General features: G+C 43.3%; 1 protein-coding gene across 1 annotated transcript; it reads right to left on the bottom strand.

Moving 5' to 3' along the window:
* Window positions 1–2988: 2988 nt before the first annotated feature.
* SLCO5A1 (solute carrier organic anion transporter family member 5A1) lies at window positions 2989–56534 on the bottom strand. Its single transcript, XM_066626077.1, has 9 exons — window positions 55568–56534; window positions 25904–26036; window positions 21368–21591; window positions 16178–16342; window positions 11161–11359; window positions 6693–6852; window positions 4878–5119; window positions 3831–3895; window positions 2989–3440 (listed from the first exon to the last, which is right to left on the bottom strand). The coding sequence occupies exons 1-9, from the start codon at window positions 56532–56534 to the stop codon at window positions 2989–2991; spliced, it is 2607 nt and encodes an 868-aa protein (XP_066482174.1).
* Window positions 56535–63521: the final 6987 nt, after the last annotated feature.

The raw sequence follows: 63521 nt of genomic DNA, 5'->3' as shown, positions 1-63521 counted from the left end.
AAAAGGTTCTAAAGTTTTGGAAGCCTCCTCTCACAGAAATCCTGGAAGCAGTCCAGGTATTAGACCCTTCATCTTATGACAATGTATTTGAGTATATAAGAACAGTAAGATGCACTATATACATGAAAATTACATAATCTTAAATGTATAAGCTCAGAGAAATGCATCACACTGGAGGCAACATGGATAAAATTTCAAGGGTGAAATAAATATTGACATTACCCTACATAAAAATTAATGGTTTGAGGCAATATTGAGTCTGGATAAGTACCCTTATTACCTAATATTATAAACATCTATTTACATTAATATTTATGGCTGCCTACCTCCTACGCTATACATAATTATATCAAAATATTAATGCAGAACTTCAAAATAGGGGAAGGGGAAAGAAAAACCAACTACTTGAATTGCATGTTGCAGTATTAAAGTGCTGTCCCAAAGGAACTTCTTCAGTAGTTCTTCCACATCGGAAAGGGATGGTGTCAAACAAACATCTTAATGAATAACAGTGTTGGGGAAGCCATTAAGGGGCATATTCAGACTTCCTTCCTCCTGCTGCTCTAAACAATCACTCCTCTAGAAAAGGCTGCTAGAGCATAAATCTGCAGATCAAGGCATATACAAAGCGGCTCCCTGAAAACCATGGATCACCAAACTGGGACCCAACTTCATGAATCCATAGATACTGCTGTCAGCCCTCCATTTCTAGTTTTAATCATATATTTGCATTAAATACGCACTACAGGGAGCTGGTGTTATACCCATACTGTGCCTTAGAAAGTCTGAACTCTGATGCTTTATACATTTCTCATTCTCTGTTACATATATAACATTTCCCCTAATGCGTGTCTTCTAGTATATAAGCATGTGTTTTGCCTCACAATATGTCCTACCTACTGCAATCCAAGAATAGTTTTAGACCACACAATGACTAGTGGTCATGCACAATGGGTTCCAATTTTAATTTTTTAAGGTACCAACTCCCGAGACTGGCCGAGGCCCCAATTAGTGTTCTCTTGAATTTCAAGTGTGACACACATAGGGGTGCAAGAGGATGATTCTGGAAAGTGGGGTCTGCAACCCAACTACATGCACAGAGCCCACTGCACAGCCATTTGTGTAGAAGAAAGGCATCTGTTTGTTAGAATGAAAATCCCTTAGGAATCAAAAGCATCTGATGCCTGAGACTCCATAGCTGGTGCAGACACAGGACAGCCATGCAGCACCTCTAGGACCAAAAGATAACTGAACATTTCACTGACTAATCATACTGCAGAAGATTTTTTTTATATTTTAAGTATATTCTCTATAGCAAATAGAATGTCTCTATTTAAGACAAGTTAGAAATTACTTTCTTTTTTTCTTTTTTCTTTTTGCAAAGGACTTTAAAACTCATGGTGGATTTAAACCTAAGAATACAGTAACACTAGCCCCATTTAGGATTTATAGCCTTCAGAGATACCCTGGCTCAATCAACATGCAATCCTTATCCTCAAGAGTTCTGTTAAGTAGACCTAGAAGTAAGTATACCTAGAAGCTGTGACCAAGAGCAAGGGGGACAGGCCTGCTTAACACTTTTCCTTTATGCTGTTTGTCCAGTGAAAATGTCTATCTCCCAAGCTGTACTTTCTCTGGAAGAAAAAGATTATGGAGATAATGGTATGAAATCAGCTGAGGCATTCAATCTTGAGGGAACAAACAGCCGGAACGGAAAGACTCAGCCAGTCCTTTCGCCTACTGCTGTTCCATTCAAGATTGCAAACTGACCATGGTGGACCAAACTACTGACCAAGCTACCACAGCAGCTGACCAGACGACTTTACATTAAAACCATGGTTATTTTCCCCGTGTGTGTGTGTGTGTTCATTAAAACTACACTCTGCTGTACATTACAAGTCTGCAACATGTACAGGGCAATTTCACCCGCCTTATGTTTCACCTCAGAGAATTGAACAGAATCCATTATGCATTTCAACAGGCCACAAGGCAAAACGGTCATTGAATTGCATCCACACATGCTCAGACTGTCACTTGTATGATGAGGTATGTGAACAGCAACCTGGCCATATAACACAGCAAACAAACAATGGAATTGCCATACAATCAGCTTTAACACACATTACATTCTCCTGATTGCAACACATCAAAAATGTATTTTTTTGTTGTGTCGATCCAATCTAAGCGCAAGTGTGGATTTGGTAAAAGCAGTGCAGTACCTGTGGCTGATTAACTCATAGTTGCAAGACTTTCAAATACTAAACTGGTTTTTATGCACAAGTTTTTTTTTTTTCCACAATTTAATATTACTACAAATTAATACTGGAATTGCTCACAATTTTGCAACCTCAGTGCTAACTCAAGATATAGTATATCACATACTGAATGTAAATGAATAGCAATAGGCTAAAACTATTGCATGCTTTTCCTGGTATATTTAACTGTTCTATGGCTTCAAGTATTTTTTTTTTTTAATAAAAGGACATATTGTGTACAGGTGTTGTATGAGTCAGAATGGCCCCTTTTCTAATTCAGATGACAAGATTTCAGGAAAAATACACTGCACCAAAAATGTTATCCAATCCAAGTTGCATAGCTGAGACAAGTTTTAGTTGTGCTTTGAAAAAGAACTCAAATAATGACTTATTCCTCCCTCAGTCCCACGAGCTGGATGTGGACATGAAGCCTTTGTCATGGTTGGCAGTGTTAAGATTCTCTCAACACTTGATTGGGTCACGGGGATTTAACAGACAGGATTGAAACTACTTACAAACATATCTGAAACTCCATTTCCCAAACGGAAGAAAGAGCAACCTGGGTTGTTTTGAGGTATCCAGCCTTCAGATATGCCATGGCTCTGTGCATTAAGCTCTGTTGGTTTATCACCTGCTGCACATTAGATTATGAAAGAGAAGGCACTGGTGTTTCAAAAGGCGCCAGACTTTAACAATGACCAATAAACCAAATTTGAGGTTTGCCCAAACGGCACTACATCTCAGCAGCGGCTTCTTCTGTAGCCTTTTCAACCGAGGCATTTATTGCTTCTGTAAGGGGGCCAGGATAGGTCAGTGCTATGTAATGCATTCCTCTTGTCAAGCCAATGTCTTCTGTATGCTCAGCCCGAGAGCTAAAAGAGGGGCAGGATCTAGTCCGTGCATAGTTTTGGTGAGCTTCAATATTACCCACCATCTCGCTCACTGTGTTGATGGCCCTCCACAGCTGCCTTTGCAGCTTCTCTTCTTTATATTTAAGGGAGTACCATGCGAGAAAAATGAACAGGAATCCAACACATTTGAGACCAGCTGCAAGCCCAAAGTAGACAAAACGAAACGATGTCACGTCATATTCCCAACACGAGCCTTGCACGCCACACTCCTGTTGCCACAACATGCAGGTAGTGTCAATGACAGCTCCAAAATAAATTGGAGTAGGAATGTATGCTGAAATGAATCAGAGGGAGAGGAAAATTAACCTACTCAGTTATTAACACAGTTAACAGTAATGATGTACTTCAGTGTATAGCTAATGCTATGCAGTAAAAGCAGTTGCTGCTCTGTAAGTGCCAAGCATTTCACTTTCAAACAGGACATATTAGAATATCAAACAAAAGGTACAAGAGGTTTTTTGGGCATGATGATTACACACTGCTTGGCACAGAAATCAAGGAGATGTTCAAATTTAACTGGGCGGACCGAAAAAATGAGCTCCATGTCAGACTAAGGATCATAAGATCTAACACCTTCCAATGGCATTTGTTTACATCAGTAATATTGCTGACAAACGGGAGAGTGTGAAAGACAGATGGCAGCCCTACTCGCCTCTGCACTTACCAAGGGTTCTTAATAAAACAAATTGCATTCCAAGTGCAAAAGGTCTCTCACCATCTTCCACAGACCTAAAAAAAACAAACCAAAGCTTGTTTTAAAACCTTAAAATATGATAACATTAAACTGCAAGGTATCTTTAGTAAAAAGGTTTTTAAAAATTCAGGGCTTTTAAAAATGTCTTTCCCAGATTATTCAGAATATGCCAAGAGCTGAAATCAATATCCAGTCTTTTATCTTTCCAACCAATCTTTGAGAAAATGTGCGCTGGCCAGCAGAGCCTGCTGGGGCGATGGGCAGAGGAAGTTGCTGCCCAGCAAGCATTTCTGAAAAGATTGGCTAGGAAAATAAGAGGCTGTGATGCAGAACGGTAAGTGCCATGTGGGGGGGGGGGGAGGCTTTTTTGAAACTCAGTGATCCCACAGTTTGGAGGCCACTGCTCTAACCAAATTACATTAAGGCTGCAATCCTATACAGGTATCCCCTGCTTTCTGATAGTTCATTTTTCGATGATCCACTCTTTCATCACATTTCAATTATACCGCAAGTCATTCATTTAAAGCCTGCTCTGCTCTTTCAACTGTTCTAAAGGCTAAAATCACCTTCTCCCTAGTTGATTTGCATATGACATGGTGATTCAAACTGTTTTGATATATGTGTGTTCAAGAAAGAGAGAGCATGTGTCAACTTTAGCTCAGAATCTATTCCCATTCCCAAAGGCATTAATGATAGTCCATTTGCAGAAATCTTTGTGTGACAGCAGGAATTTGCTTGCTAAAAAAGACATTTGCAATTTGCTAAAAAAACCATTGGAAGTAACATTTGTAAACTAAAAAAATACCAAGTTCCACTTTTCAACCATTTCTGCTTTTCATCACTGCACCGATCCCCAACCAGTCAAATGAGCAGGGGATGTTTACAAGTGCCTGGTAGATTAACACCTCCTCTGATCTGATAAAACGATGCTGACCCTGTACACCCCCTCAGACCCTCAAAAGTTACAGGAGCATACCAATTCCCTAGTAATAGCATAATGGTCCAGGCCCTTCTCACCTGAGTGTTACTATGATTGCCGATGGCTGGGCACATGCTGTGATAAGCGTAACGATGAACAGAAAGACAAGGAATGGGATGAGTGTATTGCAGGCTCGATTACACTTCCCAGAGACAGCATAACCATTCTCATTGAGATATGTTTTGACGATCACCACTCTTAGCTGGCTGCGCTGTCCCACTGTGGGTGGTGTGATAACTTGTCGGCTTTGGACACAAGCGCATTCGGTATAATTTCTGATCTGTGAAATAGAAGAGCAGCTGTTATCAAATGCCAAGATTTTCTGTTTGCGTTTTTACCAACAAATTTGCCCATCTGCGCAGGTAGTGCAACACGTAGACTATGAACAGGACTACACATTATAAGACCTAATCCTAATCTGGGTTTCCCAATCGCATGCAGTGGCCAGACGCAGGAAAGAAGGACCAGATCTCAAAATTGGTGGGAGACTTGAGGAGTCTCAAATCCCATTATTCTCCCTGACAAATGTCTGGCACCCCACTCCCAACATGGATGTGTTGTGTGTCTAGTTGGTGAGGTTATAAGGAAAGGGTAAATTATGTAAGAGTAGATAGTAGACAGGTCTTAAGCTAAGCAAGATTAAAATTGGCAATCATAACAGGAATGAAACTGCAAGATTAGGAGGACTGGAGAACAAGCAAGTAGAACTTGCCTATTCAAGGAGCATGTGTGAACAGGTAAATTAGGTTACATTATAGCAGTGAATCGTGGACCCCCCTCCCCAAGGGGAGAGATGACAGTGGTGACAGCAACATGGCAGTAACAGCTCTTCCAGATTGTGCCACCATGAAGGAAAAAGGGAGGTTCCCACTTACCAGGGAGTCGTGCCAGCAGTCTGGAGGGTGCAGGGGCCCTGCAGCCCCCTCTGTGGGTCTCCCCATGCCTCAGAATGGCTCCCTGACACGATCACAACCCACTTCCACTTTTGTGATGAAAACCGGAAGTGAGTAGCAATTGCATCAGGGAGCTGTTCTGAGGTATGGGGTGGCCCACAGAGGGGACTGCAGGGCCCCTGCAATCTCCAGAGAGCCAGTGTGACCCCCTGGTATGTGCGAATCCCCTTTTTTCTCAGTGGCAGCGCAATCTGGAAGTGCTGTCACCACTGTGTCACCACCTCCCCCATCACAGCTCGCAAAGACTTAGTAGTTCCCCAACCTTTGTGTAAAGGTTGGGGACCAACTGCATTACAGCAAACCAGGCTTCACCAGGTAACTGGCAGATAGATATTTCTGTCCTCACAAAATCCAGATACACCCTCTCCTGAGCAGAAGTGACCTGTTCTCTGCAAAGAGCAGCACATAGCCTGAAATGCACAGCAGGCCCTCACCTTTTGAGAAAGTTATAGAAGTAAACGCAAAGATAGCTAGGTTGGATAGTCCAAAGAAAAGGTTTAGGGAAGTTCTCTTTGGCTATGAAAGCATAAAAAGTTTCTTAAAAGCTAGATTAGAATGTTACAAGTCTAAATATCAATGCTGGAGTTTTTGAGGCTAAGAAATGCAGGTGTTTCCTCAAAGAAAAAGGAAGCCACCTATAGCTAAGCTTTTTTTACCCAGGATTTTTCCCCCATAAAGGTTGTCAGATGATCCTGACACTGCTTAAGACTGAAACAACTGCTTAACCAAGGGGCAACTTCTATTATCAGTTAAGATGTAAATTTTTAGGAAGCGATTTTGGAAGGGACTGTGCTCAAAGTGGAAAAAGGGGGTAAGAAATGCAGCTGCCCCTTCTTGTATAGGTCTCCTTCATCACAGTAGAACATATCATTTGTTTGGATAGTTGTGTGAAAAACTCACCCCTGTGCTTTGATTTCCACTGCTGATGCAACCGGCCAAGCATGGGTTGAAATATGTTATTCCATCTGACCCACACACGGGCTCATATTCATGGATTCTACAGCCACAATTGACATTGCAGCCACCAGTCAAATTCCTGTGTGTCATGGTGAGAGTAGGCCTAGAAAAAGGAGATTACAGTACATGTTAACTACAGGGGCAGCCAGATTACTCTACTGCAGTGAAAACAACAAAGAGGCTTGTAGCATCTTAGCTAACACAATTGTCGAATTATAAGCTTTCATAAACTACAGTCTCCTTCGGTAGATACATGAAGAGCCATTCTCAGGTGGCAGGTGATGTATACACATACATGGAGAAAAGAAAAAAAAACCTGTAAAAGTGAGGACAAAAGACTGTAGTAGAGAAGTCAATGAACATATAAAGACAAAAGTAACATGAGTATTTCAAAGCATGCAACAGCACAAACAGTAAATAAAGCAGCCTTCTTAGCTATCCTAATAAACTAGTATTGAGATAAAGCAATTCCTTACTGACACCTGAATGTGTGGATCCTTGTAAGCAACTGACCCATAAGCGATAGAATGCAAGACATACAGTGAATGACTATTATCATGGGAAGCTAAACCTATGGAAAGCTAAACTCATTGGAGAGAGATACAATGAAACAGTCAATACCTGTAGATGCATTCTTATCTGACAAACAGACTTTGAACTTAAGTTCAAAGAGAAAAGGTAAAAGTTCAAGTGGACCCATGTTTTACATGCTAATACAGAAATACTCTTTTTTTGCTGCACTGTCATATGACTATCATATGAGCTTACCTGTACATGAAGGTTATCATCAGAAGTGCCCCTGTCATCTGAGGGGAAATAATTCTAATTGAATGGTAGAGATATTTTTCCCAGGCAGCCCAATCCTAACCTGCTCTGGCACAGCCGTGGACATAGCCACTGTATCCAGTGCAGATTAGGAAGTGACTGAAGATTTCCTCAGGGTTAGGGGATACTTCCCCTTTACCCAGTGTAAAGCCCCAGTCTGCCCTATGGGGCTTCTTGGATCTGCGCCAGTTATATAGTTGGTGCAAATCCAGGAAGCCCAGTGTAACTCCAGGAGGGCCAGTAGAGGGGTCAGGTTATGGCAGAGGAGATCTCCAAGGATCCCACCCCCTCCTAAACCTGATCCACCCTGTTTTGCCCTCCCCTGCCCAGAAATACCCCATCCCCATCATCTTCCCCATGCACCTCCTCAGCCTGGCATGACCTTACCTGTGCCATCCAGCCAATCTTCTGGCTGCAGCATTGGTAGGGTGGTGTAGGCTTCCCACTGGTGCAGCCTCCTCTCTGGGTGCCATGAACATGCTTTATAGCATGTTCACTACACCTTATTAATTATTATTAACAGTATTTATATACCGCTTTTCAACAAAAAGTTCACAAAGCGGTTTACAGAGAAAATCAAACAAACAACTAATGGCTCCCTGTCCCAAAAGGGTTCACAATCTAAAAGGATGCAAAAGAACACCAGCAGACAGCCACTAGAACAGACACTGCTGGGGTGAGGAGGGCCAGTTACTCTCTCCCCACTAAATAAAAGAGGAGCACCCACTTAAAGAGTGCCTCTTACCCAGTTAGCAGGGGTGACCTTCAGCCAACACAGCAGGTATTGTGCTGGCCAAGCGCACAATTAGGATTGTGGTCTGTATGTGTGTTTTTGAAGACAAGTAGTGCAGGCTATTGACTTCCATCGGAACAGACTGAGTCACACTTTACAGTATTGGCCACCAGTGTGTGTGCTGTGTTACGTAACCCAAAGTGTGAAGGGAAGATCTATATCTCCAAACATTGAGTGGGTATGCGCCAGGAAGCTTTGATCAAGTATGATTTCCTTGCAGATGTCCATCACGTATAGTAGAATATCTTGTTCCTCACATTGCCCCTTCTCTCTCACACACACAACCACAACCACACCTTGGTTACCGCAGCAAAAAAACTTTATAATGACTATTTCATGGATTGAAGTACAGGTAATGCATCTATATGGGTGGCAGAACCTGGTGATCCCTGGTGAGAAGACACAAAAACCTATTCAGTGACATTGCTTAGACCTTCTATAGAATATTCCTGACTTGTGCTGAAAAGACATAGTGAAGCTGACTGAGACCATCAGCTCTCCATAAATATGTTCTAGACATAAAAGCTTTTTAAAAAGCTCCTTCTATTTACATGTGTTTTATGAGCAGTTCAATATTGTTTGAATAAGTAAGCACCAAACTCAAATAAGGGAACGCACCACTGAAGAATTCTCTGGATGATCATTTAATTCTATGCTATTTTGAGTGGGACAGGAAGCTTTACTTGGCTTCCTTTATTAACAAATAGGGAATTCCAAATGAAACTTTATTCATCTTCAGATTTATCTCAGTGATTATAAAAGCTGCTGTACACCTTATGTAGGAACCATATTTCCCAGAGGGGAACAGGCAGAACATGATTGGAACCACTCCTCAAGTCACATTTTTCAAATGTTACATTTTTCAGTTGTGCAATTCTCTGCAACAAGCCCTCCAGTTGTGGACTTTATGTAAATATCCACCATCTCTGAATACTGGTGAAACCTCTGCAACTGCAGGGGTTTTGTTCCAGAACTCCCTCCCCCGCCAATACCAGGGGGTCCACCTTTAAAACTCTTCAAAAATAAAAAAATGCACCAAAATTGTGTTTTCTACCCGCAAAGGGGGGGGGGCTCAATCTGCAGATAAATGAATCTGCCTGATATGGGATCTGCAGATAAGGGGGCCCCCCCATGTAGTGCTTTTTGAGCAGGCAAAGTGCTTCACATCTATTATCTTCTCCTTCCAACAACCTGGAATAAGTATGTTCATCCCTATAATGCACCTGGGGAGTGGAAGCTGAGGGGAGTGGCTTGCTTGTGAGTTCATGGCAGAGACACAATGCAAACGTGGCAAGTTCCTACTTGCAGTGCAGCCCCTTCACTACACCAGCTCTCTACAACTGGAGTTGTAAGCTTAAGCAAATGGCAGGATGGCAGATTTCTGTCTGCCATCTGAACTTCTACACCTCGTCACAGCAATCAGACACCGTTGCTGCAGATAGAAGCTGAAAGCAAAGAATGATACAAATGGATTCAGCTTGCAAACAACAGACCTCTGGTTGCAGAATTTGCTTGTAAACAGCAGCTCACTCACTGAAGTCTGTCTATTTTTATTTTGCCACTTCCAAAAATGAAGGCCTGGCTGGGTGGATGCCTGGTATAAGAGCATCTGAAAAGCCTTGCTCTATCAGATCAATGGTCCATCATCTCATATCCTGTTTCCAACAGCAGCCATCAGGCGGCTTCTGGGAATCTCATAAGCAAGGTATGAAAGCAACAGCACTCCCTGTTGTCCATGCAACTTGTATGCAGAGATATATCACCTCTAAACCTGGAGGATCCATTTGGCTATCATATCCAATATCTACTTTCTCCAACACATGTATAATTTTATAGACCTCAATCAAGCTGTACTTGGTTGTCTTATTTCTAAAGGCTAGCATAATACAGGTTGTGTCTCAGCATTTGTGGGGGTTCTGTTCCCAGAACCCATGCGGATGCCAAAAATTGCATTAAATGAAATCAATTTTAAAAAAACAAAGTTCCTTTACGCAACCATTTAAAAGTCTTCTCATTTACGACTTAATGTGGGAGAGCAGCAGCAGGCAGGCAATCAATCAATCAACAACTTAGTTCACTCTGAGGCAAACACCCTCTCCCTTCAGCTTTCAGCAGGTGGGAAAGAATGCAAAGCAAAAGTGATGATGACCTCTGCTTCGCATTCTGTCGCCTGCTCCAGGGGGAAGGGTTGCCTCAGAGTGAATGGAAGCTAAGCTAAGCCCCTGTTTTGTTTCACATTCTCAATGTTTGGAGAGATCCAAATATATCATCATGGTAACACCAATCATTTAAAAAGGAGCCAGAGAAGTTCTCTAACAGCTATCCTTATTAAATTGGTAGAAAAGACAATTAAAGGTAGAATTTTGTATCATATAAAAGTCCAGGCCATGCTGTGGAAGAATCACGTCTTCCACAAAGAGAAGTTTTGCCTCATAGTCCTGGAGTTCTTTGAGTGTACCAGCAGGCATTGAAACGGGTGATCTGGTAGGCATTCCAGTTTGATGAAAGTGACTTTTGGACACCTCCAGGATGCTTTCTGAGACCCTCCAATGTGGGCTGGCAGTTGCATTGAGTCAAATCGACAGGTGCTGAACCACAAATAAGAAGGGCCCACTGTACCACTCTTCAATTTCTCTGGATGGACATGGAGTTAGGGAGGCAATATTTTTTCTATCCACTTTTTCCACACCATTCATAATTTTATAAAGGTCTATCATGATAAGAGAAGCTCAGAGAAGCTCAAGGAGTGGATAGCAAGATAGGAATTATTTAGAGCAACCAAGAGATACTTACCCTGTGGTATATGGTATGTTTATGCCCCCTAGATTAATACTTTCACATCCAACAATGAAGAGTGTTGAAAAACACAACAGAGATACACCACTGCAGATCATTGCCAGCTTTGCAGACTCTCTTGCACTGAGTTTGAGCTTTTTTATAATGTAGCCCCCTAGGACAATGCCAACACCAGCACTTGGGACAATGATCACACCTGGTTGAAAGGAAAGGATAACATTAAAGTATTTACTGTGAAGAGGAAAAATACTCTTTTCACTAGTGAAGTTTGTATCATTTTCATAATTTACAAAGACCTAGTAATGTAACATAACAGAGTAGGTAATAACTGTGCCTAAAATGTATCTCTTCACTATTTAACGCCCCCCTTAAAAAAAAAAATTCCATGTACATACAAAATCAGATGTCAAGTAGAAGTATTCTAGCCCAGCCTTCTCCCTGACATGTGAGTTTTCTATGCACAAGAATGTATTTTTTTGAGGGAGCATTCCATCAGATAAGCCCCCCCCCGCACCAACACAGTCCGAAATACAGGTTTACCATCCTAGCTGCTATTTGTGAGAACCAGGACTACCAGCGAACAAGTGCCAGAATTTTCAGCACTCTGCAATGATGTCAAAGAATTAATACAAGCTGCCTTATGATTTTCCCAGAGGCTGGAGAAACACTTTAAATAGAACTATTGTTAAAATGAAGCAGAAATATTGCTTTGTTTTTATGCTAGCCTAGGAAAGGAACAAACCCCAAGTGTTGTTGGAAAATATGTGAAATTCAAATGGAAAAGAATCAAACTTGGGTTCAAACAGGGTAATTATTTCTTCACCAAGACACAGACACTCAAGTGTTCATAAACCTGTTAAAAGGGGACTTCATACCAGAGTTGATTTGATAGAGCTTTGCCCTTTGCTGAGAGAAGAACTAACTTTAACTAAAGGCATAGGTTGGACAAATGTCAGACTTTTACATCATGACCTGAAGTATTTCTGAATTACATTCATGCCAACCTTCTGTTGCAAGTAACAAAGTAAAAAAGAAAGACAGGTGTAAGAATACTAAATCAAGAATCTGCTATCAACTGTTCTGCAGGGAGAGATTTTGCATTGTAGATTTGGCCTATTCTGGCAACAAACCAGTCCTTTTAAGCAAAGTAGAGAACCTTTGTGTGGTTGGTCTGTGGAACTCCTTGCCACAGGATGTGGTGATGCCATCTGGCCTAGATGCTTTTAAAAGGGGATTGGACAAATTTCTGGAGGAAAAATCCATCATGGGTTACAAGACATTATGTGTATGTGCAACCTCCTGATTTTAGAAATGGGCTATGTCAGATGCAAGGGAGGGCACCAGGATGCAGGGTCTCTTGTTATCTGGTGTGCTCCCCGGGGCATTTGGTGGGCCACTGTGAGATACAGGAAGCTGGACTAGATGGGCCTATGGCCTGATCCAGCGGGGCTGTTCTTATGTTCTTAACCTTCAGAACCTCTTCACTTCCTTATTTGGTTTCCTCATTTTCCTGTTTGCTCCCTTCCCTTCTGCCAGCTGCTTTCTAAATGCCTATTTGAGCTCATCAAGCACACCCTTTAATTTCTGCACATGGGTTTAGTTAAAATACTTATATACAGTACTACTTTTCAACAAAAAAGTTATCTAATAGCCCAGTAACTTTCACTGTTACTTAAGTTCAGCTGTTACTTTCATATCAATATTTTTTCCCCAAACTTCACTGTTACTTAAGTTCAGCTGTTACTTTCATATCAGTATTTTTTTTCCAAACTTCAGAGTGGGTGTGTGGCTATTTAGCATTCAGCAGATAACTTCTTGCTTCCTGTTAGCATTCAATCTACTCTTTTCAAACATTCAGGCTGCCTACAACCTGCCTGCATGTGTTATAAGCTTGTATGCTAACAGTAATATTTAGCAGGAAGAACAATTCTGCAGCTGTAAGGTTCTCAACAATGTTAATGGGCATGCAGGGGGCGGATCTGCAGATAACTGAATCCGCAGATACTGGATCAGCAGAGGGACACCTGCATTGTCGTTTTCTTCCTTTGGACCCCTGGGATGCTTACAATTCTCTATACCAAGGGTAATGCTTTGTCTAGTCCACCTTCTTTCTATCTTTTAGAGAACTCATACAATATCAAGCAATGGTACCATCAAGGCTCTTGGATATGCCATAAAACACAGCAGCAAATTCAGAGTTGGGGACATTTCTGTACGAATCACATGGAATTACAAGATTGTCAATCAAAAGAGACTTTATTTACATTATATAATGCATGAATCTCATGCCCCATGGAAGTGTCTTTGTGCCCTTCACAAGCTTGCCTCCAACCATTCTGATTTCCAAATTTGTGCAAAGACTTCTGTTTTTCCCCCACACAAATTTATCAAGATATGCCAAGTATGATGTTCAACTGTCTCCTCTCCCTAGAGCAACTCCATGTCAAGTTGCTTCCCTTACTTTTCCTTCTATCCTTCCAACTATACAATTTTAACTACTGTTCCCAGAGCTCTTTTTCAACAGTAAATAAAATGTGTTTGCCCATTCCAATGCTCTACAGCACCGAATCACACCAAAATGCCATCTGTATTAGCTTATTTTTATAGCAAAAATGGCTTATTTATAAAGCAGCTATGTAAGCCACTCTAATGAGGTTAGCTGGAATGTGATTCTCATATCTAGAATCTAGACATAATGGCTATAAACTAGAACCTCCATGTTCAGCTGCACCTTATCTGTAAGTACCAGATGCTAGAAACAATCACAGGATAAGAACATAAGAAAAGCCCTGCTGGCTCAGGCCAAAGGCCCATCTGGTTTAGCATTCTGTTTGCCACAGTGGACCACCAGTTGCCTTTAGGAAGCCCACAAACAGGACAGAAGACATACTTCTCTCCCACTGCCACTGGTTTTCAGAGGTATACTCCTGCTGACCCCAGAGGTAGCACATAGCCATCATGGCTAATAATAGGGGTGTGTTTTTTCATTAAAAATGTATAAAAACACAAAACACTGCCTTTTCGGTGTTAACATATTCAAATAAAAATACCAAACACCGCATTTTGGTGCTTAAGAGCCCAATCCTGTGCTTGGCGGCACGGCTCTGTGCCACTGAGCTCTGTCGCACTGGGCTCCCACCCGTGCTAGCCCAGCACCGGCTGGCCGGTGCTGGGCTAGCACAGGGCGGTCGCCCAGCTTCCACAGCTCAGCGGTTTCCCGGACCGCTGAGCCACGGCACGGTAAGCAGGGGCGGGGAGGAGGCGTTCCGGGGAGAGGGGAGGCCGGCAGGGGGCAGAGTGAGGGCAGAGAGGAGGCATGACGTGGAGGCCATAGGATCCAAGTCGCTTGGGGAGGGCTCCGTGCCCTATACGAGCACCTTTACCTTGTAAAGTGAGTAGCCCCATTGCAGGGCTGCTTACCTTACCCGGGAGAAGGGGACGAAAGTCCCCTTCTCCTGAGGCGCCTCCCATGGTAGCCCGGGGTGCGCAGGATCCGGCAGCAGCCGTTCTCGGTGCCGCTGAGCCTGGACGCCCCAGGTTGCTCAGGATTGGGCTGTAAGATATTTTCCAGAAATTAAAATAAATTACTTATCCAATTAGAATTAATATGGTGGCTGCATCTGCTGACATTATATCACCTACCTAGTACATTTTTAAAGCAATTATAATTTATAATTATACTGGAATAACCTAATTAGCCACAGATTTTGCACCTGCAATTTTAACGCAAGGAGAAGGGCCCTTTAAATTAAAGGAAAAAAGTTGTTAAACAACAGCCTCGTTAATGTGAAAGAGGGCAGCTGGCTGACAATCCATCAATCATTCTCTCTCCAGGCACTTAGAACAGCTTCACTCACTCAAAGGCAAGCGACCCCTCCCTTCCCCCTGAGCACAGGCAAGAAAGATAATCACTTTGCATTCCTTCCCAGTGCTGCACTCTGGGTGAAGGGAGGGGTCACTTGCCTTCGAGTGAAGCTGTTCTAAGTGCCTGGAGAGAGACTGATTGATGGATGATGGAAGCCTTCACCATGGCTTCCTCATGAGGAAGCTGCTTGAACCATTCACTAATGAGGCTATACTATATCTCCAAAACTAGACGTGATAGGGCAAAACGGATGCCATTTTTGGAATTGGCACCCCAAATTCATATCATAAAGTCTGGAAAAACTTTTCTGACCCTCAATTTTGTAGGCCTGTGTTATGCATTGTATGAAGGACTACCTCCTTTTATCTGTCTGAAATTTCCTACCAATCAATTTCATTAAACAGTATTGTGAGATTCTCTTGCCATACATGATTTTATAAGTTTCAATCAGATCTCCCCTTAATTGATTCTTTTCTACGCTAAAAAGCCCCAAATGATGTAGCCTTACCTCTTAAGGAAGAAGCTGCAGGAACCTCTTAAGGAAGAAGCTTCTTCTTAAAGAAGAAGCTGCAGTCCTCTGTTCATTTTGGTTGCCTGCTTCAGCAGCTTTTCCAGCTCTACAATATCCTTCCTAAGGTGTAGCAACTAGAACTGTACACAAGATGTACAGTCACAGGATGGCCCAGCTTAGCAATTATTATTATTTAAAAGGGACATTCACATAGGAGTATGAATTTAAATTATCATAATGGTACTACTATTAATAGCTTCTGTTATAAGTGAAATGAAATAATGAGTAAAAAAATTGGATGTACCAGTAGATCAATGAATGACCTACGAGGAGAGCAAAATAAGCCAAAAAAGCAATAATGTTTGTTCTTAAGCAATTAGCATTAATTTAAACAGGCCAGCAGAACATTCTGAAAGGTGTTGGCATTGCCAGTGCAATTTTTATTCTATCAGAAAAGCTTATCACAATATAAGCATGATAAATTGCTCATACTTAAAAAATGAGTAACAAGTCAAAGTATTTGCAGACTGAAAACAAAGAGTTAGGAACAGTGAGACTGAATGTTTTCCATTGGTTTTCTGTGGCAGTCACAGGAGAATAATCCTTACAAGTTTCCCTACTAAATGGCAATGCCTTACCAGTGTAGATGCTGGCATTGGAAGCTGGAATGCCAAACTGTGACTCGATGAACTTGGGAATGAAGGTAATAAAAGCAGTAACAATGGCACTCTCAGCTGTATATGACAAACTCACAAAAAGGAATGTCATGTTGCTTAAGATCCTGACAGCTGCTCTTGGAAGTTCTACAAAAATGACAAAAAATGGCATATGAATGTTATTCATTATGAATGAGAAAGAGAACCAAAATTGGTCTGCAAATGTACTAGGAGGAATGGTTCCCCACTCAGCATGATGCAATTCTTTCAGAGTTCACTATCAGGATAGAAAGACAACTGCATCATGTATGGCCTCTCCAGTGCATGGTATGCTGCTCCCACAAGTAAACAATGAGTAAAACTGCAAAATGAAACAGACATATGTACATGCACAACCATATGGCAGGCATGAATAGGCTGACCACAAAAGATTATTATGTATACAACATGGAGATTCCCATAATAATTAGGGCCACAATGTTTAATCAATTAGATTACAATATAATAAAACAGTTAATTGACTAAAAAAAATGTAGGAGCAAACTTCCCCTCCTCTTAACTGCCTCCATCAGCACCAAAAGCAACACTTAAGGGTCAGGGCTTGAGTACTGTTCAGGATTGGACTTACCCAACCCAGGGAATGGCCTGCCCAGTTGGCACACAGCCGAGTGCAGGCCAGGAAAGGTTGCAAAGGCCTCAGCAGAGCAGGGTGCAGGCCATCAGCCCACTGAGCAGAGCAGGCCTGTGTGCAAAAGAGTGCCCAAGGAGCAGCAAGGCTTGGCAAGTGTCCACAGGAGCTTTCCCACCTCTCAGAATAAGAGGCTTAGGACCCAGAAGGCAACTAGCCTGAGTAAGTAGAACCAGCCAAGGCCAGGGGAATATAAGCAGAGGACCAGGGATGAGAGAGGGCTGCGACTAGCTGGTTTGGAAGAAACAGAACCCTGTGAGGCTGGACAAGGCCCTGTGGCAATGGAGGAGTTGGGTGCTGTAAGCCTTCTCCCTGTCTAAGCTCTGAAGTCCTTGGGAGGAAGAAGAAGGCAGCCCTGAGAAGCCAAGCAAGGTGGATGTGGTCTTGTAGGCATTAAGAAGGTTGCTGATGAAGGATCCAGGTGATCCAGGCAAAGTAAGCAGGAGTTCAAGACCCACTTTCTTGGTGCCTTGACAAATACACTATGTGAAGGGGTACTGGGAAGGGATTCAAGGGGGAATATGGAAACCCCAGAAAACTGGTTGAAGGCCTTGCATGAGCAGATTATATTTGATTAAATGTGCTTGGAAGCTAAGGTAAAAGGCTTGAGAATGGCATCCCAAGTTTAAATTTGAAAAAAGATATCCATTCAGTTGCATGAAAGGAATTTTTTGCCAAGCAGTTCACTCTGCAGAATTGCTAACTGGGCGATTATGGTACTGCAATGTCAAAACAGAGGGAAAAGGTGACATTTTGAGGTGACAATGAAACTGCACCAATATGCCTGCAAAATGATGATGCAGTTTTAGGACAATGCCAAAACTAGGTCAGCAGCCAGTACTGAAATTGTATTATAATGACAAAGGTTGAAAGATTAAAAAATGGTTCGTTGTTGGCAACCTTCAGTCTCGAAATACTATGGTATTGCGCTCTGAATGGTGGTTCTGGAACAGCGTCTAGTGTGGCTGAAAAGGCCGATTCGGGAGTGACAATCCCTTCCACGCTGGGAGCAAGTGCAGTCTGTCCCTGGTCTGTCTCCCTGGCTATGGGCCTTCCTTCTTTGCCTCTTTGCCTCAGACTGTTGGCCAAGTGTCTCTTCAAACTGGGAAAGGCCATGCTGCACAGCCTGCCTCCAAGCGGGCCGCTCAGAGGCCAGGTTTTCCCACCTGTTGAGGTCCACTCCTAAGGCCTTCAGATCCCTCTTGCAGATGTCCTTGTATCGCAGCTGTGGTCTACCTGTAGGGCGCTTTCCTTGCACGAGTTCTCCATAGAGGAGATCCTTTGGGATCCGGCCATCATCCATTCTCACAACATGACTGAGCCAACGCAGGCGTCTCTGTTTCAGCAGTGCATACATGCTAGGGATTCCAGCTCGTTCCAGGACTGTGTTGTTTGGAACTTTGTCCTGCCAGGTGATGCCGAGGATGCATCAGAGGCAGCGCATGTGGAAAGCGTTCAGTTTCCTCTCCTGTTATGAGCGAAGAGTCCATGACTCGCTGCAGTACAGAAGTGTACTCAGGACACAAGCTCTGTAGACCTGGATCTTGGTTAACACCACAGGAAAGTTATGTTGGCAGTGCAGTATAAAACTGACAAGGAAGAAGGTGCTCCCTTGTGCCTTAAGATCTTCAGAGAAGGCCTTGCTCTGTGTATCTCCATTATTGTAGGCATATGGGGAGAGGAGGCGATGAAGTGATCAAGAGCCTTCTCTGTTGCTGCTCCCCATCTTTGGAATGTCTTCCATAGGTAGCCTACCCCAGCATTTCTTTGACATTTGGAGGACTGCCCTGTTTAGGAGATCTTAGGCATTCTGAAGGGATTTTGAATTAGGGCTGAGCCCACAGTCCTTTGACAAGAACTTTTCCACATTTCAAAGGGGTTGAGGGCAAACGTGAAGAGCAGGGGACAAAAGCAGCCTCTCTTCCCTGCAGCTTCCCTTTTTGATTACCACTGCTGTCAGTTTCAAAGTAGCAGTGGTCCTCCTAATGGCCATCATTTTTTTCCCCCCTCAGAACATCACAATGGCATGAAGCATCATTCCAAGGGGGACATGCTGGTGAAAAAGTGGTGGCTCCCACCCAACACCTGCCAGGAAGAGCACCACAAGGAGGCTATCCTACCTCCCTTAAACATTGCCAAAATCCCCCCTCCCCCAAATTTCCCCCTGGACGCAAACAAAGTGGCACAATGTGAGGGCGGCATTTTAAAAATGTTAATATACTGCTGTCTTTAGAAGTTTTGACTTCAAGATGAATACTGACATTTTCAAAGGTTTTCACTGGAATTGATGTTTTGCAGTATGCTGCTGTGAGAGCCCAATGGGGGCTAATTTAGATACAGTAGAACCTCTTTAAGTTGACCACCCAAAGGACTGGAGGAAATTGGTCAACATAGGGAGGTGGTCAACATACGGGGGGGAAGGCATTTAAATGTTATCATGCTTAGCTCCCAGGACAACAAATGCAAGGTCAAGTTATTATTTAGATTGGATTTTTAAGAAGTTTTATTGCAAATATCAATGAGAATTGATCCTCTTGTGATGCTTACTATTTATATCATCTATATCAAGAGACAAACAGCCCACAATCAGTGTTTAAAAAAACCCCTGAAAATTCATAAGCTTAAAAAAAATTATAAGTTAAAAAAAAATACATGGTTTCATAGCAGACAGGCAGACCAATGCTATCCCTTGCCCGCCCATAGCATGTAGCATGTTACATAGCCCCAGCAGCTAAAAAAACAAAACTACTTTTTTACTTGGGCTGCCTGGCCTCCACTGGGTCTCCTCAGATTCACTAAATGCCAGAAGGTGTTTGATAAGGTCCCTCACTAAAAGCTATTGAGAAAACTCCACAGTCAGGGAATAAGAGGACAGGTCCTCTCATGGACTAGGAACTGGTTGAGGACCAGGAAACAGAGAGTGGGTGTCAATGGGCAATTGACAAAAAAAGCAGAGAGAGGTGGAAAGTGGAGTGCCTCAAGGATCTGTCCTGGGACTGGTGCTTTTCAACATCTTCATAAATGACCTGGAAACAGGAATAAGTGGGGAGGTGGACAAGTTTATGGATGACACTAAACTTTTCTGAGTGGTGAAGACCAGAAGGGATTGTGAAGTGCTCCAGAAGGATCTCTCCAAACCGGAAGAATAGGCAGCAAAATAGTAGTTGTGTTTCAATATAAGTGTAAAGTAATGCACTGGTGATGGGAACCAAAGTGAAAGGACAGTGGTTTCACTATGCACAAGCAACCTCATGTCCCTCACAACTTGGTACATGTCCAGGTACAATCGGCAGCCGCCGCAGGTCTGTCAGTTATGTGCAGTGTGCCCACCTACCATTATCAATTTCTTCTCCAGTATTTCAGTGCACTATTGTAAATGCCTATCAGCCTGATCCTATGCATGTCTACTCAGAAGTAAGTCCCATTAGAGTCAATGGGGCTTACTCCCAGGAAATTGTGGATAGGATTGGGCTGTATCTTATTTAAAATATACTGTATATTTTAAATAATATACTCATATATTGTATATAATATATATACATAATATATATAATATATATTATATATATTACGTATATATTACATAATATATTATATATATATTATATATATATTACATAGTATATTGTGTGTGTGTGTGATACAGTGTGTATAGATAGATACACACACACACACACACACACACACACACACACACACACACAGAGTATATAATAATATACTGTATATTTTAAATAAGATACAGTCCAATTCACAATTTCCTGGGAAATGGGTGCTGGATAAATGGGACCACATTCAGCCTGCGGGCCTTATGTTTGACACCCCTGTCTAAGTGAAACAATGGGCTCAGCTGGCTATGGAATGCAAAAGGTACTACAGGTTAAAAAAATTAAGTATACCCCCTTGCCTTCCTATAGTGCTCTGATTTATGTGACAATAGCTACACCACAAACACATAAGGGGCTGGTTCTGTTGAATGCTCTGGCTGCGTAGTTCTCAATTTCTCTTGACTGCTAGTTGCAGAACAAGGACTTCCCATTCCGTCAGCTGAGCAAAACTGCTGAATGAGAAAGCAGTTGCATCAGGGCTACTAAATTCTGCACTTTTCCTTATTATGCATTAAGGAAGCTAACCAGTTAGGCCAACTGTTTGCAGTGCAGTTTTTAATTGACGCTCTGGCAGAAAGAAACCTTGCCATTTCACATCAAGCAATGTCTGGATGCTAGCCATGCTACCAGCTGACCTAAATGTCACCTTGGTAACGGCTTCCTATCATTATTTTAAAAACTTCTATTTCTTGTAGGGGGCTGGCTTGGAGATTCAACAACGTGTAGGGGGTTGGCTTGGAGACTCAACCACACCAAGAGGAATTGCCCATACCCTAGTGTTGGAAAGTTGGTTTGGATTGCGCCCACAGTTTATCATTCAATTTATACCCTGCTTTTCTCCCAAATGGCTCCCAAAGCACCCCAACCAAAGTTTACCTTTAACATTCTTTCCAAATCCCATTGAAGCAGGAACCTCATTGTCTGCTTGGCTTTTGTTGTTTGCTTTCTCTTTCAAAATATCATCATCACTTGAAATATCATCAGAGTGCATTTTCTTTTTCTTCTTTTTCTTATGTCGAGGTGGAAGCTTTTTTGGGAAAGCAAACATTGGGAGTATAACAAGGAGCATTGCACTGGCACAGAGGAGGAATCCACTCCACCTACAAGTCAGGAGATAACAGCCAGCAATTGGTAGCTACTATATTATACACAATGAAAACAGTAATGGAACAAAACAAAACAGTATGCTAGTAGTGGCTAGCGTACTTTTCAATGTAGAGAGAATCTTTGTATAATGGAAGTTATACCTATGTAATAAATAGAAAGCTTTACAAGATAATTTTTAAGGACCTAGTGCTATGCTTTTCCCTGTCATAGCATGCAGCTGTGACAATGCTATGTTGGGGCGGGGCAATTGGGGGGCATGGGTGGAGAAAGGGAAAACATTTTCCCTTCGCCCTTTGACTGATAATGGTCTCCTCAGAAATACACCAGCTCTTCAGTTGGTAAAAATTGAAGGAGACGAAAGGACGTGTCAGTTAGCTCCAGGAGGGATAGCATCTGGCACAAGTCACCCATGCTGGGTGCCACCCCCTCCTGCCTAGGACATGCCCTGCCCCCACCCCATTATGCCCACCCCATGAACATAGCGGGGTTGGCAGGTGGCCTTCTCCCTGGTACACATGGCACCTCCTTGGCATCTCTGGCAGTGGCCCAGAAGTGTGTGCCTATACATGCTTCCATATCACCATTTGCGGTGCCATAAAGCACAGTCACCCGCTAGAACACTGTTTCAGTGGCAACAACTGTGCATAAGATTGGGCTACAGGTTACCTTAGACCAGCAGTGCCCAAACCCCAGCCTGGGGGCTACCTGTGGCCCTCAGGGACTCCAAATCTGGCCCATGGGGAGCCCCCCATCTCCAATGAGCCTCTGGCCCTCTGGAGACTTGCTGGAGTCTGTGCTGGCCTGACACAACTGCTCTCAGATTGAGGGCGACAGTTCAGCCTCTTGCGAGAGGAGCTGTGGGATGACGGCTCCCTCCACCGCTTGCTGTTTCATGTCTATGATGCAACATAGGGCAGATGTTGGACAGGGCAGATGCTATCCCTTCTGGAGCGAACTAAAGGCCTTGAACTATTGCAAGATCTTCATTCATTCATATAAGTTCCATCTATAATATATTCATTTAAGTAAATTTATTCAATTTTGAAATGTAAATTAATTCTTTCTTTTCCTGTTCCCAGCACAGTGTCAGAGAGATGTTATGGCCCTCCTGCCAAAATGTTTGGATACCCCTGCCTTGGACTATAGGAACAATGAATTAACCCAGAATGGCGCAGGTTCTTGGATGTTGGATTTAGACCAAGAAGATCCAGGTTCTAATATTCACTCAGCAATTAAGCTTTCTTGGGCCAGTCACTATCTCTCAGCCTCCCCTACCTCTCAGAGTTATGAGGACAAGAGAAGAAGAGGGACCATGTACACCACCCTGAGGTCCTTGGAGGAAGGGTGGTATAAAAATGTAAAAAATAAACAAATACTTGTGAGTGTTTGAGCAGATTGGGGAGGCCTGGTTACTCCCAGAGTGCCTTGCTGGGGCTATCCAGAAGCCGCCTGTTCACACACTAGCAAGCTAGTGCAATACTGAACTGCGTGGCCATTTGTGTCATTAGCTGCTTCAAGGGATGAGTCTCTGTCCACGTTGCCACCCCTTCACCACGTGAATATAAAAAGACAACTATAATATAAAAAGATAAACATAACCTTCACACAAATTTATATTCAGCCACCAAAAAATGAGGTGGGTGGGATTATGTAGCCTTATGGCACTGGAAGCACACAGTAGAACAGAAGTGAAATGAAACATCAAAACAGACAATAAAGGCAAAATTAACTGCAGCAAAGTTAAGGCCTTCCTCACCAGCATGTGGGGAGGGGATTCAATAGTGGCAGTGCTTTTTATAGCTCCACTTAATGTTTTTGTGCTTCAGTCACAACTGGAAGAGAACCACTGAAGAGGGGTCTCTAATGCTGGTGAATATTTCAGTACCAAATTAAAAATGTGGTGATGAAATGCATCTAGCAATTGTTTGGATTATAAAACATCCCGTGAACAACAATACTTAGCATTTGCATAGTATACTTGTAGAGTTCACAAACATATGTTCACAAACATATTTTAAATAAATAATCCATACAACATCCTTGTAAGGGAGGCCACTGTTATTTGCCATATGGCAGATGTGGCAGAGAAAATGGTGGCTTACTTATCACTGTCTAATGTGATTGTGGCTGGGACTTGAACTAGGAGCTTCCTGCCTCACAGCTCATAAACACACATTAATTACACCAGACTACTGCAAGTGTAGGCAGCAAAAATTCCTGTGCAGGTTGATATTTCTTTAAGGTCATTGCACGATGAAATAGTGGTTCAGCTCTTCATCCACTAGCACCCTTGTGTGCCCTGCAAAGGATTTCTGTAGCCACTAATTCTACTTTCTCCCTATCTCTTGTGTCTAGTTGAGCAATTGAACGGTAATTCTTAGTGGCCAAGATTTGGCTATGGGACATCCAGGTTCTGATCTGTAATGTAAGGCCTTCTGGGACATCCTGTTCTCTTTGGCTTTTCAGTGTAGAGAGCAGTCCTGTACAGCTGATGTATGATGACTCACCAGCCATCTATGTTGGAAGAGATAAAATTTTAAGGAAAATGCTGTGGACAGCTGAACGTTGACTCTGGTATTCCACAGTCTGTGCTATTTTTAAAAATCTAATAGGATTGGCATGAGCATAGTCAACCTGCAGAAGATTTCTATACAGGAAATGAGACTTCCCACATTCCTGGGTGACCAGCCGCTGCCAAGGTCAGCACTGCTGATGTAGCCATTACAGACTAAGGGCACCATCCGCAAAGTGGCAATTAAAAGAGCATCTGGTAGAATTAAGAAGCTATAGACTTTATGGCTATTCAGTGCCTTATAAAAGTGCCTAATTATAGCATGGTACCCAGTTATTTCTATCTGGCAGATGTTTGGAACTGAATGTCTGGAAAATTTAAGGCCACACATCTTTAAATTAAAAGCTCCACTATTATTGCCATGGTTAAATTGGTATCTCCCTTCCCCATGACTCTTGCATAATTATTACTGCTTCTTGATTGTAGCTGCAGCTGTTACTAATCCACTCTGTTCTAAAGAAATGCTCTTTGCTTGGCTAGCTCAAGAGAATAAGAGGGCACACGAGGCTGTTAAATTGATTGCAGCTAAGCAAGCTTCCCCTTGGCCAGTAGCTAGATGAGAAGCTGCCTGTGAGTCCTCTTTTAGAGCTTCCCAAAAGAAGAGCAGGATAGAAGTACAATGGATTAAGATACAAATGTCACTAGAATAACAGCATTGGTGCTTTAAGCAGGACAGAGCTACTCCAGTCCTGTCCAGAGCAGGACAAAGCAGCTACCTTTCAATAAGAATCGCCTTGCTAGTTCAGACCAGAAAGTCCATCTACTCCAGCTCTACCTAACAGCAGCTTTCCAGATGACTCTGGGAAGCTTACAAGGAAGGCAGGATGATGCTACCACCTCTGATTTTTTTGTCCCCAGCAGCAACTGATATTCAAAGGCATAATGCCCAAACTAGAGGTTCTACTTAGCTATTGTAACTAATAGCCATAGAAGGGTTCTATGAATCAGTCACATTCTTTGATAAGAGTCTCATTCTTATAAATAATGCTTAAACCATGTAAGTTTGGGGGTGCTTCTGCCATTCCAACTGCATGTGACCCCCCCCAACACATAGTGTGGGGGGATATGCATGACCTTATTTTTAACTTGTGGTGGGCAGAGCCAGCAGACAGCATCACCCAAACCAGCCTGCTACAACCCACTGATGCCCAAGTTGCCTTCATGTAATTACATATGGGGTTATCAGCACTGTGCCACAGGATCAGGCTATAAAAATGAGAGCCCACTGCTAATTATGCAAAAGTAACTCATTTTAAATAGGGCTCTGTGGATTTATTTTTGGAGGGTGTAAATAGTGTGGATGGGAAGAAATGGGACAAAACCTTGTGGGGGGGGGGGCTTTAGCACTTTGCCCCACTCTGATCCTAATTTTCCCAAATGCTATTTTTATTGGGGGGGGGGGAAATCAGCAAAAGCTCCCACCATGATTCCATCCCATTTTAACCTCCCCACCCTGCCTGTGTGCTATATGGAGGACCAAGTTATGAATTCCATGTATAGTTTGGCCCTTATACTATTGACAAGATGTGCAGGTGGTTAGCTGGAAAATGAAACAGGAGACAAAAAAATACCACTCTATTGTGTTTACCCCACCCCTGCCCTTTTTGTTGCAGCCATTCTTACCTGGGCATGGCTGAAGACAGGATCAACTGCTTTGATCACCTTTAACATTTCTTTAACTGGTTGTCAACACTTAATGTCAAGCATTAGAAAACAAAACAGTTTCAACTTACCAGTTACCAATGAAACGAGGATCGCTCTGGTCTATAGAAACAGTACTTCTAGGATCAACATAAAACCCAATAAGAACTCCTCCTAGCAAATATCCTGCTGCAGGACCAAGAGCTCCCATTACATACATGATGGCTGAAAGATAGGAGAGGAAAGAAAGACCATGTTGCATTTGACATTGCATCCAGTTTAGTTTTCAGGAACCTTAAAGAAATACACATACCCCTCTAAACCTGAGATCAACAGCAACCTCTAAAATGATTTTAAAAGGTACAGTGATAAAATAGAATCATAATAAATAAAGAAATGGCTGGTGAAATAAGTATTCACTAGCTTATTAAAATGATGGTGGCTGCACCCTACAAGCAGCTTTTGAGATGGTGATTTAGAAAATGACACAGGAAGGATTAGATACACTTTCCTCACTGTCTCTCCAATCAAATTCAGAAGCTCCCACAGCTTCTGTGGAAAACAAAAACAAGAAGATCAGATCATAGATCTCCTGTATAATGTGCAGTCTGGCCTCAAGTCCTCTGCATTTATCTCTGGAATATGCAGCAGCTGTTTAGTGTACGCAGATATTATGCAGCACTTATTTTATGTATGCTTAGGAATTTGGAAGACAGGTTTCAACAGTAAGCAGTACTGTGGAGATAAAAATAACAGATGCAGTCCCTGTTCCATTAGAGAAAACTTAAAAATTATTTTAAAGCTACTGTATGCTTTCCGGGTTTCAAGGTTCTGTAAATATACCTTACTGGCAATATCAATTTCAAGTAGTCTGACCCTTTGGGAGGGAAAGTACTTAACCATTCAAAGCATCAATGGGGATTAGGAAGAGCTCTCTCCAGTAGGCAGACTATCTTCACTGTGAAATTTACTGAGTTTTCCTTTGGAGCTTTCAGTTTCTGCTGCTATCAAAGAACGGTTTTTGAATTAAAGCCTCATTTTAAATTAACAGTTATTTTTATTTTTTAGACTAACAGGATCCACTGACATGATGTGTGGAGAGGTCTATGAATCTCCAAGCTATTGCTGCAAGGTGAAGAGCAAATTTAGGAAGATGCCATATCGTCAGACCTATCTGGCTCAGTTAATAGGCTTTTATTTAATAGTGCAAGATAAGGGTCCAGAATCCCTTTGAATAGATCATCATAGTGGCCTGGAACATCATGGGAGAAAAGCTATTTCTGGGCAGACAGAGACTTCCTCCAATTTTTCTTGGTCAAGTTTGGCCTCTGATATGTGCATCAGGATGGTAAAGATATACCACAATGGAAATGCAACACAACCAAAAGACTGAAGACAAGAACCATCCTTTTATATAGCGTCAAGGACTTGCATGGTTGGAATATAGTTACAGATCAATAAGCTATGGCTTTGAGGCAAGGGATTTTGAAGGGAATTTTTTTTCAGAATCATGCACTTAACTTTCCAAGACTGTACACATTGCCACATTCACAGAAAATTTGTTTGTTTAGTCACTATATTATGCCTATGGTACATTCTTGACAATGTGACAGCATCAGTTTGATTTACTGAGAATACTATTCAAAGCATTGTAGGTGGTAGAGGACTAGTTGGTAAGTGAACATTTTTGCATCTCTTATCCTCATACATCTATTCTTGGCAACGTTACATCTGCATGTTTATCTTTACACTTCTTAAGTCAATCACAATTCCCATGTTAAAAATTAATCATATTTCCTCTCTTGTGGTAGCTGTGCTATTTCTGAAGCTTCAGGCTTACATTAGTAAAAATGAAGAGTACTTCCAAAAGGAGTAGATGACTTTTAAAAGCAACAAAGGGAGTAAAGTTGGATTTGCTCTCAGTTTGTCTTGCCAAAATGAATTCAGCTAGACATTACAGAGTCTGCATAGATTTCAGTCAAATTAAATCTCTCTGAAGATTATCCAGCTGTGAAGACTACCCAACAAAGAAGAAAAAAGTGATTTACAGGGGGGTTTCTGTTATAAGTCTCCCTGTTAAATATTTCCCGGCATTTAAGTTCTCAACTCTTTGAGAAACTAGATGTAAACGTTCCCCATATTTACGCCCTTTACTGCTGTAGCCCTACCTGCATATCTTTTCAGACCTGTGTTCTTAAAGGGATATCTCTGATATTTAGATTTGGACTGGTGAGCCTGCATGCTCTTTTTTCTCCTCCCACACTTCTTAGGACCTTAAAGGGAAATCAGTTATGACAATACAGTACTGTCAATTTTGGTATTATTGCTGTTCAATTGGAATAACAGGAGGATGCCCTGCTTGCTTCACTTGCCTCTCCCTCAGCATCCAGTCCCACTGCCACCACTTCTTGTAATGGCTGCAGAAAGAGTGCTGGGCTCTCGGTATTCCCTGCACTGGCCATTAGAGGAAGAGGCAGCAATGCAGTAGCAGCACAGGGCACTGAAAGGAGCATGGGAAGGGCTTATCTCCCTTGGCATCCAACACCACCACTGCTACATCCAGTTATGTGGTCAGTAACGGAAGCAGTGGCACTGGATGCCAAGGGAGAGAGGCAAATGAAGCGGGAGGGGGTGTTACCTCTCTTCCTCAGCATTGAGCAGCATGCTGGACTCCCAGCATTCCCTCCACTGGCCATTTGAGGAGGAGGTGGCAGCAGCAATGGTGGCAGCACTGGATGCTAAGCCCTCCCCACCCTCCTCATGGCACCCAGCACTCCTGTTGCAGCTGCCACTTCTGACTGAAGAGAATGCCACTAACTTCATTCCTCAGAAGGTCTCTCCGACGCTTCTGACAGGTATTTTTGGTTTGCCGGCAAACAGGAAGTGCCTTTCTAAAGTATTTGGGAGGCCTTTTGAGGCATGGGGAAGCCACGTGCAACCTTCCAGACATGACCGGAAGGCACTTCAGGTCGCATCTGGGATGTCCTTGAGGCCCTCCAAACTGGGGCTCGGCATCCACGTTGAGTCAAATCAACGGATGCCAAACCTGCGGATAAGGAGGGCTCACTGCACTCTCACTATACAGATTTTCACTTATACATACTGTATACATTAATACTATTCCTCTTTATCCATACAAAGATTTTATTTTAATATAAGGTCTGAGGGGTTGTGATGTGGGGGAAATGGTGTGGGGGAAAGTCTCTTGAGAAGGCAAGGTCTACCTCCCATTTCCCCAATGGGTACAGCTCTACTCTGCTTTGAGTTCTGGTGATAGAGAAAGGTACAAATCTGCCTTGCATGCCCAGGAGGCCAGGTTGAATTTTTGATTTCTCCCCCTGGAAAGTCAGGGGTCTAGAAGAGCCCCCTTTCTTGGGTGTGTTTCTGCAGGCTTTCAGGAAAACACTATCGGAGCGTCTCAGGAACCCTCAGAGCACCGAGCACTGCTAGGAAAGCGGTATCATTGTATGATGTGCACTCCTTGACGGGTAGTGCATCCCCACAGTTCTATACACCCTTTTACAATGTATCAATTTTTTTTGTGCTGTGTTTCTACAAATTACTGTGAACATGGGACCTAAAGAACTGAGGATTTTAAAAAATCATGGGGAAAGTGGAAAAGCAGGTGAAACACAAGAGTTGCTCATTGTTTGCAACGAATGTTTGAGGTGCTAAAAATCATTATGTGATGATAGAACGTCTGAAACATTTTCATTGTTCACTGTTAACTCAATACTGTATAATGTTGTTAAATGTTAGTTGTCCTATTTTATCATGCCACACAATTTTCCCACCATGCATAACTATAGCTGTCTAAATATTCAGCCAACCCAGACACACAACTAAGACTAAATTTAAAAAAAAAAAAGTTATACGTCCTTAAAATTTATAGAAGTTGTTTTCTAGTGCATGGCATAAGTTTGGTTGCTTAACTATGCATAAAGAGAAAACAATGAATGCTGCTACATAATTACACTCTTTGCAAACATTTATTCTAAATTCTAGAACCTTGTCCTGCTCAAGCCTTTCTATCTATGTATCTAAGTCCTTTCTATATATGTATCTGGTCTAGATCTCTGTCTTTTTACAAGTTACTATTCTGAATATTAATCAATACTAGAGTAGTCTTCATTAGACATTCCTGAAAAGGTAAAGTAGTGAGTGGTGGTTCAGTGAACCAAACTATTACATTCAGATTGAAAGAAAAATAAATGTTAAATAAGCAATTAAAAGCCATCAGAAGGCCTACAGCATAGCTAGTTCCCCACACATGTTCTATAAACATTCTCAAATGCCAACATGAATTTAAAAATGTGTGTTTTCATAATTTAAAAGTCACTACACAAGCTCCAGGGAGCTTTACAGAAGCAATAATTACTTTGATTTTCAACTTAGATAGTGATCCATCTAACTGTACTAATGTCCTATTTCCCCTATTAATTATAAACTACCCATTTTTAACAAAGCTGACACTGCCTTTAAAATGAAAGAAATGAGCTTTTCATTTTCAGTTTGCATGAATGAAATGAATTAAAATTAAAGCCTGTTCTCCTGAGTCACAAAATTATAGCCAACATACATCTGTGGTCCACTGGTTTGACCCTGACAGCACACTATACTTCAGTAGAACACATTTCTAAGGCCAAACTCAGGGCCAGCCGTCCATGCAGCCATTAAAAGCAGCTGCATTGACGACAACTTTTGAGGGGTCCAAAGGGGTGGCAGACAAGGTCCTTGTCACTCAGTCTGCCACTGCTAGCTCCCTCCAACTGCCATGCACCCCTCCCTCAATCCAGGAATGATCAGCTTTGTGCTAGAGCAGTGGTCTCCAAACATTTCGGCAGAAGGGCCAAATCAAATATCTGGCATGGTGTCAAGGGCCGGAATAAAAAATTAAATAAAAAATTAAATAAATACATTAAAGATGGCACTTAGATGAATGACTGAAATGAATGAATGTCAAATGTCCAGGATTTCTCCAGGCACTAACACAGCCCAAGAAATAAAGCACACACACTTTATTTCCCATTCCCCCACCCCACAAGCACAACTCTGGTTGTGTTTGGTCAACTGGGCCAGAGGCTCTCAGGGGAACAGAGACAGGCCGCAGGCCGGACAGAGGCTCTCTGCGGGCCGTATCTGGCCCCTGAGCCGGGGTTTGGAGACCCCTGTGCTAGAGTGAACATGAAGCAAATTTTGGTTTGTACTCACTTGAGTATGAAGCCAATCATTCCCCTAATTACTGGGCTCTTTGCGCACTGCATTGAAACTTGGGAATGCTCAACTTTCGGTTTCACTGGAAGTTGAGCACTTCCTAGTTTCAGCACAGTGTGGAAAAAGGACAGTAAGGGTTTCAGTTTTGCTTTTTGCTTTTTTAACTGCAGGGGCAGTACACCCAAGCCAAAAGGCTGCTGAATCATTCAAAGCCAGCAGTCACATTTTCCCTACTGCGTTCTTTACTGTTGAGCTTCTTATGTTGTGTTCTTATCTCCTTTTTCACCAACTAACCAGTGAATAAAGTACTGTATGTGTCTTTCTGCCAGCCCAATGGACTGAAAAGTTCACCAGATTTGAGTGTGGGGAAATTCAGGAACTTGGGTGACCAGCCACCAAGTACTAGTGTCTACCATTTAATGACGGGGGGGGGGGGGGGGATACATTCTCCGATCCTCACTGTTATGCAATTAGGTCATTAAATGAACATGCCACCCAATCTAGTGCCTTGGTTGTGTAAGACGACACTCCCTGCCAGACACTGCTGCCTATACAGGCTACTTTAGAGGAATTACTTCTTCTTTGTATTACAAGCCTCTTTGTTCTGTAAGCAGAAACTCTGCTGCAGGCTATGGGAGACCTGACTGCCTCATTAGGAACCTCTTTGTTGTGCTTTGACCACCGTCATATATGCGGTCCGTTGTTAAGTGGCGCACACATGTTCCCAATTCCACAGGTTATAAAAAGCAGGGTCATAAACACCCCTTAGTACAGTGGCATAGGGGGTTCAAGGGGTAGCAGTTACACCAGGTAACAAGCTTCAGGGGGGCAACAAGCTGAGCCAAATGTGCCACTCACATCTGAGCCACTAGTGGCCAAATTTGTGAAAACCGTGATATGTATAATACCATCATGTTATACATCACTGGAAAGGTAATTTAATGCAGAATGCAGTGAAACAAACCACACTGGAACATCTGTATTCTATCAAAAGTTATGGCCATTTTAACCAGAAAATGAAAACACAACTGCCTTATGGAACAAAAAGTCAATTTCTTTAACTCAAAACTGACCTGAGGCTGATTGTTCTGAGAGGCAAAGAGGTGTTATTATGATACAGCATGGAACCAATAAGGTTCCATGAGTCAGCTCTCATTTCCATGTATCATAATACCATTACCTCTGCTAACTGGGTAAAGAGGCATTTTTTAAATGATGCTCCTCTTATATTTAACAGGGGGAGAATAACTGTTCCTCTTCACCCCTTTACAGTGTTTCTAACCAATAAGGGTCACACTTTTCATTTATCTACTAAGGGTGCAATCCTAACCCCTTAAGTCAGTGCTTTCCAGCTTTCCAGCACTGACATAAGGGCAATGCAGCTCTGAGGTAAGGGAACAAACATTCCCTTACTTTGAGGAGGCCTCCGTGAGTGACACCCAACTGCAGGATGCAGCTTATGTCCCACTGGCACCCGTATGCCAGTGCTGGAAAGCACTGACATAAGGGATTAGGATTGCGCCCTTAATTAATTAAATTTGATTTTGATGTGGAAGGGGGTGCTACAAAATCTTCTTTGGACCCCCCCCCCCAGAGCAGATAGATGCCTTAGCTATGGCATCACTTTTAAAAGTCTGGGCGTGACATCACTTCCGGTTGTGACATTACTTACAGGACATCATTTTGAGCTCAGCACCAGGCTACACAATCATTAGCTATGCTAGCAGTGAGGTAGCAAAGTTTGCAGGACACCAAACTTTTCCAAGTGATTAAGACCAGAAGTGATTGTGAGGAGCTCCAGAAGGATCTCTCCAGACTGGCAGAATGGGCAGCAAAATGGCAGATGCGCTTCAATGCCAGTAAGGTCATGCACATTGGGGCAAAACATCAAAACTTCACATATAGGCTAATGGGTTCTGAGCTGTCTGTGACAGATCAGGAGAGAGATCTTGGGGTGGTGGTGGACAGGTCGATGAAAGTGTCGACACAATGTGCGGCGGCAGTAAAGAAGGCCAATTCTATGCTTGGGATCATTAGAAAAGGTATTGAGAACAAAACGGCTAATATTATAATGCCTTTGTACAAATCTATGGTAAGGCCACACCTGGAGTATTGTGTCCAGTTCTGGTCGCCGCATCTCAAAAAAGACATAGTGGAAATGGAAAAGGTGCAAAAGAGAGCAACTAAGATGATTACTGGGCTGGGGCACCTTCCTTATGAGGAAAGGCTATGGTGTTGGGCCTCTTCAGCCTAGAAAAGAGGCGCCTGAGGGGGGACATGATTGAGACATACAAAATTATGCATGGGAAGGACAGAGTGGATAGAGAGATGCTCTTTACACTATCACATAACACCAGAACCAGGGGACATCCACTAAAATTGAGTGTTGGGAGAGTTAGGACAGACAAAAGAAAATATTTCTTTACTCAGCGTGTGGTTGGTCTGTGGAACTCTTTGCCACAGGATGTGGTGATGGCATCTGGCCTGGACGCCTTTAAAAGGAGATTGGACAAGTTTCTGGAGGAAAAATCCATTACGGGTTACAAGCCATGATGTGTATGTGCAACCTCCTGATTTTAGAAATGGGCTATGTCAGAATGCAGGGGAGGGCAGGGCAGGGAATGCAGGGGAGGGCTATGTCAGAATGCAGGGGAGGGCACCAGGATGCAGGTCTCTTGTTATCTGTTGTGCTCCCTGGGGCATTTGGTGGGCCTCTGTGAGATACAGGAAGCTGGACTAGATGGGTCTATGGCCTGATCCAGTGGGGCTGTTCTTATGTTCTTACTACCTTAATGTATTTGTCCAGGTCTGACATGGGAAGTCTCTTCACAGGGGGCTTGCCCACTCTCCTTCCTGCAAGTGGAGGAGCTAGGAACAGGACTCAGAATAATAAGTAAGATTGGGTAGGAATCATATTCAGTTAGTCACACAGGCTTTTTGTTTTTGCCACTTGCATTTTAACATCCTTGCTACCCCCCCTTCTCCTTTTAGTAGCTCATCAATGCCTTGTTTTTAAGACCTGCACATTTCTCTCCATTGTTTGATCTTTCAGTTTATTTTTTAAATGTTTTATTTTTACTATTTACCTGCCTTGTCTATTCGCTCAGGTGGGAGCAAGTGACCATATTTCCAACTGCCCACATTCTGCTACTAGTTGGTTCTAAGGGAACCCTCCCCTTGCATCTTTGGATTCTTTCCCAAGGCTTCACTCTTCTGTCTGAGCTTCCTACCTAGCTTTGGGTAGTAGCAGCAAAAACTCCCCTTCCCCAGTCTCAGCTTCCTGAAACGGACCGGGGATGTGTGTGTGTGTGTGTGAGAAACAGGGAGGTGGAAGCCATTTCTAGCTGCTAGGCACTGCAACCATCTTGGTCTCCATGTTCCCTTACAACCAGTTATCATAACTGAAGTTGCATCCTCAGTATGCCACAGTCTGGAGAAAGCAACTTTCATTCCCAAACTTTGAATCAATTTGCTGCCAGTGACATTTGTTGAAACTTAACCCTTTAAATTCCCCAAGAGGATGCTGAAGGTCTTGATAACTGAAGTTCAGTTACTGAATCACATTGACAGGAAGAGTTGTTTTGAAAAAGAGTTGCTCTTTGCACACCCATGGATTTAATAATACCACAAATGTTTCCACATGGTAGCTGCCAAGGAGGCACCAACTGAGGTTATCCAAGGCTACTGAACATCTAATTGAATTTCTTTTTCATGCTTTTTTTTTTTTTTGGCTGAATGGTGATTTTTACAATGAGTGACAGCACTATCTTGGTGCATGCTATGATCCTTAACTGAATCTTCATATTTGAGTTGATAAACAGACAACAAAACCAATGTCATCAAATCAATGTAGGAAGAAAGCAATGATGAGAATTGGAAGGAAATGCAAAGACCTATATCAGGCCCAAAGGCAAAAATCTGAAAAAGAAACAACAAAGAGCTGTGTGTGTTAAACCAACACTTTTATCATGGGCACAAGCTTTTGCTGGAAAGTCATTAAATGAAGCAATGGTAGATAGTTTGTGAGTGTACACACACACTCTTTCCCCTCTCACATAACACCAGAACCAGGGGGCATTGACTAAAATTGAGCGATGGGAGAGTTAGGACAGACAAAAGAAAATATTTCTTTACCCAGAATGTAATTAGACTGTGGAACTCCTTGCCACGGGAAGTGATGATATCTCACCTGGATGCCTTTAAGAGGGGATTGGACAGATTTCTGGAGGAAAAGTCCATCATGGGTTACAAATCATGATAGGTATGTGCAAGCTCCTGATTTTAGAAGTAGGCTACCTCAGAGTGCCAGATGCAGGGGAGAGCACCAGGACGCAGGTTGTGTCTTATTGTCTTGTGTGCTTCCTGAAGCATTTGGTGGGCCACTGTGAGATACAGGAAGCTGGACTAGATGGGCCTTTGGCTTGATCCAGTGGGGCTCTTCTGATCCTCTTATGTTAAAACCAATTCAATATCCCAAGGCTAAATAGCAGAGAAAAATGCAACTGAGAACAGAACATGATACAACTAATGTTAGGCATGGGTGTGTCTCATTCCTATCAAGGACCAGTTAATTCATAATTCAAAAGTTCATTGTGTCCCTTTGCCTCTGTAACCCAAAGGCACAGGTAGCACACCCAGCTCTTGCCAATTAGTGTTCAGTCTGCATCTTTAGAAACAAAGTATCAACACAATTGCTGCCTGCTGTGAGAAAGCATAACCTCTGTTCAGTCCAAGGAAAACTGCAGCAAACATCCATCGTTAAAATCAATTCATCTCAGAATATCTTGTATCCAGAGTATACATCTAAACATGAACTTTTCTAAATCACTCTAGTAAACATATGACCTTCATATATAGGAACAGAGATACTGATTAGATGCAATGAAATAACTTAATAATAAATACACAATTCTGTTGTTGGGTAGGCCTACAATAATTGTTAGAAATGTAACACATTTTGCCTAGCTCCCCTCCCAATAACAACTTTAATATCAGTACTGTCGCAGAGCCCAATCCTGTGGTTCGTGGCACGGTTCCATGCTGTGGATCAGTCACAAACGTGCCATAAGACACGTTTGCGGTGCTCACCGACGGGCTCCCGCCAGAGCTAGCCCATCACAGGCTGGAGCTAGGCTAGTGCGCAGCATTCACCCAGGTTGTGCGGCTCAGCGGTCTCCTGGACTGCTGGGCTGTGGAACGGGAGGCAGGGCATGGCCGGGGGCATGGGGGAGGCGTTCCAGGGAGGGGGGAGGCGTGCCAGGGGGTGGGTGGGAGGTGTGTCGGGGGAGGTGGATCTGCGGAGCTGTGCTCAGCAGGATCCAGGGTGCTCATGCAGGGCAGCGCGCCCTACACGAGTGCCTTTACTTTAGTGCTGACCTTTTGGTTGGCGCTAAAGAGAGCAGCCCCATTGCAGGGCTGCTTCCCTTACTCGGGGGAAGGGGACAAACATCCCCTTCTCCCTAGGTGCCTCCTGAGGTAGCGCAAGAGGCGCAGGATTCGGCAGGAGCTCTCCTCGGAGCCGCCGAGCCTGGGCGTTGTGTGCAGCTCAGGATGGGGCTGTCAGCACCTTAATCTTAACCCACAATCAGAACAAAGCTTTATTTTTTCTTTAAAACTACATGTAAAATGTACCTGCATTTGAGCACACCAACTCCTTGCTGTTCTTACTTTTTTTGTTCTCCCCTCTCTCTGTTATTACCTTTTTCTTGCCTTTCCTCACCCTCCCTTCGTTGCCTTGGCCACTGGAGGAATTGAGAATGAAAGGCAGAGTCTGGAATTTTTCTTTCCTTTTGTTGTAAAATACCATGTACATTGATGGTGCTCTGACCACAAGGTTGCTACAACTGTTGAAGTATTCTATTATTAAAGGTTTAGATGTTTGTATGGAACCTCCAGCATATACTGAAATAGGGGTCAGATGAAGGTCACATTGCAGTTCAAACAATTTTTCAGTTACAAAACTCAAGGCCAGCAGCACATCTCAAGAACAAGAATCTCTAAGAGCTTGCATTGTACTTAGACATGGCATCTGAAGATCCTATTTATCTTCATTTTATATATTATGGTCAGGCTAGGAAACTCATCTTTCCGAAATCCCAACAGCCCATCTATTGAGTCAAAGATGCTTCTTATTGAATCAGTAATTAGTGATACCACACAATGATATCAATTAAATGATTTAAACAATATTTTAAACCAGCCATTTTCAACCACTGTGCCGTGGCACACTGGTGTACCACAAATGGTCTGCAGGTGAGCCGCGGGAGTTTGGGGGAGGGTCATTTATCAGTAAGGCCATTTGGGGATGTTGCCACTCACCAACAGCATGGCGTGCCTTGTCAATTGTCAAAAAACTAATAGTGTGCCTTGACAATTTTAGTACCTTGTCAGAGCACCCTGAGATGAAAAACCCTGAGATGATTTTCATCATCGTTTTAAACGGTCCAGCTGACAGCTTATTCCACTTTTTAAGTTGAGTACATATACAAGATATGTGTGGTGGCAGCCCATCAAGGACTAGCTAAAACCCCTGATTTTGCTAGTTGCTTAGGTCTGCAAAACAATGGAGGTTGATAAGTACCCAGCAATTTATGCTTATAGGGCTTCATTATTGCTGTTCTTTAGCAGGTTTTGAAAATAAGACACCTTGAAAATTCTTTCTGAATTTAAATGTGGAGTAGAAGTATTTAGAAGGGGGGGGAGGAAAGGCAGGTCACAAATTGAGTTGGCCTGAAATAGAGAAGCCACACATTCCATAGAGATTAGAAGGACATGAAAACTGCAGAATATAATGATGGAGGGGTGCCCATATCCTATGTGTTCACTTTGGAGAATATATCTATTCAAAATCTTCTTGAACATATCAGACTAGACTACATGTTAGTTATTTCATTAGCCCTGACATGCTTGCTTTTTCTTGTGTAAATGGCATGCATGGAGACTCCTAATCAGGGCTAGTGCCATGGGGTAGGATTAAAACTTACACCCCTGCCTGCCATGGTCCCAAGCAGGGGCCTCTGTGCATTCTATTTACATATGAAAAAGGAAGCACACCATGGCTAATGATGCTACTAGCATTACATCCATTTGACCCATAGCTAGAGGATCATATTTCTTTAAAAAATCCCTCCATCTATTCATGTAATCAGAACCACCAACTTTCTTAGCTCAAAATCTAAAAGCTGCTGCCAGTTCCTGATGAAGGCAGAGGCTGAAATGTCTAAGTTTATAGCTTATGTATTGTTCATTTCCTCCGTCTCTTACAGTCCTGACAAGACTAGTCTAGTGTACCATGCATAAGCTGACATCCCCTTCTCTGGAATCAGACTCAAAATATGCAAGTCTGAATAAAATATTGCTGAACTAATTATGTCTGCTCAATTTGCAAACTCTGTATTGCCAATATTTTGCTCATTACTTCTGCAAAATGCCTTTGAGATATTTTGAGATGGAAAGATGTGAAATGTGCCACTTTCTGTTTTTGTTGAATCAGGTTCATTAAAGTCACCATCTGTTGAACTGAAGAGATTATTAAAGGCAAGATCCTACTTTAACATTGACGCTCTCTTTTATGTAAACTGATGCTAGCAGAGATCAAAGTATTTCTGTTAAATGTTATAAATGCCTGAGAGGAACCAGATATTTTCCTCCTATAAATTTTCACACGTAAATGCCTGACAGCCCAATCCTATCCACACTTCCCTGGGAGTAAGCCCCATTAACTACAGTGGAACTTACTTCTGAGTAGACATGCATAGGGCTGGGCTGCCATACAGCATTTTTATTATCTCCTCCAGTTTATAGTCTCTTCAATAACAGCTAAAGCTGTCTATTAATTAAACAGCTTGGGTGACTAACCTTGAATCTCTCTTGCAGAAGTTATTCTTCAGATCTTTATTTGCCTAATTGTTCCTTAGATTACAATGCAAGGTTTGTCCCATTCTCAATGATTACAACAATCACCTGCACAGGGAACCTGGAAGCAACACTTCTTCAACAGTTTCCAGCATTGGGCTGGGCCCTGTGCCAGCTCTGCTCATGCACTAGCACTTGAGGTTCCCAAAGCTCCATGTATGCACCAGCAGGGCTCCGAGACTCCCTGAGTCTCTTTACACTCCTCCGTAAAAAGAGTGTAAAAGGTTCCAGAGGTTGAAAAGATTGAGAACTGCTGACTTAGAGGGAATGATGCTGATCTGGAACTGTTCCCTCCTTTCACACGGAGGTTTCCTCGGACACCGAGCTATCATTAGCTATTAAGTATACAGGTTGAGACTAATTATTCGCATGGGTTCTGTTCCAAGCACTCGCGTGGATTAAAAAAAAACACACTACAGCAAATCAATTTAAAAAACAAAGTTTCTTTGCTCCAGTGATTGAAAAACAGCCTTGCTGACCTTTTGACTCTAAGGTAAGAGTCATTAAGAAGACAATCCATCAGCACTTCACTCAGCCCCTTCCTTCACCAATGCAAAATGATCACCTTTCTTTCACTTGCTGGGGGAAGAGAGGGGTCCACAGGAGAGAGAAGGATTGATGGATTGTTAGCCTGCTGCTCCCCCCTCTCTCATATTAAGGAGGCTGTTGTTAAAGGACTGTTCAGTTTTTAAAACTGATTTTAAAGGGATGCATTTTTCCCCTTCTCCAGGGATCAGCACATTCTTTCTCATTTGCAGGGGCCATTCATGTTGAGTCAAATCCGTGTATAAAAAATCTGTGTATAAATAGGCTGGACCTGTATTTATATACCACTTTCAAACAAAAAGTTCACAAAACATCTGACATAGTAAAATAATACATATATACATGGTTCCCTAGCCCAAAAGGTTTCACAATCTTAAAAATACAGGCTCTCATTATCCATGGGGGTTCCATTCCCAGAACCCCCACAGATACCAAATTCCATAGATGTTGGAATTAGCAGACTTTGGGGGACCCGAGCCCTCCAAACCTGACCAGGGATGTGCTCTGGTCGAGTCTGGAGGCCCTTCTGAGGCCTTCAGAGAGCCAAAAAGCACAACATCCTGTTTTCCGCGGATATTGTTATTTTGATATAGCTACTTTGTTATTATTAATTTGTATTTTATTACGAATTTTTTTAATGCATCTGTCAACAGTACTTCTTCTGTTTCAACCAAAAAATTCAATAAATCCCCCCATCCAAATTATATGATCTGAGATTCACACACTGAATATGGGGGAAGAGGAGAATCTTAAAAATATATAACATGTCTATTGCTAGTTACAAAATCTTAGTGCTAACATAGTGATGGTTTCAGGCAGCAGTTAAATGTGTGTTTATATAATCTATGTGCAACAGCACCTGCTTCTTTCTGGGAACAGCTGAACAGAGATAGAAAATACTCTCGGTTGACTTCATTTATACAAAATTGTCATTGACTATAAGACTACTGTAAAAGTGTTTAAATTCCCTTTTCAAATAGTATATGGCTGCTTAAAAATGCGTGCAGTCAAATCTTCAGAGATTTCAAAATAGTTTCTGAATCCCTCTTATGTACCACAAAATGAAAGATTAATTTCAAAAGTATATGGAAGTAGCTGATAAAAGAGTACATAATTATATGCATAAAAAAACTTACCCATTTATATTAATGTATAAGTGCAGCTACATCCCATGGATTAAAGTTGTCCAATCTCTTTCCTATTTATACACATAATTGAAAAGAGAGATGGGTAGTCATATTCCACAAGATATGAATGTTTGAAATAGAGTGCTAATATGAAGCTGTCTCCCACCTACCATGGTAGCTCTGAAATTACAAATCCATTCTCCTGTGGCTGGTTTGAACCCAAAGCTTAACAGGTCTGTGAATCAGCATGTAAGACTGTTCACTGCGGAAACTCATACACTAGCCTTTTCTGTTGGTATTAACAACATCTGCTTACACATGTACTCCTGGGAATTCATTCTCACAGATGTCTTGCCTTCTTTTCTTTTTTTCCCCTCATGCTGGTTTATTTTCTTTTGGCTTCCTGTATAGTTACATCATAAAGCTTTTTAGAGTGAACTGCCTACCACTACTGTTTTCACCTGCTTTGGACCAATTAGGAGGCAACCTGTAACCCTGCCTTTCTGCATTACCTGTCTGCCATTTTTTCTGCCCTCTCCAGCCCATTACTGTTCCCTTTATCTTGAAAGGGACAAGTTTGGAAGGGGCAGACTTTTTAGATGTACAGTTGCCTTGTAATTTTTAAAGATTTAACATTTATTAAAGTGTACTCCATCACTGTTGTACATGCATGCTGTTGTGTGTATGTTTGTGCGGGGGGGGGAGAATTTTCTTCGTTGCTGCTGTTCCAGGAGGAGGGGAAAGGAATTAGAAGGCTACTTAGATGAAGAGTATCACCTAAGCCTAGGCAGTGGGTTGAAGGAGTTGACTTTTTCACCTATTTTTCCCTACCCCATTATTATCTATGCGGTTACTCTTACCTATGCTAGCTCAATTGTCAGTGTAGATATGGTATCTACCTCCTAACCATTCCCAGCTTCCCTTTGATCTCTTTTCTATCATGATTTTGAGATTGTGGCAGCTCAGTCCTAATTCTCTCTGCAAACTCAGCAGCCTAACGGAGAGTCAGTAGCATGGCGGTATTCAGGAATACAGTGAGCAGAACCATCTCATCTGGCAGCCTGCAGCAACGGGTGGAATAGCTGCTCATACCAGGAGTAGTCTCTACTTATTAGAAGTGGGGAATCACTCCTGACCAAGCAGTTCTTTCCTCCCCCAATATTACTGTGGAATAAAACTAAACTCATCCTGTTACTTCTTTCTTGAGCCTTTTGTATACCTTTCCTTGAAGACTCCAGCAGGCGGAAACAGTTTTGCTTTTCCCTGGGCATTATTTTAACCCCCCCCCCCCAATTGCCACTGAACTACTTATGTCTCCATGGGTGCAATCCTAACCCCTTATGTCAGCGCTTTCCAGCACTGACATAAGGGCAATGCAGCTCTGCGGTAAGGGAACAAACAGTCCCTTACTCTCAGGAGGCTTCCATGAGTGACACCCAACTGCAGGATGCAGCACACGTCCCATTGGCACTGCTATGCCAGTGCTGGAAAGCACTGACATAAGGGGTTAGGACTGTGCCTCATGTGTTTCTGGCTTGGTGTGTATGTTTTCGTTGTGCAAGAGGTGTGTGGCAAATAGTTCACAGTTCTCATGCGGTTCTACATGCCTGTATTATAGTTCTCATGTGTATTATAAATAAGCTCAGTAAAATTCATTCATTCATATAAGTTCCAGCTCTAATATATTCATTTATGCAAATTTGTTCAAATTTGAAATGTTAATTCTTTTTATTTCCCAGCCCTGACGTGGGATGTGATCACATGGGATGTGATTGCATTTGGGAAAATGTTACAGGTCTGAACTTCTAACAAGCTACTATGTATCGTCTTTTAACAATGATAGTAAGTGGGACTTACTCCTGGGTAAGTGTGGGTAGGATGGCAGCCTAGGATTGTTACAAATGGTCCTGCTTGATGATGTCACTTCTGGTCATGACATCACTTCCGGTGGGTCCTGACTGATTCTCATTCTAAAAAGTGGGTCCCGATGCTAAATGTGTGAGAACCACTGGTGTAGAGCGATGCCCATTGGGGCAAAGAATCCCAACTTGACATATACAGTCCAGTCACATCACATGCACATTATGCTTGTGCAAATCTAAGTATTCATATTCCCACACTAGAAATGATTAAGAAAGGGTTCAAGAATAAAACTGTTAATATATTGTCCCTATACAAATCTATGGAGCGACTTCATTTGAAACAGTGTGTATAGTTTGTGTTACCACATCAGATGAAGGATAGTGTACAATTCAAAAACAGACAAAAGAGAGCAACCAAAATGATTAGAGGACTAGAGCATCTTCTTCCTTATGAAGTAAGTTTACAGAAGTTGGGGAATTTTAAGTTTGGAAAAACAACCTGACATAATTGAAACTTATAAATTGTGCATGTTGAGCAAATTTTGGATAGAAAGAAGTTTTTCCTTTCTCACAACAGAGAATCAGGGGTCATCCAATGAAACTACTTTGCAGGGAATTTAAGACAATCAAAAGGATATATTTCTTCACAATTTGTGGAAACTGTGGCCACAAGATGTGATGGATGGTTTCAGAAGGGGATTGGATAAAGTTATAGAGAACAGGTCTATCAGGGGCTACTAGTCACAATGACTATGTGCAACCTCTAGGTTCAGCAGCATATACCGTATTTTTCGCTCCATAAGACGCACTTTTCCCCCCCAAAAAAGTGGGGGGAAAAGTGTGTGCGTCTTATGGAGCGAATACTGCAAAAAAAAAAAAAACTCCGCCTCAGCCCTGGCCCCGCCCCCTCGCTCTGCTTCCCCGGGCAGTCAGAGGCTACTCAGAAGTAAGTCTCAGAGTCACTGGGGCTCACTCCCAGGAAAGCGTGGGTGGGGTGGCAGTCTCACTGCCCAATCCTGTGCATGCCTACTCTGAAGTAAGTCCCATTAGAGTCAGGGGGGCTTACTCCCAGGAAAGCCTCTCTCCCCCCCCCCCAAGCCTGGAGCATCACAGCCTCTCTTTTCCCCCCACCCCAAGCCTGGAGCATCACATCCTCTCTCCCCCCAAGCCTGGAGCATCACAGCTTCTCTCTTCCACCCCCCCAAACCTGGAGCATCACAGCCTCTCTCTCTCTCCCCCCCCCAAAGCCTGGAGCATCACAGCTTCTCTTTCCCCCCACCCCAAGCCTGGAGCATCACAACTTCCCTGCAACACAAGCACTTCCCCCCCTCTCTCACACACACAGGCTGCCCCCTTCTCTTACACACACAGATGCTCTGCCCCCCCACACACACACTCACACAGCAGGGGATGGGTGCTTTCACTCACCTCATCCAGCATCTGAATGTAAGCCCCCCCCCCCCCCATCACAAAGAAAAAACTGTCTCCTTGGTCAGAATGCCAGTGTTTGCTTATTGCACAAGCCCCAGGTAAGGCTCGGTTCTCACCATAAATCCAGAGGTTTGTTGTGTCTTGAGAATTCAAGTTGTGGTTGGACTTTCCACTTGTTCATTTGTATTGGAATCACGGAAGAACTGGCGAGGAGGTAGATGTGGTGTCAGCAGTGGCCCCTTTAAGGGTAAGGCCTGGGCATTCAGCAGAGTGTGCTGCACAGCTGCAGCCACTGGAAGGCAATAGGGCCCTCAGGGATATAAGGAGTACCTGAGGCAGAAAGGGTTTGTGGGTTTTGAAGGAGTGCAGGTTGGAGGAGAGGAGAGGAGAGGAGAGGAGAGGAGAGGAGAGGAGACCTGACCTGACCTGACCTGACCTGACCTGACATCTGACTGTGGATTGTGACTGGACTTGGATACCCTGATGGATTTGACTGACCTTGGACTGTAATTTGGCTTATTGGTTCTGGACTCTGATTTGGCAACTCTGATTGATGGGACTGATTTACTTGGCATCTGTGGACTGGAACTGGACTCACTTTTGCTTGCTGCACTGGTGAGTTGCACAAGGGGGACTGATCAGCCTTAAGCGGGCACAAGGCCCAGTGGATTGGGATTTGGCAGAACATCACTGTAGCAGAAAGAATGTGATCCCCTATTTGTGTGCACCTGCTTTTGTGAGCTTCATAAATTCTGACTCTAGCGATGATGAGTTCTCAAACCTTTAAGTCTCTCCATTTGTTAATGACAGAGATAATGGTTCTTAATGCCACTGTTGACTGCTGTTCACTTTACATGGTTCAAATGTTGTTCTGTTATAGTTTATTAAATATTTTATTACACTATTTGGTTCAGAATATTTTTTTTCCTGTTTTCCTCCTCTAAAAACTAGGTGTGTCTTATGGTCAGGTGTGTCTCATGGAGCGAAAAATACGGTACTTCTGAAATGCAGGGGTACCTTTTTGGGACAGGTACTCATTCATTCATATAAACCGGTTTGTGTACTTTTTTGTTGAAAAGCATTATGAATAATAGGGGGGCAAAAGGGCCAGAGGACATTGTCGATGGCCTTGAATTGTAACGTACTGGGCACACATCCACAGAAAGCGAGCCAGAACTCAGCTGTAGTGCAGCCAACAGTTTCAAGTTCTCCCTGGGTTCCTTGCTTCAATGTCATCATTCCACAATGTCTCAACTCTGGGCTGCAAGAAAGCAGTGTGCTCATGTAGCTCTGCAACACAGCTGAGGGATGGCTCTTCTGACGTTGTCAAGCAACGTTTGAACAAGACACTTTCATATTCTCACATGGCATCCACCCAATGTATTTCATAGTATGAATTCTCCTACTTCGTGATACAACATGCACAGTATTACTCTGCAGAGATCTTTTGCAGCCACAAGAGTGTTAACTGAGCATTTACCCCACTGCTATGCAGCTGGCTTCATTAGTCTTGCATTTTTTAAAAAGATATTTTGGATCCTAAACATTCAACTTCCTACTGCATAACTGCCACATATTTGATGAAAACTGGAGGGCCATGTATCTATAGCAACGTAATGAAGACTATGAAATCATGTTGTTGTCTATACTCCCTTTGGATTACATGTATCCCAGAAGAATACTTGTAATACCGTACAGTACTTCCATCGGAAGGCAGCTCTGCTAAATCAAGTTGATCTAAGCTGCCCGTCATATTGCAAGTTTCTACAGCTTTTAATTATTAAAATAAATTATGTATTGCAGATAGTTGCTTTTAGGGAATTACTGAACAACTTCCCAAATAAAAATTGGTTAAATCCATGACATATCTTAGAAAAAAATACAGTTTAGGAGAAAATAAACGCAGTACAAAGGGAGAAATAAAAGTTTAACACTATATTGGATAACTCTTAATAGTGCTGCTAAGGCATTTTATAGTCCAGAAAATTATCTTGTTCACATCAGAGAAAGTATACTCCTCCTATATTTCCAGATACTTGTCAGGATGCAACGTTTCTGTTAAGTTGCATCCCATGGCTTACAGCAGGCTGGTTCTATATATAATGTAATTTGTACTCTGCTGTTCCTGCAGAGAGCTCAAAGAACTTGACATATGGTTCCCGGCCAGTCTTGCATCCATGCAACTTATGGGATGCTGCTGGCTTAGAGGTCAAACTAGATGACACACAATTCAATTGTGCAATTTGTGTATTTGTTTTGTTCAATATACATAGTCTCTGAGTGGAGCCACAATCTGGATCAGGCCTGTGAGGGGGAGGAGGTGTTCTGCTTCTGCCACAGTCCAAATTCAGAGCACCCACAGCCATGATACGTCCGAGAGAGGAAAGTCCTTTAGAACTACTCATGAGCCTTCAGATATTCTCTAGGTTTTCACTAAAAAACTAAATTGGGGAAATGCAGATTTTACCTCATAAGAACATAAGAACAGCCCCACTGGATCAGGCCATAGGCCCATCTAGTCCAGCTTCCTGTATCTCACAGTGGCTCACCAAATACCCCAGGGAGCACACCAGATAACAAGAGACCTCATCCTGGTGCCCTCCCTTGCATCTGGCCTTCTGACATAGCCCATTTCTAAAATCAGGAGGTTGCACATACACATCATGGCTTGTACCCTGTAATGGATTTTTCCTCCAGAAACTTGTCCAATCCCCTTTTAAAGGCATCCAGGCCAGATGCCATCACCACATCCTGTGGTAAGGAGTTCCACAGACCAACCACACGCTGAGTAAAGAAATATTTTCTCTTGTCTGTTCTAACTCTCCCAACACTCAATTTTAGTGGATGTCCCCTGGTTCTGGTGTTATGTGAGAGTGTAAAGAGCATCTCACTATCCACTCTGTCCATCCCCTGCATAATTTTGTATGTCTCAATCATGTCCCCCCTCAGGCGTCTCTTTTCCAGGCTGAAGAGGCCCAAACACAGTAGCATTTCCTCATAAGGAAGGTGCCCCAGCCCCGTAATCAGCTTAGTCGCTCTCTTTTGCACCTTTTCCATTTCCACTATGTCTTTTTTGAACTGGACACAATACTCCAGGTGTGGCCTTACCATAGATTTGTACAACGGCATTATAATATTAGCCGTTTTGTTCTCAATACCTTTCCTAATGATCCCAAGCATAGAATTGGCCTTCTTCACTGCCGCAGCACATTAGGTTGACACTTTCATCGACCTGTCCACCACCACCCCAAGATCTCTCTCCTGATCTGTCACAGACAGCTCAGAACCCATCAACCTATATCTAAAGTTTTGATTTTTTGCCCCAATGTGCATGACCTTACACTTACTGACATCGAATCGCATCTGCCATTTTGTTGCCCATTCTGCCAATCTGGAGAGATCCTTCTGGAGCTCCTCACAATCACTTCTGGTCTTTCACCACTCAGAAAAGTTTGGTATCATCTGCAAACTTAGCCACCTCACTGCTTACCCCTGTCTCCAGGTCATTTATGAAGAGGTTGAAGAGCACTGGTCTTCACCACTCGGAAAAGTTTGGTGTCATCCGCAAACTTTGCAACCTTGGGTGGATGACCTCCATCATCAGAGTTCATTTCAGCAGACAATTTTGACTGTGGATATTTTCCAAATATCTCTGCTTTCAACATTACTCTGCTATCAGGGATTCAAAACTGAATAACTCATGTCTGCTGTTCATATGTGCAAAACAAGTCAAACATAGCTTCTTACTACTTCAGCCATTTACATTTGGCAAATCTAAGTAAAGATACTGCACAGAGGCTTGCTGCATTGACACTGCCATTACCATCTACAAGAAAACTCACTGAATGAGGAAAAGAATGAAAGTGGTGGAAGGAGAACACAGCACTGTGCAGGCTTATCCCACTAAACAAATAATTGCTTGGCACCTTTGTCTGATGAAAAATGACACTCTACCTTCTAAACTGGCACAATGCCAACCTGACACATTGTCTGGGGCGTAGGCAGCCAAGAGATTATGTATAAGCATCAAATGCATTTTCTGAGAGTAGGACCTTCAGCCAGAAATGTCAAAACAGCTGTCCAGCCCAAGCTTGCATGCCTGCACTTAAGAGGATAGGACATTGCCACTCAACCCCTGAGCTGGATTAACTTGGAAAATGAATAAAATAGCTCCAGAGCTACATAAGGTGAGTTGTGTGAAATCAGAGATCTCTGGGGCATAGGAGAATTACATTTCATGTAGAAATGGCCAGATCGTAAATCCTTTTGGGGAACTATGGTTACAGGTAGCGTAACACTTTAGAATGGTTGCATACCAAAATACACATGTATTTGTTTTCAGAGGCAAGGAGTTATAGAGCACAGACAGCCCAAAAAGACAATTTTAACTATAAAACAAGGAGAATTTTATTAGGAATGCAAGTCTTTTTCATTTCTACCATCCCATTCAGAAGTGAAACTGGTTATATTGTTTAAAATTCCTTCCTTTCTGACTGTGTATACACTGCTAAACTGATGCACTTTTTATTTTAGCAACATTTATGTAATTTTTGTTCAGGGTGCTCCTTCGCTTGGATCTTAAAATTTGGCCATGTTAGTCCTACGACCTTGCTCTTGGAACATGGATGGTCTGGGCCCCCTTCTGAGACCAATCATCTCTCAGTGACTTGAAAACAAGGCAGCATGGCATAAGCGACAACAACATCCATGTGACTGACTAGTAGAGCCATGTGGTGTATGGTATTTATCGTATGCCCTTGGCTGCCTCGCTTGCCCTCTGCTCACTTGTCTAATCCATTTACAGCAGGGCTTATTCTCACGTTCCAAAAGCCAAAGAGCCGCATTCAACATCCAGGTCTGCTGAAATTAATCTGCCACATAGGGGTCTTTCAAAGGGGGGAATCAATGGCAGGAAGAGGGGGGAAGCAGTGCATTCTGTCTCCATTCCCAACCTCTCTGCTTTCAGGTAAGATTGAAATAGAACCCTGATGCATTCAAGGAGACTCTACTTCAACCTTGAATTAATACATGGAGGGCAGGAGCAAGACTTGCCACTCCCCCCTTTCTCTTTCTCACACACACACACACACACACACACACACACACACACACACACACACACTATCTAGATTTGCCATCTGAGCAGTTCTTTGTGGGATGGGGCCTCCCTCTACTGGAGCCTTTGGCAGTTCTCTAAGAAAACTAATCAGGCTTTCTCAGTTGAATAGAAAGTGCTATAATTTCAGGCAAGAAACTGATGCACAAATTGAAATGAAATGATGCAGAATGTGGGAACAAGGATAAAGCAGGGTTCTGGAAGGTCCAAAACACAGGTTTAGACTGATTAGGAAGCTGGAATGCAACTTGAGTGAAGACAGAATTACAACAAAATTAGACCAATAACATTCGGCAAAAACCAAAGCTCCTTATACAAGAACGGGGGAGTGATTACTTGCTTCTTCTTATCTACTGTACTGACAGAATCCCACTGAATTTAATGGCGTGCCCCAAAATATACTGGAACATCTGGTGTTGGCAACCTTCAGTCTCGAAAGACTATGGTATCGCGCTTTGAACATCTGGTACAGTCTATATATCATACTGCCCATGATACAGTCTTGTCATAGGGTTGTCAGAAACTTCTCAGAGAGGCATTAATTTTGACACACTGTTCCTTGTGATACCACAACAAAGAAGAGACACACTGCCCTCTGCAGATTTGCCACTTGAACTGGTAAAGTGTTTACTCATGAGTAGATCTGTTACACGGAAGCAGATCCTTTCATTAATCTTACTTTTGACAGTGTGCTCAGCTTGCTGTTTCAGGAAACTGGTATAACCCAGCCAGTATACCTGCAGATTTACTAACCAATGCAGCAGCCTGTCCACCAGCAGATCTACTTACTCAGCAAGTGTCCCAGCCTTCCACTTGACATGTCAACCTGGAGTGGTCATTCATAAGCAATTCTGCGAACTGGGCTAAGAAGCACCTTTGAAGTGGTGACTCTCCTATATTTAGCAGGGAGAGAGCAAGAGTTCCTATTCATCCCCAACACAGCATCCTTCCCATTGCCTGTTTTCTGGTATATCTCTACTTTGCATATTTTTAAGACTGTGAACCCTTTTGGAATAGGGCACCATCTTTTCATTTATTTTACTATGTTAATCACTTTATGAACTCCTACTGAAAAGCAAGATATAAATACACTATTTTTATAATTCATAATTCCTGCACATTTCTTTGCACAGGTTGAATGTACACAGAGAAAGAGCAATTAAGAACATAGCATAACAAGGATTGTTTGCCCTTCATTATCCCTGAAATATTATTATTATTATTATTATTATTATTATTATTATTATTATTATCATAAACAGTATTTATATACCGCTTTTCAACAGAAAGTTCACAAAGCTGTTTACAGAGAAAATCAAACAACTAATGGCTCCCAGTCTCAAAAGGGTTCACAATCTAAAAGGATGCAAAAGAACACCAGCAGACAGGCACTTGAAAAGACAGTGCTGGGGTGAGGTGGGCCAGTTACTCCCCCCCCCCCACTAAATAAAAGAAGAGCACCCACTTAAAAAGTGCCTCTATTTAAAAAAATAAAAAGCATATAAGACACTGGTCCAAACACAATCCTAGGAAGCAGCTGGGATCTGCCTTATGGGGAGCCTGGCACTCTTCCTCCAATACTGATTAAGCTCCTGATCTTGCTGAACCACAGTGGTTGGCAGCTAAGTAAGTTTTGGATGTGGTGGGGCCCATTCTGAAACCACTACCTAGTTGTTTGGGAAATTATCATATGTTTATTCAAAACCTGTATTTCTACCACATTCATGCTTTTCAAAACAGCTTACAGAATAGGACACATCAACACACGCATTAAAAACTCACAACTCAAGACACCAGCAGCACAAAATCCTTGAAAGACCTTCTGAACTAAATATGCTTCTTTCTAAAATCCACCAAAGAAGTGTGTTTAAGGTAGCCACTGCAGCATGGATCACAGCCCAACATCATTGGAGTAGCAACTGCCTTGGCATGTAGCTATTTTTATTTCCTAAAAAAACAGGCCTCTGAGCAGGGCCTCCTAAAAAGATATTAGCTGGGCAGGGAAAGGGCACTTGCTGATATAAGCAAGTTCCAGTTGTAAAGGGTTTTAAAGGTCGGAACCAGATTCTCGAACTGAGCTAAACATTTGCAGGAAATTAGTGCAAATGCTGCAACACTGGTTGATCATGCCACCAGCAGAAAGATGGGCTACTAAAGCTTCTGCACTATAAAAACAGGTCTGTGTAAAGAACATTACAGTAGTCAAGGTTAATAAAGCACAGATCATGCTGGCAAGATCTCTATTAACCAAGAAAAAGTGTATAGGTTGCATATTATATGGGTGAGAGCCAGGATGGTGTAGTGGTTCAAATCCCTGTTCAGACACAAAGCTTCCTGGGTGACCTTGGACCAATCGCTCTCAGCCTCACCTACCTTACAGGGTTGTTGTGAGGACAAAAGGAGAAGAAACCATGTATACCACCCTGAGCTCCTTCGAGAAAGGACAGTATAATAACATAGAAAATAAATAAATATTAGACAAAGCTGATGAAAGTATTCCTGGTCCCGACCACTGACTTACTCTCTGTCTTTGTTAGCACATCAAGCAGTGGTTTTCAAACTCCCTTGGAGAGTTTGAACTGCTCTAAGTTCTTGCAGGGGTGAGGGGAGGCAGCGGGGGCAGGGGGAAGGCAGCAGCGTGATCCCCAGGATCGCGCCACTCAGGTGAGCTGCAGGGGCTTGGCTGCACGTACCTGAGCCTTCTGCAGCCTCCTGGGGGTGCAGGGAGCCCTGCGAGACCTCCTGCAGGGCTCCTCACAGCTTCAGAAGTGAAAATGGAGCGATCATGCTTCACTTCCACTTTAGCAAAGGCGCGGCGCAATCGCTCTGCTTTCGCTTTCAAAGCCATTGGGAGCCCTGCAGAAAATCGCACAGGGCTCCCCGTACCCCCGGGAGGCTGCAGGAGGCTCAGGTACATGCAGCCAAGCCCCTGAAGCCCCCTGAGCAGTGCAATCTTGGGGATCACGCCACTGCCTCCTCCCTGCCTCCAGGCTGCCCCCGCCCCTTAAGGTGAAAGTGGCCGGGACCCACAGGCTGGGGTGTCGCGACACCCCAGTTTGAAAAGCCCTGACATCAAGTCTAGAAGCAGAGACAGACTGCAAAACCTGCTCCAAAAGAGTAACCATCTATGTTATATACCACACATACATTTTGCTTTTCTTTAGCATACATAATGTTTCCCAACCACTAGAACCCAACCCAACCAGAACTAGAGCTCCTTAGTTTCAGCAAGATAGCTGTAGTCTAGGGACCAGATCTATAACAGATAAATCAAGAACACTGGGGTTCCCATCAACACCCCTGCCATCTTGTCTGGATTTAACTTCAACCTATAGGTTCTCATTCATTCACCCATTATTAGGTAAGAAAAAGAGTAATCATCAGATCTGATGCACTTCCTTTCTAACCCATTATTTTCATTGCATTTTCACTGCAAACCTATACATGCATACTCCCATATAAGTCTCATTGAACTGACTCAGACTTCTGAGTAGACATGCATAGGACTGCGCTGTGACTGAAATGCTCACCTCTCTTCAACATACAAAGCACTTTAAGCACTAATATTTCTTCTGTAGAAGAACAATTTGAAGGAAAACACAGCTAAGTAGCTAGACTGTTATTACTTTTAGATGATAATTGATTTTGCATTACAACATTGATTTTCTCAGTGGCCGCAATCTTAGGCATCCCGTCCACAATGCTTATTAATGGGACTGACATGCACATAACTTAGTGCAGGATTGTAAATATTTTCTGCAGAACAAAAGAGTTAGGGGACAGTTAGGGGTTAGGGGGCCCTACGAGTTAGGGGACCACAGTTTGAAAATAGACAGATGTAATGGAAAGCTTTTCACACTGTTTCTTCAGATTTCAAATATTGGGGAGAATACAGTATTTGTGGATTTCCCAGGACTGCACTGACACAATATTTAACCCAATCCTTATGGGAGGAAAGCTGCCAATCTCATTAGGATAAACCAACAATGAGAATATGACACAAACAAGGAAGTGTTGCCTTGAAAGGATATAAAAGAGGAAGCGCAGTTCACCTCCCATTTGTACTATCACATGACCAGAAGTATGAGACATAAATCATCAGATTATGGATCTTTCCTTAAATAAAGGGTTATGTACATTTGCAGATCTTTTTATAACTTGCACTGAGAATATTGAACCCTAGATCATCTTCTCATTTTCCTGATGGTGCATTAGCGTGTGCATATGGACCAATATTCTTCTCAAGAACTGCTGTTACCTTGAAAGCTACAGAAACACACTTCCTTCCTCAAGCTCGAAAAACATATATTCCATTCTTGATATGCTGACATATGGAAGTGAACTTATTTTACCAATTATGTTATGAAAACAAATTTTTTTTCCAAGCAAAGGAAGCAGGAGAAATGAGCTGAAAATGCTGTCAATACCGTTGACTTACTTGAAACAGAACACTGAAGGCTAACTAAAGACACTTGGAAGCATCAGCTTGTACTAAAATCAGCTGCTAGTAATTAAATACAATAAGCCTGAGATTCCCAAACTGGGGTGTTGTGATGCCCCAGCCAGAGAAGCCCTGCTCCTGGCCCCTTAAGGGGAGGGGGGAGGCAGCAACATGATCCCCAGGACTGCACCACTGCCAGAGATGGAAGGACCATCCCCACACCAACCTCCAGGGGGTTTGGGGGAGCCCTATGGAGTCCTCTGCAAGGCCCCCCAAGTCTTGGAAAGTGTAAAAATCACGATCTTGACTCACCTCTGGTTTATGATCGTGAAACCGTAACTGGGTCGCAATAGCAATTTTTATACTTTCCAAGGCTTAGGGGGCCCTGCGGAGGGCTTCATTTTGGCTTCCCACACCCCCTGGAGACTGGCATGGTAGTAGGTAAGTTTAAACAACCCCCCTTCCATCCCTGGCAACTGCACAATCCTGGAGATCACATCACTGCCTTCCCCTTCCCCCACAAAGACTTCCCCACAAAGACTTACTCAAACTCCTGAGGCATTTGGGAACCACAGCAGTAAGCCAATACAGACACAGTACCATTTTAAAACCCTGCACAGACATTAAAAAAGGTTCAGATAGTTTATCAAAACAAGTATACTGCCCATGCAGTACCATACTAGTCTCATTAAAATTACAGTAGTTAACTAAATGGTAACTGTGTTACTGTAAATAATTTCACAGCAGTATAACTAGAACAAAGCCCCTGAGTATGCTTACTATGGTAATATCAAAGTGAACCTGAAAAAAATATCAGAAAGAAGAATGTCATTCAAGTTTTTAAAGGTAAAGGAAGTCAATTTGTATGAACTTACAAAAGATCACTGCATAGTCAAAAACCTATTTTGGTTCAAGTAAAACAACAAGCTAATAATTTCAGAATGGACACTGACATTTTGTCAAATATACATTAAATATCTAAACTGAGTTCTCTTTAGCAGTTTCCAGCTGTTTGGTCTAGTTGTTTGGTCAATGCAACCCAGTTTCTGTGAGCTTTACTCTAAGTGTATACAGTGAATTTCATTAGCATTGTTTCCACCCCTTTTTAATATCCCTGGAGCTATTGTCCATTCCTTTCCTTGTTTATGTCTAACTAGATTGGAAGTTGTCAGGTACAAGGGAAACCCTGTATCCGTGGATCCCATATATGCAGATTCACTTATCTGCAGATCAGGTCCACACACACACACCCCACCATGCGCTCCTGGCACACGTCCCCTCCGGAGGGTCCTCTGAGCCCAGCAGAGGCTACAAAAGGATAGGCTTCTCCGGGCCTCCTAATGCCTTATAAGGCATTAAAAATGACATTTCTGCTTTTACAAAAAAAAATGGAAGTGACTTTCTTTCATTGTAAAGCTCAGTCCAAGCCCAGCAAAAGCTGCAGACATCTGTCCGTGGCCTCTTAGGCTCAGAGGACCCTCCGGAGGTCAGGGGTAAGCGCTCCTTGTATCTGCGGATTCAGGTAACCACAGGAGATTCCAGAATGGAACCCCCCATGGATAAAGGGGCATGTCTGTATAACATAAAAGAGAGCTCAAGCACACAACCTTAAGTCATTCAAGTACCATGCCAACTTTGCTACCATATTTTAAATATCAAAACTATGGAGTACAAGCACAATCAATTCAAATTGAGACATTTTCAAGTCTCACTGAAACCAGTGAAATTTGAAACTCCTTCATTTTCAATACAAATTTTCAGAGGAATTCATAACAGCTGCCAAAGTCTTAGTTCCTACAGAATATTAACTGTTTTACACAGTACAGATAAGCAAATAATTATAAACCTGCAGCCACTTGTATGACATTTTCACCCTAACAATAATATGAAATTCTTTCTTGGCTGAAAATGGGAATTGGTCCCATAAGAACAGCCCCACTGGATCAGGCCATAGGCCCATCTAGTCCAGCTTCCTGTATGTCACAGAGGCAGATCAAATGCCTCAGGGAGCACACAAGACAACAAGAGAGACCCACATCCCAATGCCATCCCTTGCATCTGGCATTCCAAAATGCCTTCATAGGCATTACACAAAGCCACCTTACCTAGGTAGAGTGATGAGTTTTCTTTCTTGACGTTGTCATCTAAGTAGGTTGGTCCCAGAGTATAGATGGGTGTGGAGCCCATGCCAATGAGGATTTGGGCACAAATAAACAAAGCTACATAGAGTGAGTGATCGTTTCCACCAGAATCCCTGTGACAGGATGGTGACTCCACATGGTCTTTAGCGGTGTTATTGCCAGTAATGCACAAGCCATCATTAGACACAGAGGAGTTCAGTTCCTGAATCTGATATGGTGGTGAGATGAAATGAGGTAAAGAAAACATGGCCGCCCCAAGGGCAATGAACAAACCGCCTATGGCAAGCCATAGAGGCCTCCGTCCTCGCCCCCCAAAGTAACTGATGAACACCACTACCACCAGGCTGCCAATATCGAAACAGCTGACCAGCAGCCCAGACTCAGAGCTTTTCAGACTGTACCTCCTCTCAATGGTGGTGATAACACTGCTCAGATAGCCAGAGACCATGAGGGATTGGATGAAAGTCAGGAAACACATGCACACCAAGAAGAACCGGGAGTCAGTCAAGACTATGCTGAAAAGTTTTCTGCCTGGGATTGCTAGCAATGTGGAAGCTGGCGACACCCCTTTACTCGTGCCAGCAAACTTATTACAGTCTGTTCTTTCAGTGAAACTCCCATCTCCTGAAAAGCCAGAAGCTGTAAAAGACAACACAGTCCTAGACGAAGCAGTAGCAGCAACATTGGTGTGATGAGCCAACAGGTCAGGGTCAAGGCCACATCTCTGCTCAGAGTCCCATTGGAAGCTCTGTAAGAAGTTCCTTTTGGCTGAGTTGAGAGTGCTTTGTGTGGTGTTAATCCGAGGAGCAGACCCATTCAGAACTGGCAAGCTCTTGGACCTGAAGCTCTCATCCCTCTTTTCAGGCTGCTGTCCTTCTAAAGGATTGAGTTGCCGGTGCTCCTGCTGCTCTGTTATCCCTGACAAAGGCATGATGATGGCAAACCTGGTTTTGGCTGAGTTACCAACTCCCATTCGGATGCATGGTCCTGCAGAAAATCAGTGCTGCTGCTGCCGCCGCCTTTCCATTCCAAGAGCTTGCAAACATTCCCTGTGGTTTCCAAAGCCAGTCCCAGCCGTTCTGGAACAGGAGAGCCTACAATCCAACAGTGTCACATCAGTGCACCAGAGCACATGTTCAGCAGACTCTTTTGTTGCTCCATCCTTCTTAGCGCTGCTTAGAGACTTGCCTTCCCCTCCCCCCTCCCCGGCTAGTGATTGAGCTATAAACAGATTGGACTGGGCCTCCCCCCCTTTGCAGGGAGAGATTCCCACGTGGATTAATCAGCCACGTTTCGCAATGAAGAAGAGCCAGGGCTCATAGTGAAGCCCTGCCACTCTGGAAGAGAGTCCTTGACTGCCTGCATTGTTGGCTGTTAGGTGGCAGAAAGGGAGAGGAGGAGCCCTGGTCTTCAGTCTAAAGCCTCCTGATGGCAAATCTACCAATCTGTAATGCAGAGAGAGATCAAGATAAAGGTCAGCACACTGCTTTGTCCTGCTTCACCCCGCAGTAGTTTCCCAGCTGCTGCTCCCTGGGGCTAGAAGCAGTCTCTACCATCAGGCTCTCCCCTGAACAATAAAAGCAGAATGGCTGGAACCTTTGTGCCCTCCCTAGAATCCCCCCCCCCTTTGCTTTTGCCTGTGCAAAGCAGAAGCTGTTCTAATGGTCCTAACACTACCCTGTCAAGACAGACATTCATCTTAATGCATGGGATGAGACCCAAGGAACCCCCCTACTTTCTGAATGCCTTCTATAAAGGATTGCAAGATATCCGATTAGGTTCTTTTCAGCAATTTCTTTTCTCCTGCATCCAATGAATTCTTTTTTTAAAAAAAGGAAGCACGTGCATGAGTGCATAATGCATAAATGGCCTTTTGCAAACACTCAAGTCCCTTTTATTTAGTCAGTTGCAACAGCAAATGGTCAAAATACCAACTCCTTTATTTTCATGGCTAAAAATAAATAGGCCGAAATAAATATTAAGTTACAAATATCAGGGCATCACAGACCGACTGCACCCCCCCCCCCGTCTACGGATAACAAAGCCCAGAGTTTCCCAAAGAGGCACAGAAAACAAAGAGACTCTCTCAATACACTTCTGATGGCCACGTGCCAACCCATATGGGCTACATAAGAACACGAGAGCATTACTCAGGCGCAATCGGTGCACACAAACAACACTGCACCCCATTCCAACTGTGCACTTGGACAAAGGGGAAAAAAGTCAGCGCCCTTCTGCATGGGTGGTGTGCTTCCAAAGCTCCACGCTTGGCTTTGTGCGCTGCCTGCCTGCCTGCGGGTACACAACTTCTTTCCAGGAATCTCCGCCTTGCAAACCTGTCCTCAGCGCATTTCCTCTCGAGCCATTCCCTGGGCACTCCCTGAGCAGGCAGGCAGGCAGGCACAGGATGGCAGCCCCAGAGCCCCCCAGGGGGCTTCCTGAAGTGCCCCCACCACGACTTCAACCCAGGGCCCCGGCCACTGAATGAGGGGCAGGTGCACAGTCCCCCTCTCGGTCTCCCTCCCGGCCAGGTGAGCCTGCTCCATGCGACGCCAGCGCCCAAACTTTCAGCCTCGGGGAGGGTGGGGAGCCCCGGAGGGATGGAGGAGCGGGGAGGGAAAGCGCAGAGCGGAGCCACCGGGCACCCCCGCCGGCGGCGCCCGGAGGAACAAACAGCCTCCTACTCACTCTGCCCGCTCGCCTGCGTGCGTCTGTGGCAAGCCAGCGCGGGGCGCCAAGGCAGCGGCGGCCGCTCCGCTCGGGGGTTCCCTCCAGCACGGCAGGTGACGGGGCGAGCAAGCCCGAGCGCGCTGTCCCCGTGAACTCTCCGCCTTCCTCACCCGGCCTGACACTCCGCGCCGAGCGCCCCCCCCCCCCAGCAGAGGCAGGCGAGGGCGCGCAGGCGCATCTCCTCTCTCCTTTGTCAGGGGAAGCGCCTGCCGGCTGCGGCTGCCGCGCTCTCCACCTGCTCCTGTCCTTCCAGGGCGCGCAGCGGCGCAGGCAGGCAAGGAAGAGAACCGGCTGCCCGAAGGCGGGGTCCCGCTGCCAGGAAGACAGAATGATCCCAGCCACCCAATGGCCAACCCTCGCCTGGTCCTCTGCCCAGCGTTGCATTTACGCAACAGGGACCCAAGGGGTATACCTGGGGCCAGGCAGAAAAGTGGGCTCACCCCACTGCTTGGCTTTCCCTTCAGCCCGGGGGGGGGGGGCGCTCTGGAGACGCCTGGAAATAAATGTGAGGTTGCACCCTGATCTGGGAGGAAGAACCCATTGGGAATGACCTCTCAGCCAGCTATTTTCAACCTTTTTCATCTCAGGGCACACTGGCAGGGCATCAAAATGGTCAAGGCACACCATCAGGCTTTTGACCATTGACAAGGCACACCATGCAGACAGTGGGAGCCCCTCATTGTCCCTACTAATAAATGACCTTCCCCCAAATTCTGGTGGCACACTCGTGGACCACTTGTGGCACACCAGTGTGCCACGGCACAGTGGTTGAAAAAACACACACAGGGCTGCGCAGTCTTATCATCAAAAGCAGTCATCATTTATTTGGGCTGCAGTCATATTCACACTTCCGTGGGAGTAAGCCCCACTGACTGTCACCAGACTTGCTACTTCTAGGTAAACATGCATAGGATTGGGCTGTTAGAAAACAACCCCCACCATCTAATCAATCATCACACTTGTGCCACTTCAGAGAATACAGGATAATTGGTGCTTCCAGAATAAAAATACAATCACAAATGCTGTTTTTTTAAAGCGATTTCTGCCCAACGTTGCATATACACAACAGGGACCAAAGGTGTACAACTGTGGGCTGGGTTAAAGGAGGTTGGAAAAGTGCACCAGTAGCCCATTTCCCCACTCAAAGCACCTGGATGAGAATGAAAAAGTCCTCAGCTGTGATCAGAAGGGCAAGGCCAGCCCAGCCATGAGGCCAACTGAAGCGAGCCTCAAGCAATGGGCTGGAGGAGGCAGCAAACAGACAATGGTGCCCTGCACCCTGTACCTGTATACAGCACCCCCCATCTACTGCCCACTGAACTGCTTCACCCTGTGCTCCATGTTCCAATTCTCACTTGCTGAAAGTCAATGAGAAGAGGACTGGGGCAGTGGCAAGCCTCCAAAGTTGCTGCCACAAGCAATCACAAGCTCATACCCCCTAGAAACAGAGTTTCACCTACTGTGTCGTCGTCCCCCAATTTTTTTCTGGTGCCACCACTAAGGAGTCCCAGGAAGTCTCCCTTCCAGGTACTGACCAGACCCAGATCTGTTTAGCTTCAATAAAGTTGCTATATTGCTTGAATCTTTTGCAGTCTCCACTCATACTCCAGCAGGCACTGGAGTCTATTCAAGTCACAACTTTTTTCTGAAATCACTGTCACAAGTTGCAGGTCAACCATGAGCCATTGACACATGTGACTTGAGTCTCCCACAAGTTGTGAAAGCTTTTTTGCGACTCAAGCCCAAGTCTCAAGTTCCCATCCTTGCTTAATATATTGCTTTTCTGAAAAGGTCAGATTGGTTTGCAATAACAAACCAAACAATTTAAAAGTCAATGATATAAATTTTATCAACAATAATACATCAATAAGAAACTTAACAGCCATGGAAACCAACCAAAAACCTGACAGCAGACGCACGCTATATATATTTTGTACATATAAACAAAAGTGAGTATGAATGGTGATAATCATAAAGCGTTTGTAGCAATTGCCTCACATTTGTGGAACATTCTTGCAGAAGAAGTGAAGAAATATATATGTTTCAAGAATGTTCCACAAATGTGAGGCAATTGTTATAAATGCTTTATGACTATCACCATCCATACTTGCCACAAGAATGGTATATAAACTGTTGGAGAAGAAGTAGCCCATAAAGTATGAGAGTGTCAGGCTTTAAAAATCAACCAGCATCCTGCGCTGAACATAGAAGCAAATTGGCAACCAGGTCTATTAGCATGGACCCACAAGCTACCTTATATTGAGTCAGACCATTTCTTCATCCAGCTCAGTATTGTTTACATTGACTGACAGCAGAAAGGAGCCCTACCTAAAGACACCATAAACTGATGACTTCCTGTCTGGAAAAACATGAACTTGAACTTGTCCACTGAGTTATAGCCCCATGCACCCATCGCTCAACACCTGTCAGGAGGATTGAGTTAAACATGACCTACACTAAATTCACCTCTCATCTTAATTCTCATCTTAAAGGGCCATGGAGGCAAAGCACTAGCAGGGATGGGATACCCTGCTGGTAATCTTAGCCAACCTTCCTTCCATGGATCAACAGATCCACTGAAAGAGCAGCTTTCTAGCCAATTACTTAAAAATAAAAAAAGTTCTGTTATCTATATATCAGCAATTTCCAGATGTTAGTTAAAGAGACAACTGCAATTTTCAACTGCTGTGCTGGGGCACATTGGTGTGCCACAAATGGTCCACAAGTGTGCTACCAGAGTTTGAGGGAGGGTCATTTATTAGAAGGACCACTAAAGGATGTGAGATTCCTGCTGCGGGCAGCATGGTGTGCCTTGTCAAAAAACTAATGGTGTGCCTGCTTGACAATTTTAGCACCTAGTCAGTGTGCTGTGAGATGAAAAAGGTTGAAAATCACTGGTGTATCATGACAAAAGAAGTGGGGAGGGGGCAGGAAGGAGAGCCAATATGTCATATTTAACAAAGATCAATTCTATTTTATTGGGTCTCTTTTGTGAAACCTTTGGAATCCACTATAAGAGACTCTGACTCCTTAGTTTCATTTTAGTGCCAGAACCAAGCTATTCATGCAGTAGTACAGGACCATGTTCCTGTATTTTTTCTTAGAATTTTCTACAAATACAAGTTTGCTAATGGTACTGTTATTGCAATATTAACTTGATAAGCTACAGCAGTTGACATTCTGTTATCTATGCAACAGGGTACTAGAGCTTTGTACTTTATTGCATGGGGTCACTTATTATGCTCAATACACATCTTAAAAGGTAGAGGGTAATTTGACACAGGAAGTAGAACAATAACTATGTCAATTGTTAAATTCATTGTTCTGTGGAACTCTGTCAGCTGTTTACAAGCAGAAACAGAACTTTCAGCACCTGAACTGAGAATTTCTCACACCTGAAAGGGCACGTCAAATGCCATTCCTCTCTTATTTAGTGGTGTGCCAGTTTCCAGGGCTTCTCCTCTCTGGATAAAAAAGAGATGCTCCAGCCCACCACTCCCTTCTGCTCCACACTTTTGCTCTATAACACACTCCCTTGTCCTTTCTGAATCAAGAAAGCAGGAGGTGATGCAGCAGGGGCAGGCTGAGGCAATCAGTGGGCTTCCCCCTGCCCCAATCTGCATCCTGAGGTGACTACCTCACCCAGCCTCATGGATGGGCTAGCCCTGAACCAAAACATAGAACAGTTAAAACTACTCACATAGAGATAAAACTTCAGTAGAAAGGGTAGAGAAATAAATGGTAGACAGGGCAGGAACTGGAGAGAGAATAAAGTACAAACTCTAAAATATAAAATCCAATATCTCAAGAGCATTAAAATTCCACCTGCCATGAAGCCTGCCTTTTTATTTCACAAGAATTGTTCATTAAAATTCTTCCTGCAGTGCAGGAACTATCCAAAACAATAAATGGAATGTTCTGGCCTTAGGGTTGCAGATGGCAGAAGCTATTACATAAAAAAGACTTTCATCTGATTATTAAACTTGCATTTCAAACCTATGGATCACAGCGAATTGAGTTGTTAGATAAGGTTATCCAGAGGCTTTTGATTTCCTGTAGCATATTAGGCTGTCCTAGATAGTGTAAATTACCACAGTTAGATATGTTTGCACTTTCTAGGCACAAAATTCTTTCCTCTATGAGCTCATACACTTATCCTTGTCCAGAATCCAGAGCCTGACTCCTACTTCTGCCTTGAACACAACCGGTACCTACCTGCTCAACCTAACAGTATTCATGGGCTTGAGATTTCTGGTCTTGTTTGGTGATTGCCACTTATCGCCCACTTTTGGCACCATCCAGTCTGTCATGTGTCTAGTCACATGCAGTACTTTTTTGATATAGCTGGATCAAGGCAATATAAACAAATTCCATCTCGTTGTATAAAACAACTTTTCTTGCTAGGTTTTGTGCTTCAGTCCAGTGGACATAAAGGAGAGGGCCTGTAGCTCAGGGGTGGAACATATGCTGATGCAGTCCCAAATTCAATCCCTGGCATCTCCAGGTAGAGCTGGGAAAGACCCTGAAGAAACACAGCCAGCCAGCCTAATTTTGAACCACATGGACCAGCAGCCTGACTCAGCATGAAGCCGCATCCTAACCCATTTCGAAATATGAAATACTCTATGCTGTCCCGAGGCAATAGCATCTGGGTAATTCTTAAAACTAGTGAAGTAAGGAGATACATCCTAACATTTGGGTTTGAAAAATAATCCTCTTTTGAACTTGCCCTTGACTTTTACTTCCTCTACCCTCCCATTTCTGGTTTACCATTTCTGCATGAAGGGGCTTGGGTGCACTGAGCCCAACTGGTTTGGAGGCTGGGCATCATTAGAGTAGCAAGAAACTAGCTGTGAACAGGCCTTCCGTTGGGTTTTTCACTTTAGCACATTCCAGAAAGAACTGCTCTCAGAATTCTTCTGCCAGGAGAGGACAATACTGGTTCTGCTGCTTCCCCAGTCATAGGGTGAACTAAGATGCAGATGTCTCCCAAATCACAATACAGCTATACCGCAGCCTCATCTTAAATACAGAGAAGCACCAGATGAGCTAAGTGGCTGACATGAGTGATAGAACTGTGGTGCCTATTCAAATCAATAGGACTAAAGATCTTAATGTAGCTATTATGACATCAGAAGGAACTTGGTGAGTCAGTTGTTCTCCACTGCTGTATTTGAATTCTACACAC

This window comes from Tiliqua scincoides, chromosome 4, assembly GCF_035046505.1.
Source record: "Tiliqua scincoides isolate rTilSci1 chromosome 4, rTilSci1.hap2, whole genome shotgun sequence".
Classification (NCBI taxonomy): Eukaryota; Metazoa; Chordata; class Lepidosauria; order Squamata; family Scincidae; genus Tiliqua; species Tiliqua scincoides.
This window is presented reverse-complemented; position numbering and strand designations above follow the sequence as displayed.

Bases quoted from the DNA above. Each gene is read 5' to 3' on its own strand.
- SLCO5A1 (XM_066626077.1), bottom strand. From the start codon at position 56,534: ATGCCTTTGTCAGGGATAACAGAGCAGCAGGAGCACCGGCAACTCAAT. The intron at 21,592-25,903 runs GTAAGTTGAAAC...CCTGACTTGTAG, and splicing joins CCTCGTTTCATTGGTAACTG to GTGGAGTGGATTCCTCCTCT. The intron at 6,853-11,160 runs GTAAGTATCTCT...TCCTTTTTCTAG, and splicing joins AACATACCATATACCACAGG to GCCTACTCTCACCATGACAC.